The sequence below is a fragment of the Lactuca saligna genome, chromosome 8 (assembly GCF_052625555.1).
Source record: "Lactuca saligna cultivar CGN05327 chromosome 8, ASM5262555v1, whole genome shotgun sequence".
Classification (NCBI taxonomy): domain Eukaryota; kingdom Viridiplantae; phylum Streptophyta; class Magnoliopsida; order Asterales; family Asteraceae; genus Lactuca; species Lactuca saligna.
In genome coordinates this window covers 88,054,515-88,125,549 of record NC_136424.1, presented here as the reverse complement: position 1 = coordinate 88,125,549, position 71,035 = coordinate 88,054,515, and the positions used below count along the sequence as shown (strand labels likewise).

Sequence of the window (71,035 nt, the reverse complement as noted above, 5' to 3'; positions counted from 1 at the left end):
AATTTACGAGTTTGGTCCCTAACTTATTTTTTTAACTCGGAAAGTTCTTATTGTTTGTTTTTATTACGCACTTGGTCCCTACTGTTTGTTTTTATTACGCGCTTGGTCCCTATCTTACCTAAAAAAACAATTATTTAAATGGGGAAAAATTGTGGGGTATGTAAGGTAAGGTGAGGGGGGTGGAGGTGGGAGTGTGTTTATTTAAATAAATTAAAAAATCAAGGGTAAAATAGTCTTTTTAGGTAAGACAGGGACCAAGCGCCTAACAAAAACAAAATGTAAGGACCTTCCGAGTTAAAAAAATAAGTTAGGAACTAAACACACAAATTAGCCTAAACCATAAGGACCATTCATGTAATTTACTCTAATTTCTTCATAAAAATTAAATATCATTCGATTATAATTTACCATAATATAATGAAATTTATCTAATAGAATTATCCATCTACATAAAATATTTAGCACGTTTGGAATTGCTTATTTAAGCGACTTATTAATTGAATTTTTATCCAAAAAAGATTATTGAAAAAAATATTTACCAATCTAATGTACTTTGAAAAATACCAAAATAATACTTTTCTTCATTTTTTTTTCAATATTTCTTATTGTTTTTCTATTTATTTAAAATATCAGCTTTTTTACTTTTTTTTATTTCGGTTTATTTACTATATATATATATATATATATATATATATATATATATATATATATATATATATATATATATATATATATATATATATATATATATATATATATATATATTGAATATTAGTTTATTTTTTTAAATATCGATTTTTTTACTATACATACAAGTCTTATTCATAACATGCATTATTTAAAATATCGATTTTTTACTTTTTTACTATATATTTCTTTTAAATATCAGGTTTTTTTCTTCGATTTTTTACTTTTTTTTAATTATCAGTTTACTTTTTCTTTCCACAACACTTTTGACGATTGGAAGTCGAATAATCCAAAAGTCTTTTCCCTTACATTGCTTTCTAGAACATTATTTTTTATTAAACTGTTTGAATCGTTATGCCTTCAAACAGTGGCGGATGCCTTTAGGGGCCAGGAGGGGTCATAGCCCCCGTGGTTTTTAGACAATTATTACAAAAAAAAATTAAGATGACAAATTATTTGAGAATAAAACTGCTATCGGCCCCTCCATTGATTTTGGAAATAGGCAACAAAATTTTTAAAGCAATGTAATCAACGGGGATTAAGAGACTAAATACATGTTAAGAATAATATGTTATTTAAGATTAGATATATGTATTCACCCTCATAATAAAAGTGAGAAAATTAAAGAAATAAATAACCTTATGTGATATAATGATATGTTAGAATCAATGAGATAAAATAGGATTTAAAATAGAAGAGAAAGAGGTTGCAGACAATAGAAAAAAGAACCATTAAAATATCAAACGATGTAAACAACTTCACAAAATGAAAAATTAATACTGAGTGATATATCTGATGAAGCACCGCCCTTCATCGGAGAACATCGATACCGCCGGCTCTCACCTTAGTCGTCGTCGTGCCTCATCCACAACCACTGGTCATAGCTACGCACTTTCCGTCTTCATTTAGGGCATCTTGATTTGGGGGTTAGTTTCTTTTGCTTTTGCTTTTAAGACTCACACAAGTAATATTTATATTTCTTTAACTTTGTTCGATGATTTTAATTACTTATTGGAGGTTGTGCCTTGAGTTTCTTCCCATCTACCACATTAGGTTGTTTTTTGTTTATGTTGGTGTTTCTGATTTTAGTCAAGAATTGTCTTTTGTTTTATTTAGTTTTCAAGAATATATATATATATATATATATATATATATATATATATATATATATATATATATATATATATATATATATATATATATATATATATATATATATCAATTTTGAAACACACAAATTAAGTACAATTAAATATAATTGCTTTATGGTACATATTTTTTATATTTAACTTTTAGTACCATTAAGTCATACATTTATTTTTATGATTTACCACATCTGGTGTTTCGGCCCCCTTCCTTATACTATCTGTGTTCCGCCCCTGCCTTCAAATATTAAATACAGGATGTAGTTCAAAAAGGTTAATTTTTGTATGGAAATATATAAAGAAAAATAGTAAGTATATTATTTTATTCTAATGGTGATTATTTTAAAAACTAAAAAAGATATAATCGAGATCTTGAAATAAGAGATAATGTTAAATGTATATTAAAAAAAAACTGAAACAAAAAAATAAATAAATAAATAAATTGATATTTAAAGAAATATATATAGTAAAAAACCTAAAATATAAATTAAAAAAAAAAAAAAAAAAAAAAAAAAAAAAAAAAAGTAATAAAGCCGATATTTTAAATAAATAGAAAAACAAAATGAAATATTGAAAAATAATTAAAATGAAGAAAAACACAATTTTGGTAAATATTTTTTAAAGTACACTTAGATTGGTAAATATTTTTTTCAATAACCTTATTTTGGTTAAAAACTCCTTAGGTAAACATTTTAAAATGTTTGGATAGAAAAGATTTAAAATTACTTATTAATTTAAAGAAATAGTTTTTGATAGTTTTCATCTTATTGTATATTAATATTTATTTTTAAGTAGTTTATAACCCGTGAAATAACGGCTATAAAATTAATTAAATTTTAATAGTTAGAACAGAAAATTATTAATCAATTATAATCGTTAATTTAAATAAATATGTGAAATTATATCATTATATAATTTGTATTAATTTTATTTTAATTTTTATTGCATTGTTATTAATTTATTGTAATTAAAGTGGAAATTTTAAAATTTGAAATAGAGAATTAATAGGTTGACAAGTGGCATGCATTAATTAAGAGGTTTAATAGGGTGACACATGGTAAAAAAAAGAACAAAATGTGTATTAATTAGGAGGTCTAATATGATGACACATGTCAAAAGGAGATTAAAAACTATTCTTTTATTAGAATAAGGATTCGTTAAACATATAAATTTTAGAGTAAAATTACGCGAATGGTCCATTCGGTTTAGGGTAATATGCACGTTTGGTCCATAATTTTTTTTTTAACTCAGGTGGTCCCTAAGATGTATTGATGTTGCATGATTGATCTTTCAATGGCATAAAATGACTAATTTACCCTCTTTTATTTCTTTTTTAATGTGTTTATTATTTATTTGTCATTTTTTTTATTAAAAATCATGTTAATTCATAAGATAGGACCCATCCTCTCAGTTCTTCTCATTCACCGTTTCAATGATCTTCAACCTTGAACAATTAATCCGTCACTGGCCACAAACAATAGCACTATTCCACACCAACCCACTGGTCGCCAGCTCTGACTAATATCATCGGTCTCTACATCCGACCAATATCACAAATGACATACCCCTCCTTAATTAAAGATTCGAACAACCACTAACTACACTTTACCTTCTGTTATATTAGTGTCTAAGCCCGTAACCATATTTGGTAAGTACTTGACCCGGTTGTGCATGGTCATTTTGGGTTGCCTTCACCAAAACAACTTGACTGGAGAAATAAATAGAGAAAGAGGTTATTATGGTTTATTAATATATTATAAGAATAATATATTAAAAGAGAAATCATACTTGTTTAATTAATATTGGTCAATAATTAATTAGGAATTAATTTTGTGATCAAGTGTAATTAATTAAACTAGAGGGGCTGAATTATGATTATGTGATAGTTGCAAAGTAGGGCAATGGTTACCCTAAATATAGGTTGGACGAATTCAAGGGATAAGGCATCCTTGAAATCATCCAAGGATAAGGGTTATTAAGGCTTATCTTATGGTTACTTGGTGGACAAACAACTAGATAAGGATAAGGACTGAAACTCTAATCTCTACCCTATATAAAGACCCCTAAGGCCATAGAAATCGTCCCCACTTAATCCCCAGGGTTCCTAGAGCCGATTTCTACCTCTCATCTTCTCTCTCTATTGACTCTCCAATTGTTTGTGGTGTTTGTGAGCCATTAGAGGTACTACACTTGTGGTACTTGCTTTCAAGACTTAGGGTTTGAAGATTTGTGTTGTTATTACAATATAACAACAAGAGGTATGTGATCTATTTTTCTACATGAATTTCGAAAATACTAGGAGCATGCTAGGGTTCTTCATGTGTTCATAATGTTGTGTATCTATTAGAGAAAACATAGATCCAAATCTAGGGTTGCATGCACACATAGGAGTGTTTGTTCTAAACCCATCAGTGGTATCAGAGCCTTTGGTTAACTTGTTTTCTATTAGTATTATACAATTGTATGAACTTGACATATTAGGGTTTATTGCCAATAAACCCTAGGAGGCAAGATTTTCGAGATTAGGGTTCCTAAACCCTAATTCGCGAAAATTTGAAAAGGTTTTTCAAATCCTTTCCTTAAGTGCCAAGATTTCGAAATCTAGTGTTTGCAAACCCTAGGATTTTCGAGATTAGCCTCTTCCCCAAGATAAGATCCTAAATTTTAGGAATTTGCATAATCCCATATCTTACAATTATCCTTTAATGGTTAAATATGGTAATTAAAGATTTTGAATTATCCTATCCCATGATTTTCGAAATTTAGAGGGATTAAAAGGATTAGGATAAATTAATTGTTTAATTGGTAATTATCCTTCATGATTTAAATAATCCCTTATGATTTAATAATTTAAATTAATAGTTTAATTCAAGATAATTATTAAATCAATAGTTTTAATATTTAAAATTTTAATTTAAATGGTATTAAATTTCGAAAAAAATTTAAATTGAGATTAAAACCCTAGTATTTGAAATGTTTAAAATACACCATATATTATTATATTATTACAAGATTATATATATATATATATATATATATATATATATATATATATATATATATATATATATATATATAACTAAAATGCTAGTCTTACCGTTAGTAGGCCTCATTCACGAAGTCGATCTATAAGGGGGGTATAAGGTTATGGCCTATAAAATGGCCATTTAATGGGTATCCACTCTTACCCACCGCTTCCTTGATTGGTGGAGGGTCGTTAGCTGAATGGGTAGGATAGGGCAATCCTCTCTTCATTAATAAGTATAATGAATATATGTAAAGTAACTAGACACTTTTACAAATTCCCAATCCTAGTTACTAAAGCCAAAAGTGAAATTGATTCAATCCCATTAAATTGCACTTTTCACCCTTGCTAAGAAGTTAGTGGAGTGTGTGTGGTTAACCGACACACTAATTGGTTCTAATTAAAGGTGGCAAAGTGTGACTCATTGTTTGTCATAGTTCGATGGAGCGTGTGTGGTTTACCGGCACATAGAATAGGTGACTGTAACAATGAGGGCACCATGTAGATTTGCATGGTTATTCACACCCACTTTGTGATCCTCGGCATCCCAGTCACAAACGAGAGGGGCATATCGAGATTTAAACATGTCATTGAAAAGTTCAATGAATCTCTTAGGAAATCTAGGAATTATCAATACATTCAAAACTTGAGCGTTATGTTTTTCATGGTGAAGAATTAGTGAATCGTCATTCATTTACCTCCAAATTATTTGCATATTGAATCACGACATCCCTTTTTCTAATGTGTAAATAATGTTGTTGGGTCCTAGCCCTAATTTTCCATTTTGGGTGTTTAATTAGGGATTTAATTCTAATCAAACTTTGTTCCTTTCTATTTGTAGATGTCTAACGTAAACAACGATGCTGATACCTCATTCTCGCTAATGAGCCTATGTCAAAAGATGACATTTGATGGATCGAACTTTAGCGAATGGATAAGATACATTCGCACGATTTCTCGCTACGAGGACAAAGAGTATGCCCTCGACGAGAAGCTAGAAAAGATCAATCCGGAAATCGCTACTCCCGAAGAAATGGCTGTCTTTGAGACCCATGAGCGTGATACAACGAAAGTCCATTGCATTATGCTAGCCACAATGAATCCCGGACTCCAAAAGTCCTATGAGGACATGTATCCGTACGAAATGCATCAAGACTTGATGGAGAGATATCACCAAAGCGCGAGGCAAGAGCGCTATGAGATCATCACGAACATGATCACTGCTAAGATGGGAAGTGGATAGTCTCTAACCGTGCACTTGCAAAAGATGCAATGATATGTTGATCGTCTTTGCAAGTTAAATGTTAACTTTTGGGAAGATTTGGCAATAGACATTGTTCTTCACTCCTTACCCTCGTGCTACAACCAATTTAGGATGACCTACCACATGAACAAATAAGAGGTCACCTTAATTAAACTCCAAGGGCTCCTAAGGACTGCTGAGAGCAACCTCAAGGACAAGTCTGTTGCATTAACTCCCACTCCACTCGTTGCTCCTGTTTTGGCTATTGGGCAAGGGAGGGTAAGAAGAGGAAGGCTTCTTCAAAAAGCCACCACAAGGGAAAGTCCCAAGATGGTTCCTCCTCTAGTGGGACCAAAGTTGGTCCTGCCAAGCCCAAGTCAAACCCAAAGGAGGCAGAGTGCCACCACTGACACAAAATTAGGCATGGAAGAGAAGCTGCCCGGAATATCTGCAAGCCATCAAGGATGGGAAGATCAAGCCATCTTTCGCAGGTATTTACACTGTAACGTCCAAAAAATACAGGCCAAAAATTTCATTTTTAAACACATCATTATAAAACCAACAGTGTAATAAAACATTTGTAATATCATGTCATGTCAAAACCAAAGTAAAAATAATCAAACATGTTATCGTGAAACAATATCAGAGTGTAATCCCAAAGATCTCATGTGTGGAAAACCATAGTGTGATGCGTTCCGATCAAGCCGACTCCTTTCCTTTAAACACGAAGTACCTGAAACCAAAACTGAAAACCGTAAGCACGAAGCTTAGTGATTTCCCCCATCATACCACATACCATATAATCACATAACATATATATATTGTCAGGCATATCTGGGTGCCCGACCTACCCCTTCGGTCCTCACGACTGGATACTGACTAGCATATCTGGGTGCTGGTCTCCCCTTCGGTCCTCTCGACCGAATACCAACTAGCATATCTGGGGACTGGTCTCCCCTTCGGTCCTCTCGACCGGATACCGACTAGCATATCTGGGTGCTGGTCTCCCCTTCGGTCCTCTCGACCGGATACCGACTAGCATATCTGGGTGCTGGTCTCCCCTTCGGTCCTCTCGACCGAATGTTGGGGACTATTTCACCCCTTACCACTACCACATAACACGTATCACATAATCTATTTAACATGGCTGGGCATGACTGCCCCTTCGGCCCTGTCGACCGGTAACCTAGGGACTATCTCCCCTACTATCACTAGCACATAACATCATATCATACAAACACATAAACATAACACATGTAGTAGCAACCCTAGATGAATATCATAGAGACAATCATCTAATCATACAATTCCTACTAGTGGGCCGGCATTGTGGCCTTAGACCCACTGCTACTAGAAGGTAACTCACCTCACACTGTTGAAGTCCCGAAGACACAATCCCACACTGCTGAAGTCCCGCAGGCTGAGCCCTAGCTATTGGTTGACAGATTCCCGAACTGTCAACACCAAAATAACATCCAATTAATAATTGGGTCCCAACACATAACCATAAGTACATTCTTTGGGTAATTACTACATTACCCCTAGCTTGGCTTATTCAAGCCCAAGGCCCAATCCATAGGCCTAAAGTCGACTAGGAATCGAAGCCCAACACATGGCCCAATTTTCCAAATTGGGCCTAGGCCTATACATGGTCTCATTCTAAGGCCCAACATCATATAATCATTAAGGCCCAACTATGGTCCATCTATGGCTCAATTTTCCAAATTGGGCCCAACCCCTTACATGGAACTTACCCTAGGCCCATTAATTATTTTGGTCCATATAATTATTCTTGGATGGCCCATTAATAATCCAATCATCAAGGCCCAAATGAAAGGTCCAATAATAAATCCAAGTGAAATTAGGGTTTCACATAAAATGATGATTAGGGTTAAGTTTCCTACTTAACCCATTAAGCACTTAATCCATTAAGGACTTAATTCATTAAGTCCAGTATTGCTTAGATTAATTCCCGCCATTGACTATTATTTAATATCTCAAGTTATTAAATAATTCTCGTGTGTATGACCCGATTAATTCTTAAAGTTAGGTTCTCATTGGCATTAGGGTTTTCCAATCCAAATATTAGTCCACTTATCAATTTGTTGGCCTTTATGTCAATTATGGCTTTATTGGGCCTATTAAGCCCACTAATATCTTAATAAGCTCATTAGGGTTTTATTGGGTCCATTAGAGCTCCTTTGAGCCCATTAGGGTTTCAAGCATCCCCAATCGAGTCGACTCACAAGACAAGCACACCGCCACCCGACACGGCGGCCGATGGCGGCAGCCACCACCTATCGGTGGTGGTGATGGATTTTCTTCACTATTCAGATTTGTTACAATTACAATACCCAACCGATTAACACACGCACACCCTAATCTAATTACAAAACATATAGACAACAACCTAATGGCGGCCGGCGGCGGCACATGGTGGTTATACTTGATTTTCCGGCCAAACAAACACCATACACAACACACATACATGCTTCAGATTGCGAGATGCACCCCAGCCACCCACCTGGTGGCTCACAGCGGCGACAACAATAGCTTTTGGGACGGCAGCCACCACCTCACGGTGGTGGTGGTGATCTCTTTTGTTTCTCAGTCAAGTAGACACGCAACCACACTGATCTTGAAGCAAAATCACGCCCCCACATCCTTTTTCTCGGACACATAAACCCAACACCCACCTGTGGTGGGTGGCGATGGCAACAACATAGAAAACCGGCAGCATATTGCGATGACAGCCACCATGGCCGGTTGCCATGGTGGTTCTCCATGACCCGACTCGACAGGACTTCCCCCCCACAGCGCACCCATGTCGCACACGAACCTTGAACTAAACCATCACTCACCGGTGATAACACGAAACGCCATGAGTCCTTCCACCCACAAGGCGACCAGCGACAAGATGAATAGAAGAAGAAGAACAGTAGCAGCAATTTAGAACAATTACAACGGTTGCTTGGCAGTTGGCTCGCGACTTCGACCATGGCTACGAGGCAGTCGATCGGTCTTTGGCATGCTTCGGGTTCGTCGGCACTCGTCAGTGGGGAAACATCTCCGGTGGCACACCATTCGGTCGACAGGAGGTGTATCGGAGCCGACTAAGGGGTCATAAGGATGGCAGCTGGTGAAGAACGATTAGGTTTAGGCTTCAAGAATGGGTGATGGGTTTATATACCCGGTCCCCTTAGCTACTTTCCATAATACCATCTTTAGTCCCTCTATTCCCTTTTCTTTAAAAAAATAAACCCCCATAGTTACCATTTAAACCCTAAACTCGAAAACCCCTTTCAAATTAAGTCCCATCTTTTACCAAACAATCCCCATCTTCTAAAATCTTTACAATTAGCCCCTCGAGACCATCCTTTCATACATAATTATTTATTTTAGGACTACCATTTATTCATTAATTTATTTATTTAACTAATAAATAAACGAGTGTTACAACTCTCTCCCACTTAAATTAGATTTCGTCCTCGAAATCACTCCTTACTATTTCTTATATGCCAAACCACTTCTAGTAACTTGATCCCCAACCTGGGCATGCCCCAGCCTTCCCAGGGTATCCATGACCAATCCTCTTACAACCATAATATCCTCATATGAACGAATTCCTCACAGCAAGATCACATGCATTCTGTCTGAAATCTGATGTCTCAAGATGGTCTGAATCCCTAACAGACCACTCATACTGAATCTTTATCGTTGAATCTAGTCTGTTTATCCTCAACTAACTACTCAACTTCTGATAACCTGTGGTTCCCATTATAAAACAAGGTCATAGGCCCAATTATCCTCGCAGACCACTAATACTTGGCAAAGGCTTGGATACTCTCGTTGTGAGTGACTTATCACTCCTCAAATCGTCTAGCTATTCCGTCCATACTCGCAACCTGAAACACTATTGCTAACACTGCCCATTGCTAAAACTGCTTAAACACTGAACTGTCGGAAGCAGTATGTTGCTACATAGCTGCTTCCCATAATCTATCGAGACCTTCCTGGTCTCAATTTATCCGTTAATCATCTGAATTTTCCGGGTTCCAGCCCGGTTGCGGAGCTAAAGGAATCCCACTTAGTCGCCTCTCACGACTCCTGAACGAAATACTTCCCTGGAACTAGTTGCCACTAGTTATCATGCCACAATGGCTTAAACAACTTTCAGGTCTAGCCGATCGGGTCCTTGCGTCGAATCCTGTCATCATCAAATCCAAGACTAAAAGTGATTGCTACTTGACCAATGGTAGCCTTATCTCACCTGACTTCTTATACAGTCCATTTCTTTCCCGATCCCATAACTGTAGTGGCGCTCCTAAAGTCCTATCACTGGCTCAACCAGATCCAATCCATCTGGGTAATTCCGAAATCCAATCCGTGGATTTCCTTATCCTTACCGCTACACCCGAACTGGTGGGTACGACTATTCCTTCTACGTCCTAACAACGCGCTCACACTATCTACTACCTAGTGAATGTTGCGGCTACACCCGCAGTCTCACAACACTTTATCACTATCTAGCTGCTAGTGAATGCTACGGCTACACCCGTAGACTTACAACACTCTAACGCTATCTGCCAACCTGGTGAATGCTACGACTACCCACGTAGTCTTACAACACTTCCCACACTATCTTACTGCTAGTGAATGCTACAACTACCCCCGTAGTCTTACAACACTTTCCAAACTGGGTCGAACATGCACTCGACCAAACACACCACTACACTTGAGTCCTAACCAGAACTCTAACCTGATTCCCGAAACCTGCTATCATGTGATCCCATTGTATCAATACCGTACCCATGCCCGTGATCAGAGCATCACCATAAACCACAAAATCATCTACACCCTCTAGCAAGGTGAGAATTAGTGCCTCGTACAACCGCTGTCTGAGAGCCTCATAGGCTGCCTGCTGCCCAGGCCCTCAATAAAAGGCCACCGACTTCTTGGTCAGTCAGTTCAAAGGAACCGCAATCTCGGAGAAGTCCCATGTAAATCTCCGGTAGTAACCTGCTAGACCCAAGAAATTCCGAACCTCAAATGGAGACCTCGGAATCTCCCACTGCATCACGGCCTCTATCTTGGTCGGATCAACTAGAATACCCTTCTAATTGACAAGGTTCCCAAGAGACTGCATCCCGCGCAACCAGAACTCACATTTGGAGAATCTTATAAAAAGTCTCTCCCCCACTTAGATTCGACTAAGTCTTCACGACATGCGAGAATTGAAGGATTCCCAATCCGTCTCGCTTTCTAATATCCCACTGATGACAAAATGTGCTTACCAATGCTAGCGTTTAATCACCGATTAAACCTTAAGATCGCCCATCCTCTGAAATCTTGAAGAGTACTCTTGAAATCTGTTCCATTCTAACACCTCAATTCATCTCCCAGGCTGACCACTGAAGACCTTAATCTTCACTCTGGCTGATGAATCCTCGTTCTCATTTCCAATCTTGCAGTACCACTGAACTCTGACCGAACACAGCCCATGCGAAAATACAATTCTTTTGAACATGCTATGACCAACCACTTTTGCATCTAACACCTGCAACTAACATTATCCTTTTCATGTCACCAGCCCTGTCCCAGCAACGGTAGTGCCTTGAACTCCAAAGTTCATCCATAAAAAACTACCGACCATACCTGAACAATGATAGGATCACTAAACGCTGACTTCACTGGAAAACTATCACTCCAACCCTGATTGGGTATTCTCTAAATAATACTCCTGCATAGATCCCGACAAAGATCCAAAATGATAACGGTATGCGTGAAACCCACTCCGCAAGACGCATCCCTCTTTGGGTTCATCAAGGACCCTTCCAGTAGGCAAGATGGCATATACAGTCCTTGATAACTGAACACTAGCAGAAAACTGACTCGAGATCCGACTTATCGAAACTCACTCGCAATCCCAAAGCGATACGTATTCCCAATATCCATCTAATAAGATGACATACCCGCAACATCTTGAGGAATACTGATCCCCTTCTGCTAACATGACCAATCCTGCTACCCTGTAGCAGCTTGAACCCTTGGAGTGACAAACTCCCTCGTTTACTTTCTCGTATGCGCTGCACTGACTCAACCCCGCTGGCCTTTCACCCGATGATCAGAAGTCATGGGTCTCTTCCCGGGACCCTCTACTATAGGCACATGGCACGCATCTCTCTTTCCAGGGTGCTCCCAAATTGATCCCGCATTTGCAACTCTTGGGAATCATATCCTTCAGGGTCTGACACCCTGTCACGCTCACTAGCTTGCTTGCTAATGGCTAAGCTGCAACAACTGGAACATCCTCTGACCCCAAACTGGGTTACAAACTATTCCCTGAAGCTTCTTAGATTCTCCAAGACTCTCACTGATTCGAGTATGGATCCTGTGCTTTCAGTAGTACGGGCCCAATACTGCCTTCCACACATATCCATACTTTCCTCAGCAATCCTCCCGGATCCTCCGAGTCACTTCCTCAATTGGTACACTCAAGTCTAACTGAGCCTCACTACTAACTCACTGAAATATATCCTAGGCTTCCCTAGGTTCCCGAACTCACCCAGTGCTCAGCTGCTGAAAGATTCCCCAGTAATGTCAAATAGCTACCTTATGAATATAGCCATATGCAATAGAGATCAGATAATCCTTCAAGTATCAGACTCATCCCTATATCGGTTAGACTCAAACGAGAGCTGCGCAATAGGGTCGAATCTATCACTCTGAGATTATCCAGCCTGTGCCACATGTGACTTAGCATATTCACTTAATAGCTAACTCACATTACTAAGAGTCCCACAAAGCACAAAGCGAGCAACATTTAGACAATGGAAAATCTAACCATCATATTCCAATCAAATCATTCTATCCTCTAATCAGGAATCTGTACATGCTATTCAAAGGATCATACAATCAGGCATAACCTAAACAGGCTATCCTATTACCGACTGATCAATTTTAACATGCAAGTCTACAAACACATACAATAGGCATATAAGGCATCATCCCTAGATCCTTAGCCCTAATCTAGCATGTAGTTCTCATAATCATATCATATCGTAACATCTCATAACAAGTATGGGTATCTTGGGGAAAACTTACATGAGCTCGGCTGATTGCACGCATCACACACCTTGTTCTTTTCAAAGTCATTTTCTCTTTTCAAACTTCTTTTTATAAAATGATTTTACTTTTGAAAATTTTCATACCAAGTCCTTAGTTTGAGTTCAGACACACCCGAGAGTGTGCCTGAATCCCTCAAACCAAGGCTCTGATACCAACATGTAACGTCCCAAAAATACAGGCCAAAAATTTCATTTTTAAACACATCATTATAAAACCAACAGTGTAATAAAACATTTGTAATATCATGTCATGTCAAAACCAAAGTAAAAATAATCAAACATGTTATCGTGAAACAATATCAGAGTGTAATCCCAAAGATCTCATGTGCGGAAAACCATAGTGTGATGCGTTGCGATCAAGCCGACTCCTTTCCTTTAAACACGAAGTACCTAAAACCAAAACTGAAAACCGTAAGCACGAAGCTTAGTGAGTTCCCCCATCATACCACAAACCATATAATCACATAACATACATATATTGTCAGGCATATCTGGGTGCCCGACCTACCCCTTCGGTCCTCACGACCGGATACTGACTAGCATATCTGGGTGCTGGTCTCCCCTTCGGTCCTCTCGACCAAATACCGACTAGCATATCTGGGTGCTGGTCTCCCCTTCGGTCCTCTCGACCGGATACCGACTAGCATATCTGGGTGCTGGTCTCCCCTTCGGTCCTCTCGACCGGATGTTGGGGACTATTTCACCCCTTACCACTACCACATAACACGTATCACATAATCTATTTAACATGGTTGGGCATGACTGCCCCTTCGGCCCTGTCGACCGGTAACCTAGGGACTATCTCCCCTACTATCACTAGCACATAACATCATATCATACAAACACATAAACATAACGCATGTAGTAGCAACCCTAGATGAATATCATAGAGACAATCATCTAATCATACAATTCCTACTAGTGGGTCGGCATTGTGGCCTTAGACCCACTGCTACTAGAAGGTAACTCACCTCACACTGTTGAAGTCCCGAAGACACAATCCCACACTGCTGAAGTCCCGCAGGCTGAGCCCTAGCTATTGGTTGACAGATTCCCGAACTGTCAACACCAAAATAACATCCAATTAATAATTGGGTCCCAACACATAACCATAAGTACATTCTTTGGGTAATTACTACATTACCCCTAGCTTGGCTTATTCAAGCCCAAGGCCCAATCCATAGGCCTAAAGTCGACCAGGAATCGAAGCCCAACATATGGCCCAATTTTCCAAATTGGGCCTAGGCCTATACATGGTCTCATTCTAAGGCCCAACATCATATAATCATTAAGGCCCAACTATGGTCCATCTATGGCCTAATTTTCCAAATTGGGCCCAACCCCTTACATGGAACTTACCCTAGGTCTATTAATTATTTTGGTCCATATAATTATTCTTGGATGGCCCATTAATAATCCAATCATCAAGGCCCAAATGAAAGGTCCAATAATAAATCCAAGTGAAATTAGGGTTTCACATAAAATGATGATTAGGGTTAAGTTTCTTACTTAACCCATTAAGCACTTAATCCATTAAGGACTTAATTCATTAAGTCCAATATTGCTTAGATTAATTCCCGCCATTGACTATTATTTAATATCTCAAGTTATTAAATAATTCTTGTGTGTATGACCCGATTAATTCTTAAAGTTAGGTTTTCATTGGCATTAGGGTTTTCCAATCCAAATATTAGTCCACTTATCAATTTGTTGGCCTTTATGTCAATTATGGCTTTATTGGGCCTATTAAGCCCACTAATATCTTAATAAGCTCATTAGGGTTTTATTGGGTCCATTAGAGCTCCTTTGAGCCCATTAGGGTTTCAAGCATCCCCAATCGAGTCGACTCACAAGACAAGCACACCGCCACCCGACACGGCGGCCGATGGCGGCAGCCACCACCTATCGGTGGTGGTGATGGATTTTCTTCACTATTCAGATTTGTTACAATTACAATACCCAACCGATTAACACACGCACACCCTAATCTAATTACAAAACATATAGACAACAACCTAATGGCGGCCGGTGGCGGCACATGGTGGTTATACTTGATTTTCCGGCCAAACAAACACCATACACAATACACATACATGCTTCAGATTGCGAGATGCACCCCAGCCACCCACCTGGTGGCTCACAGCGGCGACAACAATAGCTTTTGGGATGGCAGCCACCACCTCACGGTGGTGTTGGTGATCTCTTTTGTTTCTCAGTCAAGTAGACACGCAGCCACACTGATCTTGAAGCAAAATCACGCCCCCACATCCTTTTTCTCGGACACATAAACCTAACACCCAGCTGTGGTGGGTGGCGATGGCAGCAACATAGAAAACCGGCAGCATATTGCGATGACAGCTACCATGGCCGGTTGCCATGGTGGTTCTCCATGACCCGACTCGACAGGACTTCCCCCCCACAGCGCACCCATGTCGCACACGAACCTTAAACTAAACCATCACTCACCGGTGATAACACGAAACACCATGAGTCCCTCCACCCACAAGGCGACCAGCGACAAGATGAATAGAAGAAGAAGAATAGTAGCAGCAATTTAGAATAGTTACAACGGTTGCTTGGCAGTTGGCTCGCGACTCTGACCATGGCTACGAGGCAGTCGATCGGTCTTTGGCATGCTTCGGGTTCGTCGGCACTCGTCAGGGGGGAAACATCTCCGGTGGCACACCAGTCGATCGACGTGAGGTGTATCGAAGCCGACTAAGGGGTCATAAGGATGGCGGCTGGTGAAGAACGATTAGGTTTAGGCTTCAAGAATGGGTGACAGGTTTATATACCCGGTCCCCTTAGCTACTTTCCATAATACCATCTTTAGTCCCTCTATTCCCTTTTCTTTAAAAAAATAAACCCCATAGTTACCATTTAAACCCTAAACTCGAAAACCCCTTTCAAATTAAGTCCCATCTTTTACCAAACAATCCCCATCTCCTAAAATCTTTACAATTAGCCCCTCGAGACCATCCTTTCATACATAATTATTTATTTTAGGACTACCATTTATTCAGTAATTTATTTATTTAACTAATAAATAAACGGGTGTTACATACACAATTAAATATAATGATTCATCGCATGCTATTTCTTGGGTTCTTGATACAGGATGTGGTTATCACATATGTTCTGATTTGCAGGGACTAAGAAGAAGTAGGGATGTGGAGCATGGAAGAATAAATCTAATCATGGGGAACAGAAGATCGTCGCCTATCACCAAGATTAGAGTGTATTCTCTAGTTCTTAGTAATGGATTAGGTTTAGATTTAAATAATTGTTGCTACTCGCCATATATGGAAAGAAACATCATTTCATTTCATGGTTTGTTTAAACAAGGATTTAAATATTCATTTAATAATGAGAATGGTTCGATTTGTGCTTATCTAAATGGTGTTTTACATTTTGAAGCATTGCCTTGTAATGGAATTTATGAAACTGTCATGGTTGTAGATAACCTAGGAAATGATGTGTTGTGTATGGATTCTTCCAATAGTATGGATAAAGCATGCTTGTGGCATTGTCGTCTTGGAGACTTGGACATGTCAACAAGAAGCGCATAGCCTAGCTCCAAAAGAATTGAGTGTTGGAGTCATTCGACCTTAGGGAAGATGACACGTGCGAGTCTTGTTTGCTTGGAAAGATGACCAAGTCACCCTTCACTGGCACTTGTGAGAGGGGTGAGGGTTTATTGGATCTCATACACACCGACGTGTGTGGGCCCTTTAGATCCACCACAAAGGATGCAAACCGCTTCTATGTGACTTTCACCGATGATTATAGTAGATATGGGTATATTTACTTAATCAAGCACAAGTCAGAAACGTTTGAAAAGTTCAAAGAATTCAAACATGAAGTGGAGAATCAATTGGGCAGGAAAATCAATATGCTTCGATCCGATCAAGGAGGAGAGTACCTAAGTCTTGAATTCCACGACTATCTCAAGGAATGCGGAATAGTTTCGCAATTGATGCCACCTAGGACACCACAACTGAATGGTGTGGTAGAAAGGCGTAATCGAACCTTGTTGGACATGGTTCGTTCCATGATGAGTCGTGCTTCACTACCTATCTCATTCTGGGAGTATGCCTTAGAGACTGTCGCCCATATCCTTAACCGAGTCCCTACAAAGAAGGTCGCCACAACACGTCACGAGACGTGGACAGGGAAAGATCCCTCATTGGCACATATGAAGGTTTGGGGATGTGAGGCTTTCGTAAGAAGAGATACTCACGACAAGCTCAAACCTCGTAGTGAACAATGTATTTTCATCGGCTACCCACAGAAATCCTATGGATATCTCTTTTATAGACTGAGTGACAATGTTGTCTTCGTTGCGAGGAGAGGGGTTTTCCGAGAGCGAGAAATCATAAGCCAAGGAGACGGTGTGAGGCAAATCGATATTGAATAGATTCAAGAGTTAAGTGATGAAGGAACCTCTATCGCTGGCGCTCAACCCGAGGAGGAAACTCCGGTTTAACCGATTGACGAGTCCTTACCTCTTAGACGTTCCGAAAGAGTTAGAGTTCAACCCCAGTTTTATGGTTTTCATATTACTAGTGAAGGGGACACGTATATTAGTGATGGTACACTAATAAATCTAGATAAACCTAACAACTATAAGGAAGCCATGGCAGGCCCAGAGTCTGCAAAATGGAAAGAGGCGATGGACAGCGAGATTCAGTCCATGTATGACAACCAAGTTTGGAATTTGGTTGACAATGTGCCCGGACGTAAGACTGTTGGGTGCAAATGGATCTTCAAGAAGAAGACCGATGTGGATGGGAATGTACACACATATAAGGCGCGATTGGTTGTGAATGGCTTTACTCAAACTCCCGTAGTTGACTATGATGAGACCTTCTCACCAGTTGCTAAAATAAAGTATATTAGGGTGATGTTAGCCATTGCTGCATTTCATGATTATGAGATATGGCAAATGGATGTCAAGACCGCTTTCCTTAATGGGAAGTTGGCTGAGGATGTTTACATAGCTCAGCCAGAGGATTTTGTCGATACGAAACATCCCAATAGAGTGTGCAAGCTTGAGAAGTCCATTTATGGGCTTAAGCAAACATCTCGCAGATGGAATATTTTCTTTGTTGAGAAAGTCAAAGAGTTTGGATTTGTATGAAGTGAAGATGAATCATGTGTATATGTTAAGGCCAGTGGGAGTCTAGTTAGCTTACTCGTTTTGTATGTCGATGACATACTGCTCATAGGAAACGACATCCAGACTCTGTAGGAGGTTAAGTCCTGGCTCGGGAAGTGTTTCGCTATGAAGGACCTTGGAGAGGCTTCCTATATTTTGGGAATAAGGATATTGAGAGATCGAAGTAAGAGATTAATAGGACTTAGTCAGAATACTTACTTGGATAAGGTACTAAAACGTTTTAGTATGGAAAACTCGAAGAAAGGAGAATTACCGATACAAAGTAATGCCAAGTTGAGTAAGACTCAAAGTCCGAGTACCGAAGTCGAGATAGCAGAGATGAGCCGAGTACCTTACGCTTCCGCAGTTGGCTCAATCATGTATGCTATGACTTGTACTCGCCCTGATGTGGCCTTTGCTTTGAGCATGGTCAGTAGATATCAAGGGAACCCTGGCAAACCACATTGGACCGCAATCAAGAATATCCTTAAGTATCTTTGGAGGACCAAGGAATGGTTTTTGGTTCTTAGAGGGAGTGACAACTTGAAAGTGCGAGGGTATAGTGACGCCAGCTTCCAGACTGACAGGGACAACTACCTTTCGCAGTCGGGCTGGGTCTTTACCCTTAATGGAGGAGCAGTGACTTGGAAAAGTTCCAAGCAAGAAACCGGAGCTGATTCAACGTGCGAATCAGAGTACATTGCAGCGAGCGAAGCATCAAAGGAGACGATATGGTTGAAGAACTTCATTGGAGACCTTGGACTTGTACCGGCCATAAAGGATCCTATGGAAAATTTATGTGATAATGAAGGAGCGGTTGCCTTGACCAAGGAACCGAGAGATCATGGTAGATCTCGACATATCGATAGAAAATATCACTTTATTAGACATCGAGTAGAAGAAGGGCACCTCGTAGTAAGAGGATATCGTCAGAGGATAACCCAGCAGATCCGCTTACGAAGGGACTGAGTAGGGTTAAGTACTTGCATCACGCTAGGAGCATTGGGCTGAAGGACGATATTAGTTTGGATTAGATAGTTTGGAAACTTGTAATAGATAAATGTAATTGACATTTGATGATTAAATAAATGATTATTATTTAATGGTATCTGTCTTATGTTAATTGTTTAACTATTGTTTCACTTTGCATGTTTTGACTTCCAAAATGATTGAGTTTAGTAGGAATAATCGAATCATTCAAACGGGCCACAATCGTTCATATGTTGGAAGTAGGTATGAATGAAGACTGTCATGAATTGGTGTGTAGATTGTCTGAATGGTATTAGACATAACAAAGGTTTGTTACAACATTCATGAGTGCTTATAAATAAGTCTTGGGCATTGGAATAAACCCGCACTTGCTGGAATCACTTCATGAAATCTATCATGAGTGATCGCAAGACGATAATATCATATGGTCTTAAAACCAAGATATATTGTTTATTGTTTACTAATTAATTGTGCATTGATAATGCGAAACCGCATCAGTAAATTGATGCTATAAAACACATTGTTGTGTGTAATTGATTAGTGAATAGTAAATGCTTATAAGTCAAAGTTTATATGTTACTTTTATCCTAAGAGGGTAAAAGCGATATCAGGGCCCCTCGATGATTTTGATTTGACTTATGTGTCGGGCCCGGTCAGGACTGAATTGATGTGTTCAATTAAGTTCTATGTCAAATGAATCTGAGATTGAGAAACTGATTGTTGGAACAATAAGTATGACAATGTTTTATGAGATTATCCGCACGATATCTAAACAGAGAACTATACGATCTCTTATCTAAAGGACAGGTTACTGATAAGATCAGAGTTCGACAGCGTCTTTGAGAGCTACGATTGCTAATCGATTTGTACTTGCATTTGTGGTTACTAGACTTATCCAAGTGGGAGAATGTTGGATTAGTGTCTAAGCCCGTAACCATATTTGGTAAGTATTTGACCTGGTTGTGCATGGTCCTTTTGGGTTGTCTTCACCAAAGCAACTTGATTGGAGAAATAAATAGAGAAATAGGTTATTATGATTTATTAATATATTATAAAAATAATATATTAAAAGAGAAATCATATTTTTTTAATTAATATTGGTCAATAATTAATTAGGAATTAATTTTGTGATCAAGTGTAATTAATTAAACTAGAGGGGCTGAATTATAATTATGTGATAGTTGCAAAGTAGGGCAATGGTTACCCTAAATATAGGTTGGACGAATTCAAGGGATAAGCATCCTTGAAATCGTCCAAGGATAATAGTTATTAAGGCTTATCTTATGGTTACGTGGTGGGCAACCAACCAGATAAGGGTAAGGACTGAAACCCTAATCTCTACCCTATACAAAGACCCCTAAGGCCATAGAAATTGTCCCCACTTGATCCCTAGGGTTCCTAGAGTCGATTTCTACCTCTCATATTCTCTCTCTATTGCCTCTCCAATTGCTTGTGGTGTTTGTGAGCTATTAGAGGTACTACACTTGTGGTACTTGCTTTCAAGACTTAGGGTTTTAAGATTTGTGTTGTTATTACAATATAACAACAAGCGGTATGTGATCTATCTTTCTACATGAATTTCAAAAATACTAGGAGCATGCTAGGGTTCTTCATGTGTTCATAATGTTGTGTATCTATTAGAGAAAACATATATCCAAATCTATGGTTGCATCCACACATAGGATTGTTTGTTCTAAACCTATCACCTTCACCCTCCTCGATCCCTCATCGTATCTTCAGTTTCAAAATCATCATTGAGACATCGAGGGACCCATCTGTTATCACCTTTGTCGAACAGCTCTCCCCTCGATTATCTTTGTTGAAAATCTCACAGCCACCTCCTTACCATATCACGTCCGACATCAATTCCTCTCGCCGAAAAGCCTAACAACATTTCCTCCATTAACATCACCACCTTCTTCACCCTCGATTGAGAAGAAGGGATGATACCTGATTTCCGAGACTGTTGCTTAGGGCTCCTGTAACATCCGGATTTTCATAGGTATTCTGGTGTAGATGAATCTTGTAATTTAAAGGAGAGACTCGACGAGTTGAGGGTCCAACTCGCCGAGTTGATTCGGGTTTCTCCCGTGGATTTAATGAGTGGACTCGACGAGTCTGAGGAGGGACTCTCCGAGTAGGTGCTGGGCAGAGAAACCCTAATCTCTAGGGTTTGGGACCTATTTAAAGGCACTTATAGCCTCATTCTCCCCTTCCCAACAGTGTCTTCATCCTTGAGAGAAACCCTTGAGTTATTTATGAGCTAGAGAGGAAAGAGGCTTCTTGGAGGTCATTTCTTTGAGAGGAAGATCAAAGGAGTTGCAAGGATCTCAGAGGAGAGTTGGTGGATTAGTCTCATCTTCATTTCAAGCTTCAGATCTGGTACAACTCTTGCCTCCCTTGTGTTTGAGTAGATTTCCTTGATTGTAAAGTTGGGCTTGTATCCATATTGATGGGGTTTTGGGTGCATCCAAACTGATTTTCGAGTCAATGGTAGATCTGGACCTTGTGAGGTCCAGAGATCCAGAAAGTAGACAACCATGAATGAGTAACCTTGGAGCTTTGAAGCTAAGGAGCTTCAATGGAGTCGAAATATTGTATATAGCAAAATACACCATGCATGAGCCTCAAGTTCAGACCTTTGCATGACTTTTGGGTAGTATGAGGTTAGATCTATGAGTTTGGGTTGCAAATTTGACCTCAAATGGCTGAATGAGAAAGATATGGGAGCCAACTCGCCGAGTAGTCTTAACCCATCGTTGGCTCGTCGAGTTGGGAGTAGAGTTCAGTTGATGCGAGGGGACTCGACGAGTCGCATGGGTGCACTCGATGAGTAGGGTCAAATGTGGACTGTTGACTTGAGCTTGACTTCTGTTGACTTTGAGGTTTTTGGTCAACATAAGTAATAGAGGCCTTGGAAGGGTAAAATGGTCTTTTACCCACTTTAGAGAGTTAGAAAGAGAAGTAGTTGCCTTCGATTATATGAGTCGTGAAAAAGAGTTATTATAAGAGATATTCATCCTATGTGTTAGGCGGTGGCGAGTTCGAGATTCAAGTGTGAGGATAGCGGCTTTATGCTTGCCAGGTGAGTCTTCTCACTATAATTTACCTAAAGTGGTAATTAGAGTTATGTGACAGAGTATTTTGTATGCTATTTATGTTATGTGATGCACTGCATTTTTTCTATGTGATTTATGTTGTGTGTATGTTCCAGAGTTTACAGAGTTAGGACCGAAAGGTCAAAAGAGTTAGGACCACAGGGTCCACAAAGTTAGGACTAGAGGGTCCATAGAGTTATAGCCTCGAGTGGCTAATATATGTTTTATGTGGTATCTTGGGGAACTCATTAAGATTCGTGCTTACCGTGTTATGTGTTATGTGTTTCAGGTTCTCGAGATCGCGGGACGGTACCGGTTGATTGTACACACCAGAGAAAGATTTATGAGGATCATGGATTTTTAATTACTAAAAAATGGAGTTATGTTTTGTGAATTGAACAAATGAGATTTTAAGAAAATGTGTCACGAGGATTTATACGGTTCTAAATGAAACATTTCTTTTGAAAATTTACGTTGTTACAAGTTGGCATCAGAGCCTTGGTTTGAGGGACTCGGACGCACCTTCGGGTATGTCTGAACTTAAACTGGGGAATTAAGGAAAGTTTTTCAAAATAAATGATTTTTCTAAAAAGAGCAGAAGTTTTAAGAGAAAACGAGAAAGAGCAGTGTGTACAATCAGCCAGAGCCCGAACGGTGATTTCCTAAAATATCCTTACCTTATGTGTTATGAGATATTATGAGAAATTATACATGCTAAAGACAGGCTAGATATTTCATATTAAAGGATTAGAGTAGCCTGAGTTGTGATGCCTTAGTCTAGGAGTTGTTGTTATCTGTGATGCGCTTTCGAGTACATGCTGAATAAGAGTATCCAATGGGAATCCTTGTGGAGAAGAGATTTGAGTAGAGAAGTAATCTAGGATAGATACCTAGATGAGAATTTATGGTACCTACTGCGATAATAGTTAGACACCCGCGAGGGATAGAGTTACTTCATTTCAGTGATATAATTTGAGCGTGAGTAAAGCCAGTGAAGTTGTACCTAGAGTGGTTTCTCGTGTTGGTAGAGATTATTCAATGCCCGAATGCTGCTTGCTTCGTGCTTTGTAGAACTTTCGGTGATGGGAGAGAGCTACTAAGTGAATATGACAATATTCAGGAGGTAGGTGGCTAGCATCATTAGGAGTTCTTCAGCAGCTGACGGCGGAGAATATGGGAATCTAGGAAGAGCCTAGATGGTGACCTTAGTCAGAAGAGTACGCTGGCAGAGTAGAGCATTTCGTTGGGAAGTGAGTACGCGTATGGGGATTGGTGATTGAGAGGGTTGAGCAGCTACTCAAGGAATTTGGGATGGTCCATGTAGAGAGTATGGGTAGATGTCGCAGGTAGTATGGGCCCGTACTACTGAAATCAGAGGACCCATACTCAATGCAGGGAGTATTCCAGACATTCTAAGTAGCAGATCGAAAGGTGATGTCATGGTTCGGGTACCATGATCAGTAGCAGATCGAGAGGTGATGTCATGGTTCAGGTACCATGATCGGTAGCAGATCGAGAGGTGATGCCATGGTTCGGGTACCATGATCTGTAGCAGACTGAGATGTAATGTCATGGTTCGGGTACCATGATCGGTAGCAGATCGAGAGGTGATGTCATGGTTCAGGTACCATGATCGGTAGCAGATCGATAGATGATGTCATGGTTTGGGTACCACGATCGGTAGCAGAGCGAGAGGTGATGTCAGGGTTTGAGTACCATGCTTCGTAGCGGATAGTGTTTGTGCTTTTTCCTGTTATCCTGTCGTGTTTGGGTTATTCTATGATCGGATGCGATAGAATATGGGGCCAGAGGGCCATGTTGAACGAGTTTCAACAGAGCATACCTTGAGAAGAGATTTGAGTTGATTTCCGAGAGATTTTTAGTGAGATGTTAGTTAGAGTTGCAAGACTCAAAGATGAGTGGAGATGGTATTATATGAAGGATTGCGACCTGAGTTGAGCAATCGGCTAATAGTGGAGACGTCACCTTCTGTGATCTGAGTGGTGCTATTTTCGTTTCCTGTGGGAAACATAAGAGGTGTCGAGATCTTTAGTTTTGAGCTTGGGGGTAAGCCCCGCGGGGTAGCAGTGATGGCGATCTTCCACCGGAGTATTTGTTATTATGTCTGCCGCAAGGTAATGATATAGCATGAGCAGGATATCGGTGGGAACTAAGATGGCCAGGGACCAGGACACACCCTACTCGAGTATAGTAGGGGACGTGTTTGCTGTAGCAACTGATAATCAAGAAGAGTATATCGGGGCAATGGCTTTTTGTCTATGATGGGTATCGAGGGTGGAAGTGGAGTCTCTGCTCTTATGATGAGTGATGTGATAGAGCGTTGGTTGAGGAGTCAGAGTTAATACTGGACAGTTGGGGAGGTCCGGTGATAGGAGGGTGTGAATTTCTGAATGACTAGAGATAGCCATGATGGGAAGTTATGAGGATTTCATCTGAGATTGGGGTTATTTGGGGTTGCTTGATCTCTATCGGGAGATCATCGAGCTTGCGTAGCACCTTCCAGAAGTAGGTGCGATATTACTGGTGGGAACAGTTTGTGGGATAGATTGTTGGTGCATCAAATGATGATGGTTCAAACCCTGAGTGGGGGGGGGGGGGGAACCGGGTATTCTAATGAGAGAATCAGATGTTGGTTCAAGAGAGGTTAGAGAACTGGATATAGAGACCTGTGGTACGGATTCAGAAGACCGGCGTTATTGGTGGTTAAGGCGAGGTGTCGAGTAAGTTTATGCATGAGGCTCGTGTTCATGAAAGGATGAGTCTCTCCACGGCCGGTGGCCGTTGGTCAGGGAACTTGTAGTGGTTAGAAATTCTTTGAGGTGGTTTGGCTTGTAAGGTTAGTTCGGCGGTTGGGAAATTTCGGTCCGATGTATGGGCTGTTATATGTAGTTTGGGAAGAGCAGATGTGGAATTAGACAACCAACCTCAGGGTCGGCCAGTGTATTCTTGCATGAGTTTTGAGCAATAGAGGAGGGAGTTTCGGTTGGTTGTCATCATGTTCCGAGTCATTTTCGATTCTTCAGTGTTTCAATTGAGAGTTGGGATACTTCGAAGTTGCGCTTTGTGTGAAATGAAGGATAGTTATGATATCTTGAGGGAATGCATTGAGGTATCCGTGTATGACGCCGTAAGTATGGGATCGGTGGTTGAGGCAGGACATCATGATGTTCTTCGATGGTGTTCCGGGGTATCCGAGTTTGATGCCCTGAATTCCGAACTATTTTTAGAGTATTGAGTTTGAGGCGGCAAGTGGTGTATCAAGTATCTACGGTTCCAGTGGAAGCCCTTCGGGTATTGACATTAAAGGGATCATTTATAAAGGTGGATTACAGCAGAGAAAGGTGTTTCATTATGGTGGTTGTTGTCAGATATTATGATGCATAATTTGGATGACTGTAGATAACTATCTATGTTAGTCCGCAGAGCATGAGTTAGAGGATGCAGTGTGGTGTTAACGTGAGTATGAGACTGTGGAATGATAAGAGAAAGCGTTGCTAGTCAGCGAGATGGTGTTGTGATACTGCGGGGAGCCGTAGTATTCACTAGTCAGCGAGAGGGTGTTGTGATACTGCGGGGAGCCGTAGTATTCACTAGTCAGTGAGAGGGTGTTGTGATACTGCGAGGAGCCGTAGTATTCACTAGTCAGCAAGAGGGTGTTGTGATACCGTGGGGGAGCCGTAGTATTCACTAGTCAGCGAGAGGGTGTCGTGGTACTATAGGAACCGTATTATTCGCAGGTCAGAGCATGATGCAGATGAGTGTTAGGCTTGGGTAACCTTATTATTGAGTTTTAGGGACCTGGGGGTCGAACCAGGAGCGAGATTGGGGTCTCCTTAATGATCAGGAATCATCATATACCAAGTTAAGGTGTGGATATCACAATCAGAAGGAATTGGGGAAGTGATGTACGCATGGGTTGCGGGCAATGAGTCATGAGTTGAGTGGTTCATAGGGATGAGTGGTTCCAATTTTGGGTCGGACCAGACTCTAGAGTTGAGTTTGGCTCTAGTAGTGCTTTGAGTAGGCGAGATGAGATTCTAGATTCTGAGATGGGTCCCAAGTTAAGGGGTATTGTCTATCAGCTGATGTCTTAGACCTATGTAGGTCAACACTCGGGTACGGAAGGTACCACGAGGCGCATGTATCTAGGGAGTAGTGTTCGACAGAGGTCGAGGGTGAAACGATTTAGTAGGATTGTGGTATTCGTTGGGGTAAAGAGAGCTTCGTGACTTGTGTCTCACCGGGCCGAGATTGTTATTGTGAGAAGGAAGTCGGTGAGACATTTCGGGACATGTTATGGGTGACCTTTGGAGGTTGAATTGTGGAGTCAGGAGTTGACTTAGTGCCCAGTATTGAGAAGGGATATGAGAAACGAAGTTGGGGCTTACGAATGTGATGTCTGAGGACACTTCTGAAAGAGTATAGTTTTCCCTTGTGTCTGAGGACAGAGTGTTAAGGATTCTTGTTCGAATGGGTTATGATAGCGGTTTAGTGGATGAGCCCTAGTAAGGTGTGGACCCTTCCATTTCTTGGGGCGTGATTCAGATCTTTTAGCATGTTGTTATGAGTGAGCGGCATCCGATTGTTGGATTCGGTCTTGTGAGAATCAAAGGATCAGTGGGTTATCAGGATTGACATTTAAGTTGCGAATATCATGGTGATCGCTTGAGTAGGTGGTATGGCGGCGAGTTAGGCCACCAGAGTTTCCAGATATTGGGAAAGAGTATTTTAGCGGCCGAATAGTTGATTTAGTTTTGGGACTTGGGAGTTTCTGTGACATCCCCAACTTCAGGCCAGAAAAGACTGATTTGTTTATGCTTTGTTTTATAAATCAGAGTATTCGTTTAAAGAAAACGGTTGTAGAATTTGTTCCCAAAACAAAATATGATAAGAATTTATCAAAGCATTTCTTTAAAGAAATGTATTTTCATTAAATAACAAAATCCCGAGATATCATGTTCTGAAACAGACCAAAAGCATAAACAATATAAAATAGACCTTACAACAGTTATTTATAACTACTGATCTATAATCCAAAATCTCTCGTCAAGTCCACCAACTTATACTCTTGTGCCATTACCTGTAATGCAAAGAAAACTGAGTGGGTCAGGCTTGGGAGCATGGTGAGCATATAGGGTTTTCAACCCACAATATTATATATATATATATATATATATATATATATATATATATATATATATATTCAATCATCAAACGATCATTCTGATTACCCATCCCATTATCTTCCTTACTCTTAAGGGCCTACCCTAAGAGTCATCTATTCGTTCACTCCGTATTAGGCACTAAGACAATAACTATCAGGATTCTTTATTAGGCACTAAGACAATAGCTGCCAAGGTTCTTTCGTAAAGCACTAATTCCATAGTTGCTATGGTTCATTCATCGGGTACTAAATCCATAGCTACCAGTGTAGGTACTAAGTCCATAGCTACCAACGTTTATCTAACAGGTACTAAGTCCATAGCTATCATCGTCTATCTAACAGTACTAAATCCATAGCTACCAACATTCGTCTATACGTTACTAAATCCATAGCTACCAAGGTTCATCTATATACATTACTAATCCATAGCTATCGAGGCTTATCTTTACAGTACTAAATCCATAGCTACCGAGGTTTATCTTCCATCTCATCCTCAACCTAATCCTTCATCACACACCACCTATTTCGTCTACCAATGTTCTACCCAACATATTTGTAGAGATAAAATACATATAAAGTATAACTTATTTAAAACCTATATAAAACTTCAATACCATTCCCATCTCAAATAGACAAATAATATATAAACACATATCACGTATTTCATAGCAAATACTTTGTATTTATGTGTTAGAAGAAAGTAACTACTCACTCACCCAAACATATACTTAATACATTCAAACAATACTTGTACCATACTCGTGTTTATGAAAGGGACTATACACCCACACGTATAAAAAAATTTATATTATATACATAGCACGTATTTCATAGCAAATACTTAATATTTATGTGTTAGAAGAAAGTGACCACACACTCACTTGATCAGAAGATGATCGGACAGAACTACAGCTTGTAGAAGTAGTATTCTTCAGTAGATCTGGAAGATCTTCACAAAAACCGGCCTCCTCGCGGGCAGAGGTTCGGCTCGGAAACTCTTTTCTTCTCGGGATCTTCAGGCTTCAGGACTCGCTTTGGGTCTCGGGATGAAACCGGGCTTTGGGAGTACTTCGGGATGGCTTTAGAGGGTATCGGGAGTAAGAGAGAGGAGCTGAAGCAACCCAAACTCGACTGGCCCTTCAAATCTATTTATAGGGCAAAATTTAACCTTGTGACGTCGTGGTACGGTTTACCACCTCGTGGTGGCTGGGTCATCACTACATGCGTCATTGCAAGTGGGTTTGACAGACTCCAGAGCTCCTGCCACGTCGTGACACTTTTACCACGTCGTGGTGGCTGACAGTTTTGGGGTTTCGTGCCCCGAACTTCAGAAGTTCAAAACTTTCGCATACGAACTCTGTTTTCGACGTTCTTTACATCGACGCGTATGTGAGAAATAGTAAGAAGGGGGGTTTGTTGTGTCGGGCGACAAGGGATGCAGCAGAGAGTGAAGGTTTGCATGAGCAAGTGAGGTCATGGGGGAAAGGATGGCTATTGATTTTCTATTTGTGGGGTTTTATTGATTAGATTTCTTTGTGCTTTTTCTGAATTTGGTGGCTATGTTTGAACTTTGAACGGGATATTCTTTGCATATTTTTCTGATAGGTGGAGTGTTTCCGGTGCTAGAAGCTATAGCCAGAGAATATGATCGGAGATACAATCGATGTCTAGTTTCGAAGGAAGAAGGCGAATTCACAAAAATAAAGTGGGCCTATTGACGTTTAATAAATTATTAATGATAAACAATAAATAAAAATATTAAAAAAATATACGATTAAGGTCAAAATTGTTTTTTATATATGGTAGGGACCAATTATGCAACTAAAACACGTTCCAAATATCCTCCGAGTTTTAAGGATTAAAAAAAAAAAAAAAAAAAAAAAAAAAACCCAAAGGTGCAGGTTACCCAAACCACAAGAACTATTCATGTAACTGATAAAAAGTAAAATATATAATCTTTTTTAAAATTAACAGAACCAAAACCAAACATAGAACAAAAACATGCTTCTTTTAAACATGTAACAAAATCATACAATATACAATAAAAACCTGTAATGACCAAACAAAGAGATTATCCAAAACCATAGGGACAGGGACCCTTGGAATAATTTACTATTGAAAATAATTTCTAAAAAAATATTGTTTTTAAGGTTATTAATATTAATTACTTAAAAGATATTTTTTAATTTACACGTATAAGTGGAAAGTCGCAAGTCTTTGACTAGATATTTGTTGATGTCTTTTGGGAAGCAAATGAATTTGCCACTGTCATTCATTGTTCAAACTAAACCATTTCCCATTTTTCTTGAAGGTCGCAACATTTCTTTTAAACAAGCCTGAAGAAAGCATATCCTATTAACTTGTTTTTATGGACTTGCTTAAAAATATTTCAAAAAAACAAGTCCATGTAAAAGAGGACAATAGGTATATACCAAAAATGCAAAAAGACCAATAGTGCTTTCTTTGAATTAAACAAACAACCCATCAAGTTTACTTTAAAATGATAATAACGAAAATTACGCAAAAACAAAAAACAGACTTCTAGAATTAACCAAAATGATCCTCTTCCAACACCCACAACAAGTCTACTTAATCTTCTTCTTCGGCCTTAGCTGCAACCACAAAGAAGAAAGAAAAGAAGATTTTGTACAATCAACATGGAAATTCATCAAAAGAAAAAGCAATTTATGAAAAAAAATGAAGGGATTATTTAATTAATACCTGGTTGCTGTGGCCACACTTCTTCTTCCTGCAGTTCACAGCCCTTGGGTGCAGACGAGCATAACACCTAACAGGAAACCATTAAGCCCATACATTGTTATCAGTAATTTTTATAACACCATGTAAAACTCAAAGCAAAGATTGGAAAAAATATTATATAAAATGGATATAGGTTTTTGAAAAACAATGGAAAGAAGAAAAACTCACTTGCGACAAATAGTTTTGTCTTGATTGTATTTCCTAGCCAATGCCATCAAAGAGGGCTCAATGATTCCTCCCCTTAGCCTCAACACCAAATGAAGAGTGGACTCTGTAAAAACAATTTCAAGATTGCATTTTAAATGTGGTATAATTTAATAATATTCAATCTGAAATTCTGAATTTGTAAATGTGATAGTTCATATGCAATTCCAGTGTACTGTTTCCACCAACAGCGCAAGTAATGAAAAAAACCAATTAAGAATTCAAAGGGATTCTCTTTGTGACGACCAGTGAGCATCCTAATTATAACACCTTAGCCTAAACGAATGAATATAAACAAAGAGGTGTAGTGGGAAGATGATCCTAGACCATTACTAGTATCAAATGGAAAGGTATGTAACTTAGATTTTAACACGAAGGCAAGCAATGACTATATTTACGATAAATAAAATACTAAAAGATTTTTTAATAAAATTTACAAAAAAGAGGAACAAATACCATGCTTCTAAACAGTCATTTTGTTATACGTTGTCAATTAAGGACTAATTCATCAAATCGACATATACTGTTAACTTCAATGATCAGAAAAGAGTAAAACCTTTCTGGATGTTGTAATCAGCAAGAGTTCGGCCGTCTTCAAGTTGCTTTCCGGCAAAGATCAACCTCTGCTGATCCGGTGGAATACCTACGATACAAAATCATTCAATCACGCTTTAATTAAAGAAGATATCAATCCTAAAGTTCAAATTAAATATATCGGCAAACATCATACCTTCCTTGTCCTGAATCTTTGCCTTTACATTGTCGATGGTGTCACTGCTCTCAACCTCGAGGGTGATGGTTTTCCCGGTTAGGGTTTTCACGAAGATCTGCATCTTTGTATCTCTCGGCGCCGACGCTAGTGAAGGTTCAGGGACATGATATACTTTATATTCATCTTTCGCGATTAGGGTTCTGAGCTGGGCTATATTAGGCCCACTGGCCCAATCTTTTTTATTTTCTTCGATTATTTTACAAAATATCTTAGCTATGTAATATAGAGTTAAGCACTTTTTTATCATGTACATAAGCTATGTTTCCAATAAAATATTAAAACTACTCAACCATTTTACATCCAAAGATGATGTTTATCTATACAAAGAGTATAAAACATGGAATACATTGATAATCAATCTCTAGATATCAAAATAATCATGTTAGACAACTCCTTTAACCTTTGAATCATATGTTTATTACGAAAGTTGCTGGAAGATAATAAAATAAAAGAGAAATCAAATATTCTCCTATCTTTGGTTCATATTCATATTTTTATCCACTAAATCAAGATAAATGTCAAAATTGAAAAAAAAAAAAAAAAAATAGATTAAGATTAAGAATTAATGGATTCTACATATATCATTAAGTATGCAAATAGAAACATAAGATACAAGGATAATTAATTTTTTCAGATTGAAATGACAACTTCAAGTGTAGGCAGAAAGTTGCATGTCTTTCACACAATATTTGTTACATACTTTTTTGATTATTTATAAAATTTGCTACTTATACCCAAAAAAAAAAAAAAAAAAAAAAAAAAAGGATAACAACAAACCATGCATCTCTCTTAACAAGGGTTGAAGCAGCAACCCAAGATTTTGTAGCAAGTTTTGCCAATATGACTGAAATAAGTCAATAACTAATAACTATTAACTAGTATATCTATATTAAAACCAAGCAAACATTTAACTCAAAAAAAAAAAAAAAAAAAAAAAAAAAAAAAAAAAAAAAAAATGATTGAACTCAAATCCCATAAGAACATCCATGTACCAAATAGTTGAACATTTAAATCAAACACATCGTCTCTTCAATAAATTGTTCCCTCTCATCCTTTTGTCACAGATTGATCATTTCAATTATTTAGTTAGATTAAAACCAAATACAGATCATGCAACAAAAAGATATGATGAAATTGTTGATTGTTCATAAATAGAAACCCTTTGGGTTTAAACAATAGAAGCCATTTTGGGTATCACAATCTCCAAAAGTCCCTTTGGATTGTCCACATGAACCCAATGTCCAGAATTTGGAAGGACCACAACCGAAACATTACCCTCTGATTCATCGCCTCTCTTTTTGTCAAGGCTTTCGAGTCTCTGAGTCACATGTGGGTCCCACCTGTCGCTGTTCTCCGCACGCACAATCACTATCTCCATCCCTTTAGGCGGATGTTCTAGAAGCGGCCAATAATCCATCTCCCTAGAAAGTTAATAAATTTCAATCTTACTTGTATCAATGCTTGTTTTAACTTTGATTGAAAGAGCAAATTGACTATTTTAACCTTGTATACAATTAATGTGGAAGAAAAATACCTGTATGAATCGAACATCTGAATAATTCCATCAAGATCAAAAGCCCATGTCTCATGTTCACCTGATTTTTTGAGATTGGTGCCGAGCCATTCAGACAACGATTTTGAAAATCCTAGATTTATCAAGTGATCCACTAGCCACCTGTCCCCAAAAACATTCACATTGTAAATATGAACTAGAACATCAAATAACTAATGAGTAGAAAAAAAATAAAAAGCTTACTTGCGTGATGGGATTGTTTTTGATATACCCTGCAAGGTTTCTAGAACTTTCTCCACCTCCCCACTGGTTTCTTTAGGGTTCACTATCCCAGGAACAGAATCCAGTACCCACAACTGTTCTGCATCATGTTTTTGTATCCGTGAATTATTGTCAATTAATAAAACCAAAAGGACTTAATTGTTAATACCCGAAAACCACAAGGACCTGTGCAATCGTATACAAATTGGTGACAGATGAAAGTTTCGTATGGAAATACCTGTTTGGGCAACTTGGCTGAACTGCCATAATCACCACGGGCGCAGCTCATGGCATATTGTAAGGCCACCTTGCCACCCATGGAATGCCCTAAAACAACATCGGGCCAACTCCAGCCTTGAGATTTCACTAGATTAGCAACATCGTTAGCAGCACTAGGTATGTCATGCGGTGGATTTAAACCGGATACACCAGCTGATCGACCATGATTTCTCAAATCCAAAAGAACCATCTTCCAATCTATACATTTCAAGTAAATTGGAGACGTTTCAAGATGATTAGTATTAGTTAGAGGATATATACACAACACACACACGCTCACAGATGACATCTCTGTTTCCTTCTGTAATTTGCATATGATTAAATATAACATACTTCACAGTTTTTATTTTCTTGAAAATTTTAAATCTTATGTGAAATTGAAGTTTAGCTTTACCATGTTTAATATCGAAGTCAAAGTATGGATTTTTTTTTTAAAATCTGATGGATAGATGTGAAATTACCTGAAGGTGGAGAGGAGGTGGAGAGGGAAGAAGCCAGATTCCGAGAGAAAGATCGCCAATTTCTGGCAGATCCCATTAAGCCATGAAGAACAAACGCAGAATGATCCGGTACGGGTTTGTGGGAGGGAGAGCGGGCCTCTTCGAAAGCTAGGGTTTCGATCGACCTTGTAGATGTGGAAGGGAAGAGAACCGATCTCCTTGAGTAAATAAATCCGGTAAATAATCTGGGTTTGTTGTTGAAGACTCTCGCCATTGTTGCGTTTTTGGACCTCGCTTTACCTTCTTGTTGATTAATAAATCCTGTACATCCGTTTCAAAAAAAAAAAAAAAAAAATCCGGTACATAAATCATTAAATCCCGTTAATAAGGGGAGGGAAAATGACTTTTACATGGAGCATGTTCCCATCTATTTCACAGATTACACGTTGGGATAATTTGCAAGTAACCATGACCAATCGAACCGAACCGGTCGGAACCAGCTTCGGTCGAAATCAAGAACCGAACCGGATCGGTTCTACCGGTTTCGGTTTTTGTTGGGTCTTTGATTTTGGAATCGGTATTCGAGAAATAGCAACGTATATTTCGGTTACGGTTTCGGTTTATACCCGGTTCTCGTCAGTTTTTGTTTAGTACATAATTGTGTGCACTAATTGTTTGATAAATGGTATATAGATTTTGTTTGTAATTTTGTAAAAGAGTTGGGTTTTGTTTATTTTTTTGAATGTAATTTACATTTAAAAAAAAAACGTTTGTCGGATAATATATGAAAAAACTACAAGTTTGATATTATCATAAACTAGTCAAGTTCTCTCTTTCAAACAACCATTACACCGTCATTAACTATCTAACATTCAAAATATACTTTCAACATTCAAAATATACTTTTAAGTTTCCCAAAAAAAAAAATCTAATATGTGGATTCCAATTTCTATTTGACATTTTGACTAATTCCTCTATCTCTTCCCCGTTAGCTTCAAGTTATGTATAGCATCCACAATGTTTATATATAATACAAAAGAAAAACATTATTGCTTAATAAAATGTAGCAATTTCTAATAATAAGATGTAACAAGTATTTGTTTATTACCAATAGCGAAGTCATCGTCAGCTAACACATCGTGCACTTCATCATAGTCATATATAGGCAAGCTACTCTTTCTTAACCAATCTTGAGTGCATATCAATCTTCCACAATCACAACGGATAAATTAGTATGGTAGTCAGTAATTACTCGATGACTATTACTGAATTTGGATTCGGATGTTACAGTGGAAATTTGCATCCCCAAAATATTTATTAAGAAACAAATTAGTGTATAATACACGACATTAATTTAGAAAATTAAAATGAAAATCAGAGTAAAAGAAGGTTGATATCTCTTGCCATTCGAGCAACGATCGGGAACCACACCACGTTATTTTTCCACCATGTGAGGATATCATATTCTTTGTCAAATCTGATTGGGAACTCATTTAAGTATCGTTGCAATTGACTTTCTGACGAAGTCGAGGGGAAACTTCTCGAGGTCATATAGCTTCCAAAGAATTCGTTTGGTCATCAAAATTAACAACTTCTTCAGGATTTTCTTGTTGAGACGATGAGGTCATGTTTGACCTTTCGAAGTATGTCTTGAAACACTTGTCCAATTTGCATCGATATAAATAACCTTTGCAAGTGCTTTCGATTCTATCTCATCAATGGACATCTTGTTATCTTTGTTCTTGGCTTTAAACATTTAGGTAAAAACAAATTTCATAAACTTTGACTTGCATTGAAGATCTAACAATGTCACAAATAATATATAATCACTTATATTGTTATAGTCACCCCAATATTTGGCATATTTTTCTTTCAAATCCGGTACCATAAACAAAAAATTTGGGTTGGTTTCATGGTTTGTTAAGATGTTGCTCTGTGTCTAGGATCTCCCAGATATATGTATGGAAATAGGCTTTGTTGAACACAAAACTTTTTCAGTTTTCTTCTTAAGCTTCTCAAGGAACTTCGTCATATTTTTAATCATCTCAAAGTCTGATGCGATGGTATCCTTTCCACACTTTTCTAAAACATTGGATTTATAAAAAGAACAAAGAAAATACAATCAAAGTTTCATGTATGTTGCTGCAACAAAAAACATATTTTGTATGTTATATTCTAATACATGTAACTCATTCAATTTTTAATCAAACCAAGTGTTTTTATAGTCTAGACTTAACTAAAAAACCTAAACTAGATCTAGGAAAAAGATTCAGGTCAAAACAACTTAAATTCAGTGAGTTGTGCACATTTGAACAACAAAGTCAGATTACGTCTAATTGTTGAAACATAAAATAAAAAAATAAAAAAAATATGATTTGACATACTTCCTTGCTGGGCCTATAACTCATTCATTGTTTAACCAAATCAAGCATTTTAATAGTCTAAACTTATCTATAAAACCCAAACTGCATGTAGGAAGAAGTTTCCGGTCAAAACAACTTAAATTGAGTGAGTTATGCACATTTGAATAACAAATATATATTACGTTTAATTGCTGAAACATAAAAAAATAAAATAAAATAAAAAAACTTATTTGATACGCTTATTTGCAGGGCTTGTAACTCATTCAGTTTTTAATCAAATCAAGTGTTTTTATAGTCTAAACTTAACTATAAATCCTAATCTACATGTAGGACAAAGATTCAGGTCAAAACAACTTAAAATGAGTGAGTTATGCAACTTTCAAAATTTGGACAGAATGCAAAAAAAAAAAGTAAATATTGCTAATTTTTAGTGTTGAAACATATTTGGGTTTATTTATCTTTATTAATGTATTCGAGAAATGTGTTTTTAACATCGTTTGTTGATCTTAGCAATTTAAAGGTAGAGTTCCACCTAGTTGGAGTTTCACCACACAAAAACCTTTGAGTTTCTATAGCCACATCCTTCATGGCTTGTTTAAAGGTCTTGATCCGTTGCAGGGAGGCTCTAATGTATTTCACCGTATCCTGTATGTTTTTTACATGGTAAACTTCGTATTTTAACCCCATTTTCACAACTAGGTTTATGATATGAGTCATACACCTAATGTGAAAATGTTTGTAAATAATCGGCAGTTCTTTCACAATGATGTTGATTTCCGCGTCATTCGTCTTGGCATTATCAACGGTCATCGTCATGTATTCTTCATGCCCCACTCGTTTATGCAAATTAGCAACTCTCAGGCTGTAACACCTATGAAATTTCAACCAATTTAAAACTTTTTAAATCCCTTGAAACCATTTAATTATCACAATTTGTTTTCAAAATTGATTATACATCAGAGTTCCCATAAATCATAATCATCAATCGAGGAAGTGTACGGTCATGCCTTCGCCTACTCGCGGCCATCCGTTGAACCTGAAACAATAAACTGAAACTGTAAGCCCGAAAGCTTAGTGAGTTACCCCCAAAATACCAACCTCATATAACCATAATCATAATCATACCATATCAACAAATACAGAACAACATGCATAATGAGCCTTCAGTCTGACTGGACCGCTCCCGAGCCTTCGGCATGACTGGACCGCCTGACAGGGCCTACAGCCTATCCGGACCACTCATCGGGTATGTTGGCCTACAGCACAAACAGGACCGCCTCAACCCAACCCCCAACCAAACAAACATGTGCACATAAGTATTATACTCTAGCTCGTATCATATAACAGTCAAACCGATCTAACAGATCACTAATCATAGCAACATCCCAATAACTGGGGTACAAACCAAACCGGTCACTAACATAGCATCATCCTATAACCAGACCAATCATGTCCGCATATATATCATATAACACTAGCATGTATATGTATATGTGTGTGTGTGTGTGTGTGTGTGTGTATATATATATATATATATATATATATATATATATAACAGTCAAACCGATCTAACATATCACAAAGCATAGCAACAATCCTAACCAGGATACCGACCTAACCGGTCACTAACATAACATCATCCTATATACCAGGATACCGACCTAAACCAGGTCACTAACATAATACCGTCATAATTTACCAGGACGCCGATCTAATATATCAATAAGCATATCAAACAATTATAAGTATACAATACAAAAAAAGGGTCGGTCTTGGTACCTTAGACCCTGTTGATATAGTGATGATAACTCACCTTGCAATGTCGGACTGAACCACGAAATCACGCTCCCGAAACACTGCCCCAAACTCCAACACCTATAACCATCAAAGATCCAATTCATAAATACCTGCTTACCAATTATCCCCAACAGTCAAAACGGTCAGCCCTTGGTCAAAGTCAAAGTCAACTATCAAGGTCAACAGTTTATGTTGACCTCAACTCTCGAGTAGCCTCAGCTACTCGTCAAGTTCCTTGTATAACTTACCAACTCGCAGAGTCACCATGCCACTCATCGAGCCCAAGGAAAGCTTCATCGGACTCGTCGAGTTGTTCATCCAACTCGTCGAGTTCATGATTATCTTCATGTGACTCACCGAGTCTACCATGCGACTCGCCAAGTCCCTTCAGTCCTTCATCCATACAGTACTTTTTAAGCCATGCTAAGGCACCATACTACATGTCTAACTTCCCAAGGCATGCTTAACACGTAAAGTTACAAACTTTATGTTCATGCAAGGCTCTAATGACTTAAAATGCCAAAACCAAGCTTGAAATAGGGTTTTACACTTAAGGAGGGGTTCATACTTGCGCAAGCTGATAGCTTTATGGACTTACAAATCAAATAGAGTTCAGATCTGAAGTTACAACTTCCTATATGAGCTCATACCCAATAATAGCTTCACAACCAAGCCAAGAAACCCTAACTTCATCCAAAGAGATATAGAAAGGAATGAGTCCAAAATCATGAATTAATACCTCAAATGAAGATAGCTGAGATAGACTTCAGATCCACAAACGTTCTTGCCTCCAACTTGTTGATCTTCAAGTTCCTTGCATCAAGGTCTTCTTTCCATTTTTGCAATTTACACTAATATGTAGCACACACACGAATTAGGGTTTCTGGACTCTCAAGAGGCTGCAAAGGAACTATGTGAGGCTAATGATCCCTTAAATAGGGTGCCAAACCTTGGAAATTAGGGTTTCACCCTCCGACTCCAACTCATCGAGTCACTCTTCCGACTCGGAAAGTTGGTCGCTTAAACACGTGGCCCAAACCCGTTGCTACTCGACGAGTTAGGCAACCAACTCGTCGAGTAGATCTTGAATTCATGAGAATTTATAACCATAAATTGGTATTTGAGAATCGGGCCGTTACATGGGCCATGTCTTTAGCTTTATGAGTATCGACCTCTCTAAAGTTAACTACACTTTTGTGAGACTTCACATCCATGTGACTGTCTTGTAACAATATCCAATAGAGCACTTTGTAATTTCATTGGCAAAGTCTTGGTGACTTTGGTGCTCTGACATTATGAAAGGGTTGTTGTATAAAATGTTAGAATCTAACATATTCTAGTAGTGGCGAGAATTTTGTATTCTTACACTAATGATTAGGATTAGGAATTATGAAATGAGCATCATTGGAAATGTGTTCATTTGATCTATTTCACAAAGTAAGGACCATATGTAAACATAGTGTGCATGCTTGGTGCATAGGACAACTGTTGTTATAATTCAAGTAATAAGTTGATTACCCGAAACAACAAATAATCAGTAATCAATATGGTTATTAAATAAAAATGTTTTATTTATACTCAAAGGTTTGGTGTCATATAGGATTAGTATTATTCTTGTGTTTCACTTTGCATGTTTTGACTTCCCGAACAATAAGATTATTCAAATCCTCCACAGTCGCTCATACTTTGTAAGTAAGTATGAATGAAGATTGTCATGAATCCGTCTGTAGATTGTCTAAAGTGTTTATGAGCACTTTGTAAGTAGGTATGAATGAAGACTGTCAAATCCTCCACAAGCTTGATGCAGAGTTCATAAGTACTGCTATAAGATTAGAGTATTGGATTAAATCCACGCTCACCTGGATCTCTTCATGGATTTTATCATGAGTGATTGGTGAGACGATAATATCTTATATTCTTGAAACCGAGATGTGTGAGTTGTATTATGCAAGTCGGTTGCACATTGATAATATGTAAACGCACCAGTAACTTGGTGTTATAAAACATATTGTTGTGTGTGATTTGATGAGTAGGTACAAGTGAGCATTCGAGACGAAGTCTATCCGTTCCTTTTACCCAAAGTGGATAAAAGCGATATCTGTGGGCCCCTTGATGATTTAGAGATGACACCCTAAGCGCTTGGTCAATTCAGGACTAAGTTGATGTGTTTAATTGTCGTCAGTTGTCAGTTGTCTTAAATCGGAAATCGGGGAACAACACATAGACTAAGAGAATGATTATAATACATGTCTCATGTCTATACAATATCTAGAATGAAGGAATATATGATCCCTTATCTAAAGTACAGGTTGTTGATAAGATCAGAGTTCGACAGCGTCTTGGAGAGCTACAATTGCTAATCGGATTCTACTTGCATTTATGGTTACTAGACTTATCCAAGTGGGAGATTGTTGGATTAGTGTCTAAGCCCGTAACCATATTTGGTAAGTACTTGACCCGGTTATGCATGGTCATTTTGGATTGCCTTCATCAAAGCAACTTGACTGGATAAATAATAGAGAAAGAGGTTAATAATACATTAAAAGAGAAATCATATTTGTTTAATTAACATTGATCAAGAATTAATTTTGTGATCAAAAGAAGTTAACTGAACTAGGGGGACTGAACTGTAATTATGTGATAGTTGCAAAGTAGCGCAAAGGATACCCTATATCATAGGGTGGACGAATTCAAGGGGATAAGGCCTTAGAATTCGTCCATGGTAAGGTTTCTAGGGTTATCCTTTAGGCTGCTTGGTGGCTAAGCAATCAGATAAGGATAAGGGATGAAACCATAATTCCTACCCCTATATAAAGACCCCTTGGCATAGGCAATTTGGCTACTTGAGACCTAGGGTTCCTAGAGCTGGATTTCATACCTCCCCCCCCCCCTCTCTCTCTCTCTATCTATCTATCTATCTATTTATCTCTCTCTCTCTCTTGCATCTTCATTTGCTCTTGGTGTTTGCAAGCTATTAGAGGTACTAGACTTGTGGTACTTGCTTTCAAAGACAAGAAGATTTAAGAAACAAGTTGTTATTACAATATAACAACAAGAGGTATGTATTCCATTCTTCTTGTGATTTTCGAAATTACTAGGAGCATGCTAGGTTTCCTTTTGTGTTCATAATGTTGTATGACTAATAGTGAAAACATAGATCCGTATTAGGTTTGTATAAAACCCAACACTATCTATTGGTCCAAACGCGGGTCCCAACAATCCAAAACTAACATTTTCCAAGATTAGGGTTTTCTAAACCATAATTAGGGTTTCTAACCCAAACACAAACCAACTATGTTCATGATTAAGCTATTGGGCCAATTAGGGTTCCACTAGGCCGAGCACCACCCACTACCACCTCGGGCAGTAGTGGTCGAAGGCGGCAGGCGGCGACAACCACCATTTCCAATGGTGGTGCTGGTGATTCCTACCCAAAAATTGCATATACAACTTCACACCCACAAAGTACACACCCTCATTCACAATAACACACACACACAACCACCCTTCACGGTGGTTGGTGGCGGCAGAAAACGATGGCAACTACCATCTTGTGGTGGTGATGTGTTTTTGGCCAGTTATCTCGCATACAACACCACAAATATCGAGAACAACTTGTATACTCGATTGCGCTCATATTCTGCCACCTCTTAAGCGGTGGGTTTCACCAAAAAAACGAAAACAACGCACCCCCCCCCCATGGACACCGATGGCGGCAGTGGCTCACGACTTGCATAACGATGCCACAACGGATTTTCCCCCGGTCCTCGGCGTTTCTCCAGCTTCCCACGATGTTTCCAGCAGCAGACGTCGCAATACCTTCAACTGTATTGCGGAGGTAGTGATCGGACTTTGCTTGCAGGCGACACTAAGAAGGCTTCCTAAGGACGGTGGCGGCTGTAGAATGGTGTTCCTAGGTTTAGGGTTAGATGACGGGGAGGGAACACCGGTATAACCCGTGCTCTTCCAAACTTGTGCCCTATTTTCCAAATTCAGTCCCTCATCACAAGATTTTTTTTTCAAATTAAATCCAAGATTTATCCTTAATCCCCTGCCCCCAATAATCTATTCAATCTAAGTCTATAATTTACCTATACCCACCTTCTAAAATCCCTTTCATAATAAGTCCTAATAATTACCAAACATACCCCCGCTTCTAAAATCCTTCTCAAATTAAATTCGTAATTTACTAAACAACCCTCAACCATCAAAATTCTTCACAAATTAGCCCGGGAATTACATTTTAACCCCCAACAACAATGCCTTGCTAAATTATTCCACATTTAGTGTAACGCCTGTGTTTCTGGGCTTGCCATTTTTAGCAATGTAATGGTTTAGGTTAACCTTTGTAACCCGTTTTGAAATAATAAGATTGTATTATTTGAGTATTATGTGTTTTGTGCTTAATTGCTTAATTATGTGGTTTGATTAATTAAGAATAAAAATAAGCGTCAAAATTTAAGTGTAAAATAAACTTTATATCTTTAGATAATGTTGTAGTAGTTGAAACAAGGTTTCCGAAGATATAAAGAATGCTGAAATCCGAGTTATAACGAAGAAGTTACGACCTGTCGAAGTTTCGCGACAGAACCGGCAACGCTGGATAACGTAAAAAGTGAAATTTACGTTAAAGCGATATTTAGCCTTAGTGATCTAAACGAGAATCGAAGATCTCGTTGTTAGTATCAAAGCGATAAAAAGTTAGGCGAGAACGGACGTCGGCCGAAGAAGTTATGAATTTATAACGAAATTTTCTGTCCCGGCCTATTAAAAATAAATAATAAAAATAAATTCAAAATTAGCCGACGGAGTCTAAACGAAAGTTGTAGAGCATAGTCTCACCTTTCCGTGGATATAAAGAACGTCGAAAACGAAGTTCGTATGAAGAAGATATGAATTTCCGAAGTTTATTAATTAATTTGTATTTATTTTTAATTGAAAATTCGGAAGCATTATCCGAAGATGAGTCACAGCTCTGATCCGAGGTACGCCCCGCGTACAGCCAAAGTGCCGACACTTCGGATGACGCATGCAGTGACACAATTCGGAGGCAGTACGCGCTGCGTACTGCTGTACGCCCCGCGTACGAGGGGGTTCCAGCCTCCTATAAATAGGATGCGAGGGCAGCCGGCCAAATTGCTAATTTCCTCTCGTTTTTGTGCCGAAGCTCTGCGGTTTTACCCCCGAAGCCATCCTGAAGCCCCGGTAATATTCCCGAGTCCCGAAGCGAGTCCCGAGATCCTGAAGATCCCGAGAAGTGCGGTTTCCGAGCCGAAGCTCTGCCCGCGAGAAGTTCGATTTTCGTAGAGATCTTCCAGATCTGTGGAGGATTATTACTTTTGCGAGTCGTAGTGCTGTCTGATCATCTTCTGATCAAGTGAGTTTATACTACCTTTCATAAACGCAATAATAATACAAGTATGGTTCGGGGGTATTAAGTTTATTGTCGTTTATACGTGTGAATGCGTTGTTACTTTCTCATAACGTATAACTATGAAGTATTTTATACGAGATACGTGTTATGTGTATATTTTGTTGTTATGTGTGTGAATGTATATTCACTTTCTTCTATCTTACAGATATGATTATTTCTATACGAAATACGTGTTATGTGTTTGTGCCTCATCTGTTATATGGAAAATGTATTGATCAAGCATGCTATACAGGTTTTGAAAATATGTATAAAAATGTATGTTTTTATCTACTAATATGTTGGGTAGAACATGGGTAGATAGTTGGTGTGTAATAAACAGATGAGAGGCCTCGTTGTTGTTTTGATCCAGTCATCTAGCGGAATTTAGATGACGACCACGGACTTTTCTAGATAGTCATGTGGAACGCTAGCAGGCTCATAACCTGTAGGTGTTAATGAACTTGGGTGTTCATTCGCTGTATTCCATCCCCCTCATGGTTGCCTTATTTGACTTATATTGCTGAGGAAACCCCGCAGCATGTGTTGTCACCCCGATGAAAATATTCTTAGATTAGGTCCCTTGTGTTAGTTATTTTAGGGACGTAAAGTGAGAATAACGGGAATGGGTAACTGGGTTATTGTTGGTTGATAATAATTAATTTAATTATTTATTGTGGGTTGAAAACCCTATATGCTCACCAGGCTCCCAAGCCTGACCCACTCAGTTTTATTTGTATTACAGGAAGTGGCGCAAGGGCGTAAGATGGATGAACCATCAAGTTGTTTTGTTTACAAGTCTACATATGTTTATATTTGTTATATGACTTGTAATGTATTCGTTTATGCTTATTGGTCTGTATCGGAACATGACACCCCGAGTTTTGATTATAATGAAAATACATTTCTTTTATGAAATGCTTCGGTAAACATTGTTTTATCATGTTTTGTTTTTGGGAACAAATTCCGCAACTCTTTCAAATCAAAAGGATTTACTCTGAAAATATTTAAAAGCATAAATGAAAATCGGTCTTTTCTGGCCGAGATTTTGGGGATGTCACAGTTGGTATCAGAGCATTAGTTTAAGCGAACTAGGAATTTTTAGGATTTCTAGACTTAGACTTAGAATGCTAAGTGGAATTTTGAGATGTGTGTCTGTTATGTTTTAGACACGAGCACTAGTTTATTTTAGGAAAGTTGCCTAAAATGCTTTTATGTGGTAAATGTTATATGTTGCCATATATGATATTATTTGTTCGGATCTATGGTCTGTTGCCGACCAGATCTAGAAACTTTATGTGTGTAGGATTCTAAGCGTACGTCTACGATATTAGAACTAGCATGTAAACGTTTCAGAGTGATAAGGATGATTGGAATATCTATCATGAATAAGGATATAATTTCACCTTATTCGGTGTGTAGATCAAGATGGTGAGAACAAGAAGTGGAGTTGGAAATGCTGATGAAAACAGGAATCAACCACCAGTGATTGAACAAAGACCTGTTGTAGCAGCAGCACCTGATCTAATAACCATGGCTGGTGTACAATTGATGATTCAGACGATGTTGGATCGTCAAATGGATGAAACTAGACGGTTGCTTCAACAAAATCGTGAAGAACTGTCGATTCGTGTGGAAGAGCCTGAACTGAATGAAGGGCACTCGGAAGGTGGAAACTTCAGTGGATCAGTTGGTCAAGCCAACCCACCAATAGTTAGGCAAGACAACCGTGATGGAAGAAATGATGGAATGGGATGCAAGTACAAGGACTTTCTAACTTGCAAACCATCGACCTTCAATGGAAAGGAGGATCCGATTGGGGTTATGGATTGGATCTCCGAAATGGAGATAGCCTTCATGACGTGTGGCTGCAGAGGTAAGTTGCAAACTATCTATGCCGTGCGTCAATTCCGAGGTGGAGCCGTTCGTTGGTGGAACACTTTAGGAAAGACCGTAAGCCCAAATGAGCCACTGCAATCGTCATGGGCAGAGTTCTTGGTGCAGTTTAAGCGCAAGTTTTGCTCGGCTCAAAATCTGTTGGAGTTGGAGAACAAGTTCCTGACATTGACTAAAGGCAGCATGTCAGTTGATGAATACACCAATAACTTCACCGATAAGATGGAGTTTTCCTTGCGTATCGTTCCAGACGAGCTGACTAAGGTGGATCGGTATGCGAAGGGACTTCCATGGGAGTACGAAGTGCCAGTACGTCAGGCACTTACTCTAGAGGCAGCTATCTGGGCTGCCAAGTCTGTTGAGAACATGATCAAGGGGAGAACCACCAACAAGGTTGAGGTTGGTGAGAAGAGGAAGTTTGAGGGAACATCTGGTTCCGGTAAGAAAAGTAAATTTTCGAAATCTAATTCGAAAAGTTTTGGTGGGGGAAAAGGAGGAGAAGCGAAGTGGTGTGATAAGTGCAAGAAAAAGCACTTCGGGAAATGTAGCGAGGATGTAACTTGCTACAAGTGTGGAAAGGTTGGACATTTTGCCAATGAATGTCCGAACAACAAAAGGATGTGTTTTGGCTGTAATGAAGAGGGGCACATTTTGAAAGACTGTCCGAAGAAGAAGGAGGCAGCTAAGCCCAACATTCCACCAAAGCCGAAGGCGAGAGCATTCCATATGACACTGGAAGCTGCTAAGGATGAAGCTGATGTCGCTTCAGGTACCTTTCTCGTTAACAATTTGCCTGCCCAATTTTTATTTGATTCTGGAGCCAACTACTCCTTTATATCGCATGGATTTGGTAGAAAACTAGCTTTGCCTGTTGATAGACTAGATAATGCTTTATTAGTCGAAGTTGCTAGTGGCAAGTTTGTACCTGTTAGCCATCGTATGAGAAACATCCTAATTGACTTGAATGGGAATAAGTTCCACGAGGAATTATTGCCTATCGAACTTAATGGTTTCAACATCGTGTTGGGAATGGATTGGCTCAGCGCCAATGATGCCGAAATTTTATGCAAGAAGAAGATAGTTCAAGTAAACCCGCCTGGAAAAGAATCGTTTATGGTGTATGGGGACAAACGCCGAGTGAATTCTGGAATCATTTCCCTAATGAAAGCTAGAAAGTGTTTGACCAAGGGATGTACATCATACTTAGCATTCGTGATTGATGCTAAGAAGGAGAAGAAGGTGATGCAGAGTATTCCTGTGGTGTGTGATTATCCGGAAGTATTTCCCGAAGATCTTCCTGGATTACCACCTGATAGACAAGTGGAATTCCGAATTGACTTGTTACCAGGAACCACGCCAATAGCAAAAGCACCTTATCGATTAGCACCGACGGAGATGAAGGAGCTAATGATGCAACTTCAGGAGTTATTGGACAAATGTTTCATTAGACCTAGTTCATCACCCTAGGGAGCTCCGGTGTTATTCGTGAAGAAGAAAGATGGAAGTATGAGAATGTGCATTGATTACAGAGAGCTGAACAAGGCAACAATAAAGAATAGATATCCGTTGCCAAGGATTGATGACCTATTTGATCAATTGCAAGGTTCGACCTATTTCTCGAAGATCGATCTAAGGTTAGGATATCATCAGCTGAAAGTAAGAGAGCAGGATATAGAGAAGACTGCGTTCAGAACTAGATATGGACACTACGAGTTCTTGGTTATGTCGTTTGGACTAACCAATGCTCCGGCATCATTCATGGATTTAATGAATAGGGTTTGTAATTCGTTCCTTGATAAATCTGTGATAGTGTTCATCGACGACATTCTGATTTACTCAAAAAGCCAGGAGGAGCATGGCAGACACTTGCGAGAAGTGTTAGAAGTCTTGAAGAAGGAGAAGTTGTATGCTAAGTTCTCCAAATGTGATTTTTGGATTCGTGAAGTCCAATTCTTGGGTCACGTGGTCAACCAAGAAGGGATAATGGTTGATCCAGCAAAGATTGAAGCTGTAATGAAGTGGGAACAACCGAAAAGTCCCACGGAGATTCAAAGCTTTTTAGGATTATCCGGATATTACCGAAGGTTTATCCAAGGCTTTTCTTCGATTGCTACTCCATTGACAGCTTTGACCCACAAAGGAGCTGCTTATGCTTGGAGTGAGAAGCATAAAGAAGCATTCGAGAAGCTAAAGAAGAAGCTATGCGAGGCACCGATACTTTCTCTACCCGATGGAGTCGAAGACTTCGTCGTTTATAGCGATGCGTCTGGGGTTGGATTGGGTTGTGTTTTGACCCAAAGAGAAAAGGTGATAGCATATGCGTCTCGACAGCTGAAGGAGCATGAAAAGAATTACCCGACTCATGATTTGGAGTTGGCAGCGGTAGTTTTCGCTCTGAAGATATGGAGGCTTTACCTCTATGGCACTAAGTGCAAACTTTTCACTGATCATAAGAGTCTCCAATATCTCTTTAATCAGAAGGAATTGAATATGAGGCAACGACTCTGGCTAGAATTACTCAAGGACTACGACTGTGAGATACTTTACCATCCCGGTAAAGCTAATGTTGTTGCTGATGCTCTCAGTCGGAAAGTCAATCTTGAAAGGAAAAGGCCAAGAGCGTTGAGAATTGAAGTTGTCTCGACCATTGTGGAAAGTATAAAGAAAGCTCAAGAGGAAGCTTCTGAAAAGAATGACCGAAAGGAGGAACGTTTGGGCAAAACGTTGGTGTTCGGTGTAAATAGTCATGGACTGAAGGTGTTCCAAGATCGTATTTGGGTACCTAAGTCAGGAGGAATTAGAGATCTTCTGATGGAAGAAGCTCACAAGACCATGTATTCGATTCATCCCGGTAGCACTAAAATGTATAGGGACCTGAAACCCTACTACTGGTGGCCGACGATGAAGCTTGATGTTGCAAAGTATGTGGCCGAGTGTGTGACTTGTGCGAGAGTCAAGACACAACATCAGAAACCGTATGGGAGTTTAGAACCTTTACTTGTGCCTATGGGTAAGTGGGAAGACATTGCTATGGATTTTATCACTAAACTACCCAGAACGAAGAATGGGCACGACATGATTTGGGTGGTCGTTGATCGATTCACTAAGAGTGCGCATTTCATAGCAGCCAGGGAGAAATGGTCTATGGAAAAGCTTGCGAATTCTTATGTGAAGGAAATTGTGAGACTTCACGGTGTTCCGCTAACAATTGTGTCGGATCGTGATAGTCGTTTCACCTCAAGGTTTTGGAAAAGTCTACAAGAGGAAATGGGTACCAAGTTATGTTTAAGTACAGCTTACCATCCGCAGACTGATGGTCAGAGTGAAAGAACGATACAAACACTTGAAGATATGCTGAGAGCATGTACCGTGGAATTCCTAGGTAATTGGGATGAACATTTACCGTTGGTAGAATTTTCCTATAACAATAGTTTTCACTCGAGCATTAAGATGGCACCTTACCAAGCTTTGTATGGACAAAAGTGTCGTACGTCGTCTTGTTGGCTTGAGGCTGGAGAAAAGCAGTTTATGGGACCGGAGATGGTTCATCAAACTGCTGAAAAGTTGAAAATAATTAGGGAAAGAATGTTAGCAGCTCAGGATCGTCAAAAGAGTTATGCTGACAAAAAGCGAAGACCGATGACTTTTGAAGTTGGGGATTCGGTTTTGCTTAAAGTCTCGCCGTGGAAGGGACTTATAAGATTTGGTAAAAGGGGAAAGTTGAGTCCAAGGTTTATTGGACCGTTTAAAGTTCTTCAGAGGATTGGGAACCAAGCTTACAAGCTCGAACTACCAGAAGAACTGAATGGAATTCATAACACTTTTCATGTGTGTTATTTACGGAAGTTCACGGGGGAAGTTCCCGACATAATTCCAATTTCCGAGTTGAGAATTGATGAGAACAAAAGGTTGATTGAAGAACCAGAGGCAATTATTGACCGAAAGACTAAGAAGTTGCGACACAAGATGGTCGAGTTAGTGCTTGTCCGATGGAAACACACGAATGGGCCGAATCTCACCTGGGAGACGGAGAGTGACATGTTGAGTCGCTATCCGCATTTGTTTGTTGATGTGTGATTCCGAGGACGGAATCATTCTAAGGTGGAGAGAATTGTAACGCCTGTGTTTCTGGGCTTGCCATTTTTAGCAATGTAATGGTCTAGGTTAACCTTTGTAACCCATTTTGAAATAATAAGATTGTATTATTTGAGTATTATGTGTTTTGTGCTTAATTGCTTAATTATGTGGTTTGATTAATTAAGAATAAAAATAAGCGTCAAAATTTAAGTGTAAAATAAACTTGATATCTTTAGATAATGTTGTAGTAGTTGAAACAAGGTTTCCGAAGATATAAAGAATGCTGAAATCCGAGTTATAACGAAGAAGTTACGACCTGTCGAAGTTTCGCGACAGAACCGGCAACGCTGGATAACGTAAAAAGTGAAATTTACGTTAAAGCGATATTTAGCCTTAGTGATCTAAACGAGAATCGAAGATCTCGTTGTTAGTATCAAAGCGATAAAAAGTTAGGCGAGAACGGACGTCGGCCGAAGAAGTTATGAATTTATAACGAAATTTTCTGTCCCGGCCTATTAAAAATAAATAATAAAAATAAATTCAAAATTAGCCGACGGAGTCTAAACGAAAGTTGTAGACCATAGTCTCACCTTTCCGTGGATATAAAGAACGTCGAAAACGAAGTTCGTATGAAGAAGATATGAATTTCCGAAGTTTATTAATTAATTTGTATTTGTTTTTAATTGAAAATTCGGAAGCATTATCCGAAGATGAGTCACAGCTCTGATCCGAGGTACGCCCCGCGTACAGCCAAAGTGTCGACACTTCGGATGACGCATGCAGTGACACAATTCGGAGGCAGTACGCGCTGCGTACTGCTGTACGCCCCGCGTACGAGGGGGTTCCAGCCTCCTATAAATAGGATGCGAGGGCAGCCGGCCAAATTGCTAATTTCCTCTCGTTTTTGTGCCGAAGCTCTGCGGTTTTACCCCCGAAGCCATCCTGAAGCCCCGGTAATATTCCCGAGTCCCGAAGCGAGTCCCGAGATCCTGAAGATCCCGAGAAGTGCGGTTTCCGAGCCGAAGCTCTGCCCGCGAGAAGTTCGATTTTCGTAGAGATCTTCCAGATCTGTGGAGGATTATTACTTTTGCGAGTCGTAGTGCTGTCTGATCATCTTCTGATCAAGTGAGTTTATACTACCTTTCATAAACGCAATAATAATACAAGTATGGTTCGGGGGTATTAAGTTTATTGTCGTTTATACGTGTGAATGCGTTGTTACTTTCTCATAACGTATAACTATGAAGTATTTTATACGAGATACGTGTTATGTGTATATTTTGTTGTTATGTGTGTGAATGTATATTCACTTTCTTCTATCTTACAGATATGATTATTTCTATACGAAATACGTGTTATGTGTTTGTGCCTCATCTGTTATATGGAAAATGTATTGATCAAGCATGCTATACAGGTTTTGAAAATATGTATAAAAATGTATGTTTTTATCTACTAATATGTTGGGTAGAACATGGGTAGATAGTTGGTGTGTAATAAACAGATGAGAGGCCTCGTTGTTGTTTTGATCCAGTCATCTAGCGGAATTTAGATGACGACCACGGACTTTTCTAGATAGTCATGTGGAACGCTAGCAGGCTCATAACCTGTAGGTGTTAATGAACTTGGGTGTTCATTCGCTGTATTCCATCCCCCTCATGGTTGCCTTATTTGACTTATATTGCTGAGGAAACCCCGCAGCATGTGTTGTCACCCCGATGAAAATATTCTTAGATTAGGTCCCTTGTGTTAGTTATTTTAGGGACGTAAAGTGAGAATAACGGGAATGGGTAACTGGGTTATTGTTGGTTGATAATAATTAATTTAATTATTTATTGTGGGTTGAAAACCCTATATGCTCACCAGGCTCCCAAGCCTGACCCACTCAGTTTTATTTGTATTACAGGAAGTGGCGCAAGGGCGTAAGATGGATGAACCATCAAGTTGTTTTGTTTACAAGTCTACATATGTTTATATTTGTTATATGACTTGTAATGTATTCGTTTATGCTTATTGGTCTGTATCGGAACATGACACCCCGAGTTTTGATTATAATGAAAATACATTTCTTTTATGAAATGCTTCGGTAAACATTGTTTTATCATGTTTTGTTTTTGGGAACAAATTCCGCAACTCTTTCAAATCAAAAGGATTTACTCTGAAAATATTTAAAAGCATAAATGAAAATCGGTCTTTTCTGGCCGAGATTTTGGGGATGTCACATTTAGGGCCACTATTCGTTAATAATTTTTTATCTATTTATTTATTTAGCAAACAAGATGTTATAATAAGGGAAATCTCCAGAAAAGACCTAAAATTTTACCCTAGTTTACGAAAAAATCCCAAACTAAAATTTGTTTACGAAAAAACATGAATTACCGGTAAAAATGGCGATTTGACCCCTTTTTCCCGGTTTACCAGTTTCATTACTTACCTGTTTCATTAAAGTCCCATTATCTTACACTAATATAAAAATAAGTCTCAAACTAAAATTTAGTGATGATTTAGCCCTTTTCTCCATGTAACATACATTTTATCGGTTTCATTGCTGTTTTAGACACATAGTCATTAAATCTGCTGATAAGATGGGTTATAAAATGTTATGTTTACTATAAAATTTGATATCCATCTCATCCGCTCATTTATGACTATGTATCTAGGTCAACAATGAAGCCAATAAAATGTGTGTTTCTAGGAAAAAGGGCAAGAAATGAGCTGATGTCTGATTAGATGGATGTATTGGGTTACATAATGTACCATCCATAAAAATCATTGCAAATTTAAACTTCTCAAAAATTTCAAAACCATTAATTATTACAAAACTTGTTTTCAAAATAGTTTAATATCAGAGTATCCCAGAAACAAGTCATAAACACAAGGAGTTGTATGATCACGCCTTTGCCTTCCCGCGATCATCTGATGTACCTGAAACAAAAACTGAAATTGTAAGCCCAAGGCTTAGTGAGTTCCCCTAAAATACCGATACACTGCAAATAACACATATACAAATAACAACATGTATTAGGTCCACAGCTTTACAGACTGGATTACCCCTAGGCCCACAGTATGAGTCCAGATTGCCTTACGGTCCCACAACTCACATCTGGATTGTAACCGAGCCCACAATACGAGTCTAGTATGCCCTACCCGGCCCTCAACTCATATATGGAATGCTCCCGAGCCCACAGTACGAGTCTGTCATTCCATACCCGACCCTCAGCTCGTATTCGGAATGCTCTCGAGTCCTCAGTATGAGTCTGCAATGCCTCGCCCGACCCTCAACTTATATATGGAATACTTTAGGGTTTGTTGGCTACCGCACGGAGCAGTAAAACCTCAACCCAACCCACATAATATGTCGACATATAACATAACTAATGCACATACATGTAATCACATAATAATACAGGTAGTCCTACAGATCTACCACATTGGCATAACAACCAGTATGCAAAACCAACTCATACTCAACATAATACCAACTACTAGGATAACATATCCAATGGGTCGGCATTGGTGTCTTCGACCCCTTAGTATAGTGAGGATAACTCACCTCTCAGCTGTCAAATCGAAGTGATAAACTCAAGCTCTCGAACCACAGCCACAAACTCCACCACCTATATTTACCATAAGACTATTTCCATAAATTTCCAATTTACCAAAATACCTAAGAAGTCAACTAGTCAACAAAGTCCAAGTCAATGGTCAAGGTCAACAGTCTATGTTGGCCCGACTCGTCGAGTGCAGTTCACTGACTCGTTGAGTCCTTCCTAAACTCGAGAATTCGTGAAATCCCTGGTTGACTCGTCGAGTTCCCCTGAAACTCGTCGAGTTCGTGCATGTCTAAATATCGAGAAAACCCCAACTGACTCGTCGAGTCATCCTCCTGACTCTCCGAGTCCATGTAGAAATTTCCTTGCACGATAATCTTCATCGGACTCGCTGAGTTGTCCATGCAACTTGTCGAGTACCTTCAGTCCTTTCTCCATTTAGATGCTTTTTTAAGCCATTCCAAAGCCCCATATTGCATATCAAGCTTCCCAATGCATGTTTATCACGTAAAGTTGCAAAATTTACGTGCATGCAAGACTCTAAAGACTTAGAATGTCAAATCCAAGCTTATAACGGGCTTAACTCACAAGGAAATGTTTATATTTGCTAAAGTTGGAGACTTTATAGCTATAGAGACCAAGATAAGCTCAGATTTGAAGTTGCAACTTTAGATCCTGGCTCATACTCGAAAATGGTTAATATATATATATATATATATATATATATATATATATATATATATATATATATATATATATATATGCTAAAAAGCCCTGATCTTCAACATAATGAGATCTAAAAGGAAAGGAGGTAAATGTAACGACTTGTTACCTTCAAACTGATGTCAAGAAGCAAAAGAGTCAGATCCACCAGTTCCTCTTGCACTACTCCTTTTATACTTCAAGTCTTCTTCTTGCAAACCACATTCCAAGCTTGAAAATCACACAAGAATGGAGCACATAAGGGGCTGTAAGGGGAGGCTAAGGAGGCAAATGATTCTTTAAATAGGGTGCAAAATCCCGAAAATTAGGGTTTCATCCTTCATCTCCAACTCATCGAGTCGTGTCCTCTGACTCGTCGAGTTGGTCACTTAAACACGTAGCCAAAAACTTTCATACTCGACGAGTCGAGGCATCCAACTCGTCGAGTAGGCCTTTTAATATGAAGAATAAAGCTGAAAAATTAATACTTGATAGTCAGGGCATTACACATAATGTTATATAGACAATTTGAAATTTCTTATAAACGTAAAAAATGACACAATTATTTTTTGTTTATGTATATATTGTAGTCTTCGTTGGATTCATTATATATATATATATATATATATATATATATATATATATATATATATATATATATATAGGGTTAGGTTCATTTGAGACCACCTATATTTTGTGAGACCGTGAGACGCATTTTTTTATTTTTATTATTATTATTATTATTATTATTATTATTTTTAGTTAATTCATGTCCCGAAAATAATATTTAAAAAAAGAATTTTTTGATTTTTCCATTTATTTTGCATTTTAAAATTATTTTTAGAATATGTACAGTGTAATATTCTATTTAGAATATTTCACGTATTTTTCAAAAAAAAAAGATTATTTTTTTATTTTTTTATTTTTTAGTTAATTCAAGTTCCGAAAATAATTTTTAAAAAAAGAATTTTTAGATTTTTCCATTTATTTTGCATTTTAAAATTATTTTTTAGAATATGTCAGTGTAATATTCTATTTAGAATATTTCACGTATTTAAAAAAAAAACGGAATTTTTTTATTTTTTTTAATATTTTTTTATATTTTTTTTTAGTTAATTCAAGATCCGAAAATAATATTTAAAAAAAGAATTTTTGGATTTTTCCATTTATTTTGCATTTTAAAATTATTTTTAGATTTGGTCTCACGGTCTCACAAAATTAGAATGGTCTCAAATGAACCTGAACATATATATATATATATATATATATATATATATATATATATATCATGTTTTATGGTAAATATAGCATTATATAATCCAACATATTCATCTCATTAGCTTATTTAATGACTAGGCATCCATATCAGGAATGAAACCGGTAAAATGTATGTTACATGGAGAAAAGATCTAAATTATCACTAAATTTTAGTTTAGGACTTATTCGTAAATTAGGGTAAAATAATGGAATTTTAATGAAACAAGTAAGTAATGAAATTGGTAAACCGGAAAAATGGGTCAAATTGCCATTTTTACCGCTAATTCATGCTTTATCGTATACAAATGTTAGTTTGAGATTTTTTCGTTAATTATGGTAAAATTTTAGGATTTTTCTGGAGATTTCTTTACAATAATACTACTTCTAATTAATATATTTTTCTTTTAGTATATTAATAAATCATTTATTTTGATTTCTAATTAATTTATTAATCATATAATAAATTAATAAATCAATATCTCTCTCTCCAAAAAACATTCATATCAATTACTAGGTTTGAGGGCAACCCAAAAAAACATTGATAATAATAATTCAAGATTATACTAATTTAATTATTGGTTTAGATACCTAATCCAACAGATTGATTGTCTCAAGATGTTTTATCTTTTACTAGCACATGAATTGTTTGAGGAAATGCTTGAATGAAAGCTTGGTGATCATTTTCTCTAATGCTTGTAGTAATGGTGTTTTCAATATCACCTGTGTACCTATTGCTAGTTACAATAATGTACTAAAATTCGTTATCTTGTACAGATGGATATTTAAAGATCAAAAGGGCTATGGATGTTGTTGGAACCGGTCATGAATAACATATCTTTTGCATTAATAGAAGCCTATATATTCACTGTTGTATACTTGTATTGCTTTTAGATGTTTATAGTAACATAAATTTAGATGTTTTCTTTATTTATAATAGTTTATTATATTTTTTAAGAAGCTATTTATTGTCTACATATTAAATAGATTATAAAGAATATATTTTCATTATAAACTATGTTTTTAACTAAAAACAAATATATAGTATAATAGAGTTTGATTGGTAGTGAAATGGGTGTGTAATAACATATTGATCCCAAGAAATGGCTATGTTATTTTGTTGATTTATGATGATTTGGTATGCTTGAATTTATCCTGAAAAATAGTTTAGAAGGTTAAATGGTCATTTGTATGGTGTTTATATTTTTTATAATTATTTAATAAGTTGGTCCGGTTATTTTGGATAGGAAAAAAAAAGGTGCTTATTGCTTATTCCTACAATAAGCTAATTTAAGTGTTTGTATAAAATCCAGCTTATTGGGCTAAATAAGCTAATTTTAATAAGCATTCATCCCCATGCTTATTGCTTATTGCTTATTCCCACCGCAAATAAGCTATAAGCAATAAGCTAAAAATCTAATCCAAGCACCCCTTATAAAACGGAAATATTTAATTCAACAAAAAGTTATACTTAAGGGTAAAATAGTCATTTTCATATTGAATTCAACAAAAAGCTATTATAGGTAAAAGTTAAAGTAGATTGTTTATATTAGTAAAATGAGTAAAGTATGTTATTATTTCTTGTGATTTTTATCTTTTTGTTAATTGATTTTTTTGTTGTGTACAAGTTTTGAGTTTCCAGAAGAAGAAAAAGGCAGCCAAGAAAACTTATGTTTCAGCTATTTGTAAAATACTTGTATTGGTTCTTTTTCGGGCATAAGAACAAGTGGCTATAAAGTTAATGAGGAAGCTTTTGAATCGAGCGGTTGAATCTATTTCATTGGATAAAGAACTTGTAAAGGAAATCAAACAAATGGTTAGTTTTTATTTTGCTTCTTCTTAATTATTTATACATGTGAACAATTGTTATTTCTCATTACCTTTTTAGCAAGTTCATAATACATAATATTTATTTTTTATTAAACGACAGTTATATGATTGGTTTTTTGTAAAGTTTATAAATTTATGTAGGGCAAATTGTACGGAATAGCTATCTACGTTAATCTTTTTTACCATAGGCAACATACTTATATCTTATTCCCATAATAGCAGCTTACTTATAAGTTTTTACCCATAGTAGCAATATACTTTATAGGTAAGAATCTGTAAGTATGTTGCTTCTATGTGTAAACAAATATAATAGAATGCTATTATTGGTTAAAGATAAAGCAGATTGCTATTTCCTATGATTTTGGCAATTTAATGTCATTAAACAAAATGATGCAATAAACAAAAAAAACATAAAACAAATCTAACCCATGTGAAACACGCGTTTTTTTTACTAGTTTATATAAAGAGAAAATCTTGCCAAAAGTTACATGTGGGTCAAAGGGGGCTCCATTCTTGATCGGTTCGGGAATTATTATTTTTATTTGTTTCTGCTTAGTATATTTTTCATATTTCATTTGTAATCATATATTTAAACAAAATACTTGTATTTTTATATGTGTACATATTAAACAAATCAAGTACTTATGGTGATAGTTATCACAGCCGTGTCAAACTGTGAATGATCAACTCAACATATGACATGCTTCTACATATTGATCTAAAAAGGCTCGTACAAGTTACAACTTGAAACGAACCAAAGAAGCCATTCTTGGGGTCATAATCTCCAACAGCCTCTCTGGTTGATCCCTGTAAATCCAGTGTCCGGAATCCGAAACAACATACACCGAGACTTTCCCTCTTGATTCATCACTTTCCCGGTTAGCAAGACTCTCGAGCCTCTCTACCACATCCCGAGTCCAAGAGACTTGGCTTTCAGTACGCACTATAGCTATCTCCATTCCCCTCGGAGGTTCCTCAAGCAATGACCAATAATCACTTTCTCTACAGCATACAACCACCCAATCAAATTCTTACGCAACTCAAAATGTTATACTATCATTCTACAAAAATCAAGACTTTTTTTTTTTTGGAGGCCGCGTATACGGAAAGGACAAGAAATCCCTCGTCATCCTTATCAAGGAAGACAACCTCAAAATTTTAAGGTGTAGGCCATCATTCCATGGTGTGCGAAAACCATGATCTAGTCCGTTTAGTGCATATTACATGGCAAAATTTGTGGTGAGGTGAAAAATTAGGGTTTACACGGCGGATTCGAACAGCTGTATAGCACCATCGATGTCGAATGAAAATGTCATGTATTCTCCTGATTTCTTGAGACTGTTACTTATCCACACTGATAGGAACTCTGGAAACCCAAGATCAATCATCTGATTCAACAGCCACCTGAAAAAAATAAACCTAATTAAAATTTGAATCTTTAAAAGATAAAAAGGTGAAATGATGTCTCTACTCTTGTGATGGGAAAAGCGACGGAAGTGTATGCAACTTTTGCAACGCGTTCACCAGTTCTTGATATTGACTTTTATCTTCGGCTTTTCCAGGTCCAACATCTATTACCCACACCTATTTGAAATACGTTTTCGGGTCAAAACAATCACATTAGAGATTAGACCCATTATGAAAAGTGAAAACACACAACCAAATATACAATAAGTTGATTTTAAATTGTGATTTTTATACCTGTTTAGGTAGTTGTGCTGAATCACCATAATCACCATTAGCACAACTTAAAGCATATTGCAATGCCACCTTACCACCTAAAGAATGCCCGATAACAACATCTGGCCAATCCCAATCAAGAGATTTCACGAGATTTGCCAAATCTCTAGCGGCATTTGCAGTGTCGTTAGGTGGGGTTAAACCTTCTCGATCGGTTGAGTTTCCATGACACCTCAAATCCACAAGAACCATCCTCCAATCTGCTTACAAATTCAAGAAGTTACCAAAGAATCTTAATTGACCATAAAAATAGAAATAACAATATCTTTTGGAAACCAATCGTGAATTTTCTTCCGTTGCGTTACAGATGAACTATTTAGTAGTACAACTAAATTCCCAATTCTAAAGTGGTCCATAAAACCTAGAAATCAAAGTCCGAATCCTAATCACAAGTGAAGCAATAAAAAGCAAAGACCACGATTATGTAAGCCCTGTTGTTGTGGGTCTAATGATGATGGCAGTTAGGAACTCACTCACAACTCGCATGTGTAAGACATCCGATCCGAATCCACCCTCAGACCTGATAGCCAGTTCTATGCTGCAATGTTGCATTATGTACAATTGTACATAGTGTTTAGTTCATAAATGACATAAACAACTCTTCATTATATTCTCTCATAACATTGTTCATGTTTCATAATATCAATTCCACATACTTCTTATCCAGGTAGGTATATGTGTGTGCGTGATATGCATTGGATTTAGAGAGAAGGGATTGGAAGTAACCAGTAGAGAGAGACGTAACGAGGGAGGTGGCGAAATCTGCAAAGTCATCTCCGCAACCCAATAAGCCGTGAATTAGGAAGGCCGTGAAACTGTAGGGTTTTTCACTTCCACCGGGTGATGAATTGAAGATCTCTTTGAATGCAATAACCGACATTTTAATTGAAGGAGCAATTTGGTAATTAGGTGCGGGAGAACGTCAATCTTTGGGTGTTGTTAGTCATGCTTGTTTTTTCTTATCATCCACTTTGTGTGATGAGAGCCATCAAAAATCTATCCAATCCGTAACTAAAGAGATATCCCGTTGATTACATATTCTTTTATCGAAACGATGAAAATCCTTCCAAATAAATCGAAATCTTTTATTTTCTTTTTCATTTGAAAACAAAATCTTTTTGATACGTATTATTCTTTTTTTCATTTGGATTTTCTTAATATTTTTAAATAAATATTTTTATATTTGTCATTTTCTTATTTTTCTAATCTTTTATTAATTAACACATTGCATCTCAATTAACAGTTGTCTTAATTGAAAATAGTTAAAAAATTACAATGTTGCTGCTCATAATATATTGTATTTAATATGTTTTTTTTTTAATTTAAATGTTAAATTTCAAAATTCAAATCTAAAATTTCAAATTTAAATAAATTTTTGTTTAAACATTCGTATTTAATTTTTTGTTTTACCCGATCTGTATAATATACATGTCTCACAACTAATAATGTAATATTTTGTGTAATTAAATAACTAAACATAATCTTTTTCTTAGACATCATATCTTTATTAATACCAAAAAAATATATCATATAATTATTTTTATTACTTTATAAATTTGATCACATATTCGTATTATAACATATGTATAAATTATATTATTAAACAATTATAACCAAAATAAATTTTAAATATATAATTAACCATCATACTACTAAAACAATACTTTAAAAACGTTTGAAACATTAAAATTAGTATAATTACATATTTTTAAATAAGAAAGATAAAAGTAAAATACAATACAATATAAATAATAAATTGATATAAATTTAATTCGACATGGTAGCAACGACTATAACATATAAAGTATTATTCAACAAATTCAAACTAAAAGTACATACATTCATAGTTGAAAAACAATTTGTACAAATAACATATAAAGTATTATTCAACAAATTCAAACTAAAAGTACATACATTCATAGTTGAAAAACAATTTGTACAAATGAACTTCAACGGCAAAACCCAGTGTTATTGAACCATATTTAGACTATGCTCGCCAGAATAGTTGAAAGCTGAAAAGCTAGCTAGCAGCTTACAAGTTTACAAGTTACAGTTTCGGTTGAATCAAAGAGGCGATTTTTGGGGTCATAACCTCCAACAGCCTCTCTGGTTCATCCTTGTAAATCCAGTGTCCGGAACGAGGAACAACATGAACCGAGACTTTGCCTCTTGATTCATCATTTTCCCGGCTAGCAAGACTCTCAAGCCTCTTGACCACATTCGGGTCCCACGTGACTCGGCTTTCACTACGCACTACACATATCTCTATTCCCTTTGGAGGCTCCTCTAGCAACAACCAATAATCACTATTCCTACAAAATACAACCACCATCAAAAATCAAAACTACCAGGATAAGACAAAACAGAATACAGAATATAATGTGTTTGGCATGTATTAGCTTTTTGTCCCTCGCAAAAAAGGGTTGAACAAAGTGGGCTAGGGACATGGTCGTATGTGCAAAAGAAAAGACGTGAATGCCCTTCTCGTCTTATAAGGGTAAAATTGGGTTATTGAAAAGTAAAGACTTACCTGGTGGATTCGAACATATGTATAACACCATCAATATCGAAAGAAAATGTCATGTGTTCTCCCGATTTCTTGAGACTGCTACTTATCCACTCTGATAAGAACTTTGAGAATCCAAGATTCATCAAATGTTCTACCAGCCACCTGAAATGTAATCTTTAACTTTAAGAAGATAAAAAAAAAAAAAAAAAAAAAAAAAAGACAATTTTTTCAGTTTATGATCAAATAAGGGAAATTGGGTCTCTACTCTTGTGACTGGATGGGAGACCGAAGTGTCTGTAGTGTATGGAAAACTTTCTCCATTTCTTCATAATGGCTTTTATTCTCGACTTTTCCAGGTACACAATCCAATGCCCACACCTAATTCAAATTAGCTTTAAGCCTTAAAATAACCAAATTCATAAAAGATTTCTGTGAAAACCTGATTATTGAGATAATTATACAATTACATAACAAATCTTTAACTTTGAGAACCTGATTGACTAATTAGACATTCATTTGTTGATTTTAAATTGTGATGAAATCGTATTTCACATATTTGACTAATAGTCAAACAGTTCTAATCATACGGTCATACCTGTTTAGGCAGCTGAGCTGAATCACCATAATCGCCATGAGCACAACTTGAAGCATATTGCAAGGCAATTTTGCCGCCAACAGAATGCCCAATGACAACATCTGGCCAAGCCCAATCAAGGGACTTAATGAGATTTGCTAAATCTCTAGCAGCATTTGGTGTGTTGTGAGGTGGGGTTAAACCTTCTCGATCAACCGAGCTTCCATGGTTTCTCAAATCCACAACAACCATCCGCCAATCTGCTTATAAATTTGATATGTTACCAAGTAATCCTTAAAGAGTAACTATGTTTTATTGCTTTACATATGTGATTGGTTAGTTGCAGGTGAACTATTCAGCAATATAACAAAATTCCCAATTCTGATTCCGTCCATAAGACATGGAAATCACAATCGCAATCACATATGAAGCAACAGAAAGTGGAGATCATGATTATGACTGTTTTTCACATCAGAAAACGAATAGCATCACTACATAGAACAAAAAAGAGAAACCGAGTATCGTCAAACCTAGTCGATTCCAGATTATCCAGCTAGGTGTAATGTGTGTGTACAAAATGCATTAAATTTAGAGAGAAGAGAGTAGAACCAGTAGAGAGAGACGAAACGAGGGATTTAGCGAAATCTACAAAGTCGTCTCGACAACCCAGTAAGCCATGAATTAGCATGGCAGTGAAAGTGTAGGGTTTTTCAATTTTACTGGATGATGATGAGGAATTGAAGATCTCTTCGAATGCAATAACCGACATTTTGAAGGATGAAATTTGGTTCTGGAGAACGTTGATCTCTTTGTGTTGCTAGTCATGCTTGTTTTCATAATCATCCACTACACCGACTGTCCAAGAGAGAACGACGTAGAGTTTCTGGATAGATTAGTTTAAATTTGGGAAACCGAATAAAGTTTTACAGTATTCAATTTAACCTTGACCGGTCAACCGTTAATCCCAATTTAACCTTGTCCGATGTTTGTTAGTAGTAATAGAGCACTATTGGGTTTTGATGACGAAAATTGAAATTCTAACTTTGGACGAAAAATGAGTTAAAAGACATTAGTCAAAATATAGATAGGTGAATATTTATGGTGAAATTTTAGTAGTTATAAAGTTTAATATTGTTAGTTGTGTTGGTTATGATAAATGTATATAGTTGAAGAAAAAAACGTTACCCATACAAATGTTTAAATCTCGAAATAACTTGTTTATGACTTGAAATATTGAATGGATTCAAAATCGAATGATGTCGTAAAGTATTGCTTTTGCATCGTATAACAAACTTCTATGTTGTACAACATGAACAAAAATGGTTGAATAGATAACAACACTTATCACACAGACAACTATAAACATAACAATAAACACTAAAAACCACAAATTGAAAAGATAATGTCATTAGATATCAAACAAATCTATAGAAACAATTATTGTCAGAATATGACATAGTTTTATTGAATATTTACCGATTATTGTATATAAACATAATGTGTGGATTGTAGTTTATAATATGGACATAAAGCTATAAAAAGAGAGTTTAGGTTTACTCTAAGTATGTTATGATAAGATCAAATAGTTTCATTGCTTTTTGGCATGTGTTCCTTCATCTACTTCGCCGTGGTTTCTTTATTTTTCTTGTTTTGGACGTGGTTTTTTTGGTGTATCTGTCAAATGTAAGATGTTCATTACATGTATGAATAAAATAAATTGCTATAAGTATTTTTACCTGTATCTTCCATTTGGAAGCGTTTTCCAGTTTCACGTGATTTAGTAGGGGTGAGGGACTCCATAGTTGTTGTGGTTTGTTGTTCCATTGGTGTTGAACGTGTAGTTTGTGTTTTTTGTGTTGATAATATTGTTGGTTGTGGTGTTTTTATGTCTTTGATTGTGGTGACTGTGAAACGGATATTTTTGATGGAAGAAAGTTTTGTGCATTCTACATAGACATTCTTTGTCAACCATTTACAACGTTCGAGAGGTTTAGGTAAAGTTTTTCTATCTTGACTGGGAAAGCCGTCTATGATTTCTTGTGCAGTTGCATTTAGCAGACTAACGGTTGCTTCATTAGACATGAAAATTGTTGTGGTATCTGTATTGTCTGTGAGTACTGCTGAGATTTTATATTTGTGGAAAGAGAAGTAATTTTAAGTGCGATATATATATATATATATATATATATATATATATATATATATATATATATATATATATATATGGTAAACATGAGAGGGAGTACTTACAAAAGTTTTGGTTCATTTATGGGCCCATGGGAAACACAAAACCATCCATCACCTTTTTTGTGTGTTGATTTACCACATGTGGTACATGTAACGTGGTACCATTCATCTTTGAATGTGAAATCAGATAGTATGGTCTTTATAACATATACATTGTCCTTGAACATGTTATAGATGTATGTTAGTGATTGTTATGTATGAAATAGTAGTATTATACATAAGAAAACGAATTACCATTATTTGAGAGAAATTTGAGCTCTTTAATCGTTGTAATGTAGTATTTATCACATTTGGTGATGATTTTGAGTGAAATTGGGTACCAAATCTGTATTAATGGATACTTGTTAGTGATTATATGTTGTTTACTATGTAGTTTATAGTTTGGTAAGTATGGTTAAGATTTGGTAGAAGCAGTATAACATACCTTGTAATGAGTGTGTCCGTTTCTGGTAAATTGGGATTGACGTACATGTGTGTTGCGCTGCTGCTTGTCAATGTTAATTGTCCTGTGTAGTAAGATGGTATTTTAGCATAGTGTGAAGTGAGTATTATAATAAGGGTCTTTGTTATTACTTACAATTGTACATAGTGGATTTGAGATTGGTGAAAGCGAGTACCACTGTGTTAGAGTTTGATGTAAGGGCATTTCGATTGAATTTGTCTGGCGAATCTATGCATTCCTTCCATAAGAGTATGGTAATCTCCTCCGCACTTGAACCAGTTTTGTCATTAATAATAATTAAAGGAAATATCTAGGTAATATTTTTTTTATGAAGAATATTTACTTACTTTTCATCTGTTAAAGTCATAAGCATGAATGGTTCCTTGTCTTTTTTTTTTCGATCTTTCATGTTGATGAGTACCCCTATGAAATCTGAATGTAATTGTAAGCGTAATATTAGTGACAAATTAGACTATTACAAATTTTTTGCATTAAAGTAATGATATTTGGGTTGATGTTATAAATGTACCTGGATGCTCTAAGTTTTTGTCTGCTATCATTTGAAAGTGTGATCTTGGACTAAAGCGGAACCATGTTAGTGGAAGTGTATTGCGATTTGGTATTTCCTCAATTGTTGATGCTTCACCAATATTCATGTGTACTGGGTGATCTAAGACCTTCTGATATTTGTCTGGCTCAGTGCATGTATAGTCCTTAATACGATAACATCGAGTGACTAATAATGAAGTTTGTATCGATCCTTGATTTGTCTTTCGAGCAAGTAGCTGAATTGTATCTCCCTGGTCAAATAAATGTGTTAGGGTGTTTTATATATGAATTACTTTTTTATAAGAGTGAATTATATATATAAATATATATATATATATATATATATATATATATATATATATATCCTTACATGCTCATCAATCACGATAAACCATGTCTCATCCTTTCTGAATTGTAGTGTCCATTTTCGTAAGACACGGACTTCAAGTGAATTTCCTGGTGAGCCAAAGTGGAGGTTTGATATTCTATCCATATTTGAGGAGATTGCTCTGCAATTATAAAAAAACATTGTTAAAATAGTTTTAAAAATATGATCATTATTTCATACCATATATTTTAGGTATTAGATGTTTATAATAAGTATAAGAGTAAATTACTGAAATTGTCCCTATGGTTTGGTTAAAATTGCACGTTTGGTCTCTAACATTTTTTTTTCACATAAATCGTCCCTGTGGTTTTATTTGTCACGTTTTTGTCCATGTGGTTTGATTTTGTTGCATTTTTCATCCGTTACATACATAAAGTTAGGGACCAAACATGAATTTTTTACCAAACCTTAGGGACGAAAAACGCGACAAAATCAAACCACAAAACGATCCGATTGCAAATAAAAAGTTAAGGACTAAACGTGCAATTTTGACCAAACCACAGGGATGATTTTAGTTATTTACTCTAAGTATAATTGCAAAACTGGTAGAAAAGATGAGATTTTGGGTAATAGAATTATCTTAGCTATTAGACTGATTTGAAAACATAAATGTGGTGTAATAACCTCTTGCATATTAACTCTTGCTAACAAATCTTTGAAGACGACATTTCTGGTACAATTGAATGGTAATGTATCTTCTTGTTGTAGTAGAATCTTTATCGAATCTGGTGAGGTAGCTCTTGACAAAGCCACATATAGTTGTCCGTGTGTGAAAACAGAGTTTTTGAGGTATAAACCTACCTTTTTAAGAGATTGGCCTTGACTTTTGTTTATAGTCATTGCATAACACACTTTAAGAGGAAATTGTTTTCTGATAAATATAAAAGGTAGGTCAGAGGTATTATGTACAAATTTTATTCTTGGAATGTACACCCTTTTCCCAATAGATATTCCTGTTATTATGGAAGCTTCAATCACAGATGGTAATAATTGTGTAACAATCAAACGTGTTCCATTACAAAGACCTTCTCGTTGATTGATATTCCTCATTAGCATAACTGGGGTATTAACTTTCAAATTTAATGTATGTGAAGGAATACCAGAAAAGTGCAGATTGTTTAAATAATCTTGGGGATATAAGGTATCTAATTCTAAGCTATCATGAGTTTGTGACTTAATAGAATCACAGTTGTTGTATACTATCCCTTGACTATTAGTTTTTGAAAGAATTAAAGCATTGACTTGATCAGTTGTTTCATTTTTTGGACAAATAATGGCTCTAACAGATAACTCTTCAGGTGATGGATTGGAAATTATATCTTTGCCATATACAAAATGTATTAGTGATTCTAATTCGTTGTCTCCTGATTCGATAAGGAAACAATGAGGTATTTGTATAACGTTTGTGCTTTCTAGATCATTCTTTTCTGGTGTTCCGATATTTCCATTTCCAATATCGAGAAGCCACGAAGCAAACTGTGATATTTGATTAACATCCATATTTGGATTGACTGGTTGTGATAAACGCATATTATGATGCAATTTGAATACCGTAAAATGTGACCATAGATAGGAATTGGGTAGGGTTAGGCCAATTATTTGTGATTTTCTGCTTTTAGGTTGAACAGGAAGAGTTTGTCGAAAGTCACCTCCTAAGAGCATTGACATCCCACCAAAAAGATGGTTATCATCTTCAAGGACATCTTTTAGTGATTTATCAAGAAACTCAAAGCAACGACGATCACTCATTGGAGCTTCATCCCATATGATCATAGAAGTCCTCTTTAGGAGCTCTGCAAGCTGCGTTTTTTTTTTTAATATTACAGGAAGACTTGTCTGTAAAGTCAATTGGAATAACAAATCTAGAATGAGCAGTACGACCTGAAGGCAACAAAAGGGATGCAATGCCTGAGGCGGCAACAGCAAGTATAATCTTTCCCTTAGATCTGAAATATGAAAGTATAGTTGTCCATAAAAAAGTTTTTCCTGTACCACCAGATCCATATACAAATAATAGCAGTTGCTTTTTCTTTTGTTCAGCATCCACAACTTTTTCATAAATTGTAAGTTGATCCGGATTCAATTGTGATACCATGGATGTATTTTGAGAAATTAACATATTTGTATCATAATTAGTCTCTTCAAGTATAAGACGATTTTTTAGAATGGAAAGAAGAGATGGAGATGGCATTGGCAATCCAAAGTCAGCAAGTGATTTGGAAGGTGTTGACGCTAGTAGTGTTTTTTGAATTTCGAGAAGTATTTGTTGTTCTAGTGTATCAACATGTAGAACTACTTTTGGATCTGTAGAATTGGAAGTGAATGAATGGGTAATGTCATCGTCCATTTAAGGTTTTGCGGTTTCCCATAACAAAAGAGGGTTTCCTACTTCAAAATACAAAAGTAGATGGCAGAATAGAGAACGAAGTTGAGATGAGGTTGCCCAAGTTGACGCTTCTTTAAATGTTGTTAGCCACTCCTTATCGTCACCGGTTAACCCTAATGCTTCACATGCATCACGAAAAGTAGAGTACGTGTATTCACGAACGGTTCTAATGTCATAGAATGATTTACATCCTTTTTGATGGAATAGTAAAATTCGTAGATAGAATAACTCCCCAGCTGTTGGATGTACATATGCAAGTCTGCCAATGGTGGTATTTGTTGTGGTAGTCCTATGAATCCATCTCTTATCTTTGGTGTCCCAACTATATTTACAAGGGTAATCATTGTATGTCAAGTCAATTCCTCGACCATCACGTTGATTATTGTGCAACCATTCCGTTAAAGTGGTAACACCAAAACCTGGGTTCTCAATTAAGGAGCTTAATTGACTGCTTTCTTTGAAAATAGTAGGTTGCATCCCATCCAAATGGACGACCAAGACTTGTACAGGTGGATCTCGTTCATGAATGGGGAAATTGAGGATGCGCCATGCTGCTTCGTGTGGACATATGTACCGACCATCAAGAAATGACTTGATTTCATTTACAGTGACAGGTATGGTAGAGGAAGTAGTAGGAGTATTTGCCTCTGATGTTTGAAGAGTGAAACGAACGCGATCAACCCCCTTTGATATGTACTTAAATAAGTACTTAATCATCATATTCCAACCACAATATTCAACATTGATGTGAGCATCAAATCGACTACACAAACGTTTATTGTATGGCACTACATAGCCATTATCAGTTCTAATCCCACTTTGTAGGACATGATATGATCCAACACGTCTCTTATAATGCACGTAACCATTTGCATCAAAAGTTGTTAATGGGTTGAATGGTTTTGGAAATTGTTTCTTACATCTATCATCTACCATACAGGGGGCACTAATATTTAATGAACCACAAGGACCATGTAGCATGCATGTAGTAACAGTCCTATATAGTGTTGGTTCAAGTATCGGATCAGGAAGCTCAGCGGTTATGTATTTATCAATATCTGCACCTTCTTGAATTGTATAGGGTGACGTTACCCATAATAATGTATGGCAATGTGGTAAACCCCTTTTTTGGAATTCAATTGTGTAAAGATCTGTGAATAGAATATTTCATAATGATGTTATATATGACATAAAGGAATAGAAGGCAATAAATAGGAAGAATGAAATAAGAGTAGAAAAACTTACATGCACTAACTTCTCCAAAAGTTTTGTCCTCTTTAAGGAAGTTAATGAAAGCATGAACTTTGATTTTAAAGATGCGTGCAATGATATCTGGTCTGTTTTGAATATCACGTTGACCAATAGCACCCATGTATCTTCTATACTCAGGCCATTTAACATTGCAAGTGAAAGTGATGAAATATTGTGGCTTACCATGAACCTTGCATATGGCAAGAGCGTCTTGATAGTGTTTATACATATACCTAGGTCCCCCAACGAAAGTTGCAGGTAGAAATACACGCTTTCCAATGACTTGACTGTCTGAATCACCTCTGGACAAAGCGTCATAAACTCCGCTGATGTACTCTATTCGTAATTGTTGTTGATGGTGTTCAATAAAGTCAAGCCTAGATTGTTCAATGCAAGTATATGCATCTACTAAATACTGGTGGAAAAGACGGTGTGCACGTAAAATAAGAGAGTATGTGTGTCGATCATGAATTTGATAACTATAATACATATTATTTGTTAACCTTTTGTTAGCCTTAATATGTAGATGCAAGCTAGGAGACCATCCTTCTTCACCATACGGGAACAGTAATGGATATTGCAAAGGCATGTAAGTAGGATGAAGCTTACTGACACATCGAGGTGACCCAAACTTTGAATAGATGACAATGTCATAGACAGTGCTAGTAACATCATCACCACAAACAATACAACCTAAAGTTCCAGGGGCTGGTGGACCATATCTTCTATCAGGTACAACATTAAATAAACGTACACCATATGAATCTAAATTCATTGACTGGGCTATTTCTTTCGCAGTCTTAAATGTATGAACATACTCATTATGTGTGCGTAACATATGACTTAAGGATTCTACAACTTCTGCAGACAAAAGTACTTCCCCATCATGAAAAGAACGAAGTCTATTAGCGACCTCATTTTCAGTATCACACATGTACAATTGGAGAAAACGGGGTTGATGAATGTCTTGAGGATAAAAAGAGCCTATCCAATGGTAAATCTGACCACTAACCTTAAACACATATGGTGAACGACCTTTGTTGATTGAGTCGTCTTCGTTTGCACCACAAGACGTCATAGAGAACATGGAATTATATGCTCTTATGTTACGCATGAAGTGATCATCTTCGTAGAATTGCATAAGCACATCAGGCGGATGAAGAGGGTAAGGAAGAACTACATTACCCGACTTACAACATTTTGTATATTGCGGATGATTGGCTCTGGATAAATACAATACTCTCTCTTGATACCAAAAATAAGCTCCACAATACTCACATACACAGGTACAATTTCCACAGTCATAATAAAAAGGCAACGCTGGTATCTCCACTAAAAGTGAACTCCTGCGTGAACGACGTATTTGACGGGGGACTATTGTATTGGAAGTAGAAGCCATATGTCGCCGTTTTGGAGGCATGTGAAGAAGGCTTTACAGAAATGGAAATCAAAATTTATTGATGCTTACATACTTTATATGTAAATGAAATTGAAAATTAGACTCAAAAAAGGTATTTTTGAAACTAACTACTTTGTTTAGTTACCAATTGTTAGGTATTTATAACACACGTTTAAATAGGCTATTGTATATTGTTTTAATCGATGGAATCTTAGTATATCTACTAGGTAGAGGTGAATATGAAAAGGAGATAAACAAAAATTTTACCATTCTATATTCACAGTTATAGTTGAATGCAAAGGCTCCATGTGTATTTGTTAGAAGTCATCTCACTCGATATTATTAGGTCTTGTGAATAAATTGACAAATAGACAAATTCCTGGTATCATATGGGGCATGTTATCTAGGAAAAGGTTTTTGTTACATAGTTTTGTTTATTCATGACCAAATTTACCTTAGAACCTTATAAATATGTTGATCTGTTACTTGATTAGAGTTGTTGTATGGAATTTTCTTAGGTTTGTATCATATTTTTTTATTTCTTTGTGTTATATAGTATAATAACAAGTTATGTTATTTTTTGTAGGTAAATTTTTTCTTCTAGCATTACTAAATATGTTCTAGTGCATTATTTGTTTTGTGAAAATGCAATATTAAATCATAGAATTTGATTAGGGTTTTCTTTAGTTGTTATTAGGTAAAATATTCAAAAAAAAAAAAAAAAAGTTAGTGGCATTATTGTCATTGCAGAAATGTATGTTAAATTGTCTAAAATTTAAAAATATT

General features: G+C 37.3%; 7 protein-coding genes across 10 annotated transcripts; all 7 read right to left on the bottom strand.

The window, feature by feature from the left end:
• Positions 1-30,096: 30,096 nt before the first annotated feature.
• Positions 30,097-31,507, bottom strand: LOC145008555 (ubiquitin-ribosomal protein eL40 fusion protein). The gene is made up of 5 exons (XM_078967150.1): positions 31,353-31,507; positions 31,179-31,265; positions 30,587-30,689; positions 30,380-30,446; positions 30,097-30,270 (listed from the first exon to the last, which is right to left on the bottom strand). Exons 1-5 carry the CDS (start codon positions 31,453-31,455, stop codon positions 30,244-30,246), a joined length of 387 nt encoding a protein of 128 aa, XP_078823276.1. The 5' UTR covers positions 31,456-31,507; the 3' UTR covers positions 30,097-30,243.
• An 876-nt stretch (positions 31,508-32,383) lies between these two features.
• On the bottom strand, positions 32,384-34,236 carry LOC145007963 (uncharacterized). Its single transcript, XM_078966573.1, has 5 exons — positions 33,909-34,236; positions 33,407-33,645; positions 33,151-33,263; positions 32,929-33,069; positions 32,384-32,815 (listed from the first exon to the last, which is right to left on the bottom strand). Exons 1-5 carry the CDS (start codon positions 34,159-34,161, stop codon positions 32,563-32,565), a joined length of 999 nt encoding a protein of 332 aa, XP_078822699.1. The 5' UTR covers positions 34,162-34,236; the 3' UTR covers positions 32,384-32,562.
• A 23,114-nt stretch (positions 34,237-57,350) lies between these two features.
• LOC145011589 (uncharacterized) lies at positions 57,351-59,504 on the bottom strand. Of its 2 annotated transcripts, none has more exons than XM_078970326.1 (5): positions 59,231-59,504; positions 58,466-58,704; positions 58,236-58,348; positions 58,028-58,168; positions 57,351-57,766 (listed from the first exon to the last, which is right to left on the bottom strand). In XM_078970326.1, exons 1-5 carry the CDS (start codon positions 59,382-59,384, stop codon positions 57,502-57,504), a joined length of 912 nt encoding a protein of 303 aa, XP_078826452.1. In that variant the 5' UTR covers positions 59,385-59,504; the 3' UTR covers positions 57,351-57,501. The 2 variants fall into 2 exon arrangements, with proteins under 2 accessions (XP_078826452.1, XP_078826453.1); XM_078970327.1 differs by having other exon boundaries at positions 58,978-59,271.
• Positions 59,505-60,271: 767 nt separating this feature from the next.
• LOC145008233 (uncharacterized) lies at positions 60,272-62,474 on the bottom strand. 3 transcript variants are annotated; one of them, XR_013663310.1, is made up of 6 exons: positions 62,197-62,474; positions 61,609-61,847; positions 61,279-61,391; positions 61,035-61,175; positions 60,370-60,810; positions 60,272-60,294 (listed from the first exon to the last, which is right to left on the bottom strand). XR_013663310.1 is itself a non-coding variant. In XM_078966857.1 (5 exons), the coding sequence occupies exons 1-5, from the start codon at positions 62,354-62,356 to the stop codon at positions 60,552-60,554; spliced, it is 918 nt and encodes a 305-aa protein (XP_078822983.1). In that variant the 5' UTR covers positions 62,357-62,471; the 3' UTR covers positions 60,298-60,551. The 3 variants fall into 3 exon arrangements, 1 of the variants encoding a protein (XP_078822983.1); XR_013663309.1 differs by having other exon boundaries at positions 60,278-60,294; positions 60,370-60,816; positions 62,197-62,471; XM_078966857.1 differs by lacking the exon at positions 60,272-60,294 and having other exon boundaries at positions 60,298-60,816; positions 62,197-62,471.
• A 594-nt stretch (positions 62,475-63,068) lies between these two features.
• On the bottom strand, positions 63,069-66,962 carry LOC145011849 (uncharacterized). The gene is made up of 10 exons (XM_078970597.1): positions 65,838-66,962; positions 65,196-65,334; positions 64,806-65,076; positions 64,624-64,708; positions 64,412-64,545; positions 64,259-64,340; positions 64,069-64,159; positions 63,838-63,992; positions 63,324-63,704; positions 63,069-63,261 (listed from the first exon to the last, which is right to left on the bottom strand). Coding segments are annotated over exons 2-6 (615 nt in total). The 5' UTR covers positions 65,319-65,334; positions 65,838-66,962; the 3' UTR covers positions 63,069-63,261; positions 63,324-63,704; positions 63,838-63,992; positions 64,069-64,159; positions 64,259-64,338.
• Positions 65,733-66,962, bottom strand: LOC145009858 (uncharacterized). Its single transcript, XM_078968487.1, has one exon. It carries the CDS (start codon positions 66,960-66,962, stop codon positions 65,733-65,735), a length of 1,230 nt encoding a protein of 409 aa, XP_078824613.1.
• Positions 66,963-67,560: 598 nt separating this feature from the next.
• On the bottom strand, positions 67,561-69,928 carry LOC145009857 (uncharacterized). Its single transcript, XM_078968486.1, has 2 exons — positions 68,845-69,928; positions 67,561-68,750 (listed from the first exon to the last, which is right to left on the bottom strand). Exons 1-2 carry the CDS (start codon positions 69,926-69,928, stop codon positions 67,561-67,563), a joined length of 2,274 nt encoding a protein of 757 aa, XP_078824612.1.
• Positions 69,929-71,035: the final 1,107 nt, after the last annotated feature.

Bases quoted from the DNA above. Each gene is read 5' to 3' on its own strand.
- LOC145008555 (XM_078967150.1), bottom strand. From the start codon at position 31,455: ATGCAGATCTTCGTGAAAACCCTAACCGGGAAAACCATCACCCTCGAG. The intron at 30,447-30,586 runs GTGAGTTTTTCT...GTTTCCTGTTAG, and splicing joins GACAAAACTATTTGTCGCAA to GTGTTATGCTCGTCTGCACC. The intron at 30,271-30,379 runs GTATTAATTAAA...TTGTGGTTGCAG, and splicing joins AGTGTGGCCACAGCAACCAG to CTAAGGCCGAAGAAGAAGAT.
- LOC145007963 (XM_078966573.1), bottom strand. From the start codon at position 34,161: ATGGCGAGAGTCTTCAACAACAAACCCAGATTATTTACCGGATTTATT. The intron at 33,264-33,406 runs GTATTTCCATAC...GATGCAGAACAG, and splicing joins CAGCCAAGTTGCCCAAACAG to TTGTGGGTACTGGATTCTGT. The intron at 32,816-32,928 runs GTATTTTTCTTC...TTAACTTTCTAG, and splicing joins CAGATGTTCGATTCATACAG to GGAGATGGATTATTGGCCGC.
- LOC145011589 (XM_078970326.1), bottom strand. From the start codon at position 59,384: ATGTCGGTTATTGCATTCAAAGAGATCTTCAATTCATCACCCGGTGGA. The intron at 58,705-59,230 runs GTTACTTCCAAT...ATTTGTAAGCAG, and splicing joins CGTTACGTCTCTCTCTACTG to ATTGGAGGATGGTTCTTGTG. The intron at 58,349-58,465 runs GTATAAAAATCA...TATTTCAAATAG, and splicing joins CAGCACAACTACCTAAACAG to GTGTGGGTAATAGATGTTGG.
- LOC145008233 (XM_078966857.1), bottom strand. From the start codon at position 62,356: ATGTCGGTTATTGCATTCGAAGAGATCTTCAATTCCTCATCATCATCC. The intron at 61,848-62,196 runs GTTCTACTCTCT...ATTTATAAGCAG, and splicing joins CGTTTCGTCTCTCTCTACTG to ATTGGCGGATGGTTGTTGTG. The intron at 61,176-61,278 runs GTAGAGACCCAA...ATTACATTTCAG, and splicing joins TCTCCCATCCAGTCACAAGA to GTGGCTGGTAGAACATTTGA.
- LOC145011849 (XM_078970597.1), bottom strand. From the start codon at position 65,318: ATGGATAGAATATCAAACCTCCACTTTGGCTCACCAGGAAATTCACTT. The intron at 64,709-64,805 runs GTACATTTATAA...AATTACATTCAG, and splicing joins CAAAAACTTAGAGCATCCAG to ATTTCATAGGGGTACTCATC. The intron at 64,546-64,623 runs GTAAGTAAATAT...AACTGGTTCAAG, and splicing joins ATGACTTTAACAGATGAAAA to TGCGGAGGAGATTACCATAC.
- LOC145009858 (XM_078968487.1), bottom strand. From the start codon at position 66,962: ATGAGTGATCGTCGTTGCTTTGAGTTTCTTGATAAATCACTAAAAGAT.
- LOC145009857 (XM_078968486.1), bottom strand. From the start codon at position 69,928: ATGACGTCTTGTGGTGCAAACGAAGACGACTCAATCAACAAAGGTCGT. The intron at 68,751-68,844 runs GTAAGTTTTTCT...TTCTATTCACAG, and splicing joins TTTTGGAGAAGTTAGTGCAT to ATCTTTACACAATTGAATTC.